The 56447-nt window shown below is 43.8% G+C and overlaps 1 protein-coding gene across 1 annotated transcript; it reads right to left on the bottom strand.

Annotated features, from left to right (window-relative positions):
- Nucleotides 1–953: 953 nt before the first annotated feature.
- Nucleotides 954–52401, bottom strand: TMEM178A (transmembrane protein 178A). The gene is made up of 4 exons (XM_042979792.1): nt 52002–52401; nt 15469–15582; nt 12235–12372; nt 954–1927 (listed from the first exon to the last, which is right to left on the bottom strand). The coding sequence occupies exons 1-4, from the start codon at nt 52399–52401 to the stop codon at nt 1686–1688; spliced, it is 894 nt and encodes a 297-aa protein (XP_042835726.1). The 3' UTR covers nt 954–1685.
- Nucleotides 52402–56447: the final 4046 nt, after the last annotated feature.

A 56447-nucleotide genomic window follows, 5' to 3' on the forward strand; every position in this document is an offset into this window, starting at 1 on the left:
CTGGGCCCTGTGCTGACAGCTCAGAGCCTGGAGCCTGCTTCAGATTCTGTGTGCGTGTGTCTCTCTCTCTGCCCCTCTCCCACTCGCTCTGTCTCTCTCTCAAAAATAAATAAAAACATTAAAAATTTTTTAAATGAAATCATACCTGGGGGAAAAAAGACATAGCCCACTTACTGGCACACCTTCAGTGTGAAATAAATGTTTACTAAGGAGGTTACCACAATGCTGGCCCAGAACAGGGACCTCAATCCAGCTGCACATCAGAATTTTCTGGGATATGGCTTCAAAAATACTCAAGCCTGGGCCCTGCTGCAGACATTCTGAGTCAATCGGTCTGAGGTGGGGCCTAGTTTAGATGTGGCTGAGAAATTCACCAAGTGACTTTCTTTTTTAATTTTTTTTAATGTTTATTTACTTTTGAGAAAGAGAGACACAGTGAGAATGGGAGAGGGGCAGAGAGAGAGGGAGACACAGAATCCGAAGCAGGTTCCAGGCTCTGAGCTGTCAGCACAGAGCCCGACGCGGGGCTCGAACCCACGAACCGTGAGATCATGACCTGAGCCAAACTCGGACGTTTATCCAGCTGAGCCACCCAGGCGCCCCTCACCAGGTGATTCTTCATGTGCAGCCAAGATTGAAACCCGCTGGCCTAGGAGGTCCAGGGACAAAGGAGACACCGTGGTTCCTTAGCATGGGCTGACTACCAGAGAGATGATAAAGGAAGAGAGAGGAAAAATTTTTAAATACCATGGAAAGAAGTTTGAAAATGACACACACAAATAGCAAGTGTGTGGCTGCCACAAAAGATAAATTATAACCCACCTAATGGAAGCAACTAGGAAGCCTTAGCAAGAGTCTTACTAAAACAACAGAATTCCTACTCTGTGCACATGGGTAAGGAGACCCGTTACCACTGCGGAAAGAAAGCACACCCAGACTAACAAGAGGGCAGTCATTTAATGCAGAAATCCAGTTAACAGAAAGAGACAGAGATTAACCAACAGGGAAGACATCGAACAATACTGCATAGTGTCACGGATTAGCTCTTACACGGTTGGTCTGTTTTTCTTAGGATTTGGATTCCGGTACAAAGACAGAGAAGAGACTTCCATTAAAAATAAATAAATAAATAAATAAATAAGGCAACAGAAGAGGAATCTTCCCGTGACAAGGAACACCCACCAATGATGCACAGATATTTGGTGCTGACACAAGACACCATTAGGACACGTGCCGAAGGGACCGCATTAAAACTTAACAAGCGTGGTACAATGACAAGAAAATTATACTTGCTTTGTTATGAACCCTTTTGCAAATAGAAAGGACTCTCGGGTAATTGTTATATACAAACTTTCTGAAATAAACGGCAATCATACAAATTTTCCCATTGCAATTTCCCCTTTTTTCTAAACCTAGAAATGTTCCATGGCACTGCTCCCAATTTCTCACAGTCAAAGCATAAATAGTCATTAAAGCACTTGAATCCACAGTAGTCTTGTCCGTAGAAAGGTATGGAGGTTTTGCGTGATTTTCTATCAGTCGTCCAGAAAGGGCTGGCAGGCAACGGTTCGGAACGTAAAAGACCACTTTGTGCTTGGGATCCCGACTTGAATTCCACCACGTTCCTCTCAGGAGTCGTCGGCACTGTGGACGGGCCACCGAGCAGTGAACTTGAGTGCGGACAGTCATACCGTGGAGTCCCTGCCAGACTTTAGATGTGCAATCTTGGTCCGGCTAATAAACGGATAAGCGATGCACAGACCTCCGGCTGCCACGATAAAGCCCAAACTGCACCAGGCACAAAAGATGGACCAGCTGTAGCCATGTTCCACGTCATCAGGCAGGCTATAAATGAGCTTCGGGAGCCGGTGCAAGTCGTAGGAGATGCTGGCAGCATACGTACAGAGGGAGATGGTGCAAAATATCCCTATAAATAATGCAAAAGAGAACACGGTTACGGTGTTGCCTGCTAGAAGGCAAGGGCCACACAGGCTTCTGTGAAAATCGGGCCAACTGATGAGGTGGTCACTCCAAATTTGTAAAGGAGCTGTAATTCCTGCGCTGGAAGTCGCCTGACTTCGTTCCACAAACACTGGAGAAACTTTCGTGTGCCAGGCTGTACACGAGGTGTTGGAGGTAGAAGAGGAAAGAATACAGGAGAAAATTCCGACATCTTGAATTATTCAGAATTAGCTTGCTTGGATTTTATGTATGTTTGAACTTATTTTTGGCTTTTGTTCTTTTTTTTTTTTAATTTTTTTAATGCTTATTTATTTTTGAGAGAAAGAGAGACAGAGAGAGAGAGCACGAGAAAAGGAGAGACACAGAATCCGAAGCAGGCTCCAGGCTCTGAGCCGTCAGCACAGAGCCCGACACGGGGCTCGAACTCACAGACCGTGAGATCATGACCTGAGCCGAAGTCGGAAGCTTAACCGACTGAGCCACCCAGGCGGCCCCTTGGCTTTTGTTCTTAAAACAATAAAATAAAAATTCTAACTATTTTTGAGGAAACAATCTTTTCTATAATCACTCACACCTAATACGAGAGTCTTCCTTTCCCCTTGTTCTGTACATGATGGGATACATTTTTATGCAGTTGCAAGCATCACACAAAGTCTGTTTTCTTTTTCAATTACTATTTTCATTAGTATTTACCATGTTCCCTGTAAATAATATCTTACATGAAATTTTCAAGTGCTAAATTATGTTTTAAGGTACAGGGCATGGTATATACTAAGGCCTCAACAAATCATTGTAGGTTTTTTTCAATGGATGAATAAAAGCTTTTAAGTGATATAAATTAAATCCAGGATGTTGGAATTGATGTAAAATATCTGAGTTAGGAGATAATATACTTCAACCATTCAGAATATAGGAGGCAATTTGAGTGACATAAAGAAAATGGACAGGGACCCCTGGGTGGCTCAGTCAGTTGAGCGTCTGACTTCAGCTCAGGTCATGATCTCAGGGTTCGTGAGATCGAGCCCCGTGTCCGGCTCTGTGCTGACAGCTGAGAGCCTGGAACCTGCTTCGGATTCTGTGTCTCCCTCTCCCTCTCTGCATCTCCCCTGCTTGCATTCTGTCTCTCTCAGAAATAAACATTTAAAAAAAAAAAAAGAAAAGGGGCGCCTGGGTGGCTCAGTCGGTTAAGCGTCCGACTTCAGCTCAGGTCATGATCTCATGGTGCGTGAGTTCGAGCCCTGCGTCCGGCTCTGTGCTGACAGCTCAGAGCCTGGAGCCCGTTTCAGATTCTGTGTCTCCCTCTCTCTCTGCCCCTCCCCTGTTCATGCTCTGTCTCTCTCTGTCTCAAAAATAAATAAACATTAAAAAAAAATTTTAAAAAAGAAAAGAAAATGGACAGACCCCAAATTTTACTTTTTTGTACCAACACACATATGTATAATTGTCTTTCCAGAACGCTAAAATCAAGACTTTGATAAAAATTCTCCAAACACAGTATTTTTAGTACTTAAGTGATGTTCCAAGGATATAGATGGTCTATTCCACCACAATGGACTGCCAGGGGTGCTCCTTTTGATGGGCAGGGGATCAGAATGTGGCAGTTGCTGACGATGGATAATGAAAACAGAAATGAACACCTAGTGCAGTAATGGGATGCCCAATTCTGTTCCAAGCCCGGTGCCTCTCTGCTTCATACTTTGGTTTATCCCAGCGTACAATGGAGGTTGTATCTATTTGCTTGAAAATTGCATTGAGGATATATTAAGCATCTCCATAGGTAATAACATAGATTTGAGGGCTAAAAAGAGAGGGCCTAAAGTAACAGATTTCCCTTCATCCTTTTTAATAGAGCTCTGGCGATCAGAAACACTAGCAGAAAACCAAATTCAGTGCAAGCAGCAATTGGGAGAAAATGAAGGTGACCTTAACGCCATTTTTAAGTGCCAGAATTCTGCCTGCACTTAAATCACATAAGGGCACATTGCCTGAATCCTTTTCCAATTGTGCATTTAGAAAAGAAATGTTTCAAATTAAGAGGATACTTGATCTGAGATAATCTGATATTTCCGACTCTTTGTCTAATTCTGTTTTTCCAAAAAGGATACAATCTTATCTTCTGACTTCCTGCTCCAGATTATTATGGCAAACATATCATTTTGAGTTCCCCAAAGATCAGATGGAAATAATTCTTCCATAAAGGAACAGGCCAGTCGAAAAATAATACTCCTCTGCTTTTTTCAAACCTCGTGAAGAGCAAACGTTCTTACGTTTACATGAATGTTTTCACTGGCACCAAAACAAAGCCAGTGTTTCTATATAACAAAGTCCTTCTAAGGAATGCTGGTCATAGAACAATAAGGCAGTTAGAAAAAATTGATCTCTGGAGTATCAACAGGTAAAATATCATAATAGAACAATGACCCATTCACAGGAAAAACAACTCTATTCTGCATTCAGCTGTCTGCACAGAGCTGAATGCCTAAAAGCAAGGCTTTTTACAAGTAATGTAGGTTTAATGACCTCTGAAAACTTGAGTTCAAACTAAGACTTTTAAGCATCCTTTGATGTCCAAATGCATCGGGCTGAGATGCGGGAAATGTGTATTCTGGTCCCCAGATCTACCGCTGATCACTGTGTGACCTTGACATTACCCGAGTCTTAGTTTCCTCAACCAGGAAAAAGAAATGGGGACTTAGTTACTGCAGACCCTTACAATATCAGATTTCTGTGATTCTGTTATTCCAAAATAAAGGCACGGAGCAAGAACATTCCCCACGCCCACCACCAAAAAAAGAATGCCATGTATATACTATATATGCTCCCGTTGATTTTATACTGAACATTGATTTTATTAGCACCTCTCCCCTGCCAACTCCATAAAATTGCTTTTGGTGAAATGAATTTTAGTATAACACCACTGGCACTGAATAGAAGCGGGATTATAAGAAATCATCTACCCTGAAGGCTTAACCAGAAGGATGATTTTCTCTGCCCCTGGTGTCATGAATGATTGTGCCTTATGTCTATCCATAGATATCCATAGCTCATGGAGACTGGGAAAGATGTCACTAACAGAAATTCCTTTCTCTGGGGCACCTGGGTGGCTCAGTCAGTTAAGTGTCTGACTTCATTCAGCTCAGGTCATGATCTCACGGCTTATGAGTTTGAGCCCCGCACTGGGCTCTGTGCTGACAGCTCAGAGCCTGGAGCCTGCTTTGCATTCTGTGTCTCCCTCTCTCTCTGCCCCATCCCCACTCATGCTCTCTGTCTGTCTTAAAAAAAAATAAATAAAACATTAAAAAAAAAAAAAGAAATTTCTTTCTCTGACCAAGTTCCTGAAACTCCCTAAAGCTAATCAGTGGCCCACCATGAGCAAAAGTTGGGTACTTCATGTCATGCTTTTTGCTACTGATCTCACCCTCGGACCCATCTTGCCTTGCAAACCCAATTGTCCCTGTGTCGTATTTGTATTACTTGTATTTATTTTATGGTGAAATATCTATGTCTCTCAAGTTCTTTTTGGAAGAGGGCACTTGTCAGATCTGGATGAAAACCTGCCTTATTTTCTGCTGCCTTTACTCACTTTGCTTAAAGTTGGCGGGAGGGTTACTGCGAACCCACAAAAATTCCCCCGTCTGCCCTTCTCCCTTCCCACCAGTGCTCTCACAAGCTGCCCTTCGGTGACATTTTTAATTCTTCCAAGATGCTTTTGAAATTGTTCTGAGAAAGAGGAAAGCAAAGATGAACAAAACAGCATATGCAAGAGTTCCCCTTTTTCAGACTCTCACATCGTTCAGAGAGCTTGAACATAGGTCGCTGCCACAGCTGCCTTTTGTGGGATGGGAAGGCCTGTTTGTGATTATTTCCAGGAAATGTACTGACAGGAGACAAAACATTGTTTCCACCTTGCCCAAAAAGACTTTATAAAAGAGGCCCAACCCACTGAAGATATTTTAAAAAGGAAAAAAAAAACTCCAACACTAAAGACACCAAGAAAGAGTGTTGATCATATTATAGGATTAAGGCCCACCTTCATGACCTTATTTTACCTTAATCACCTCTTTAAAGACCCCATCTCCAAATGCAGTCACACTGTGAAGTAAGGGGGGTTAGAACTTCAAACATCCGAATTTGGGGAGGGATACAACCCAGTCCATAACATCATCTGTGGGTGTAGTCAATGCGTGAAGTATATTTCTATTCCTTTCATAGGTCTTAGCAAGAGTTTACTATTTTAAATGTTACTTGATCAGTTATTCAGTGATCAGTTATCAAGCATCTACTATGTCCCAATCCAGTTCTGATTATATTAGAGGTGGTTTAACGAGTCCTTGTTGGTCACAGCCATGATGGGTTTGACGTCGCCATGATCAGGAACCTACTTTGCTCTCCAGCATGCATCTCAGGGCAAGGTAGTAGAGACCTCCTAGACTTTTGGTAAGTTCCCCATGGAGTCTAATAGAGCTGAGCACATGGAGTCAACAAAACCTGATGAATGAAACTGAGTTCTACAACACACTGAGTTCTACCAATCTAAGGACCAGTTCATCCCAAATTACCCCGTGTAGGACTTACCCCCTAGAGCCAGTTATTGCTGTTAATGCTGCATTTTTATCATTAGCAATCTAATTAATGCAAGGTATGGGGCAGGGGTATGAAAAGATAAATAAGGTACCACGCCTGTACTCAGAAAGTTCAAAATCTAATGGTCCTTCCTGATGATCCATGGAGAGAGACGTCGTCTCTCCTCCATTCTTCCCCGAGGCGTTCCTTCCCTTTCGCTCACTCCCTGACCAGCCAGAAGTCCCCCTCAGCTACCACTGACAGTCTTCAGCCCAGCTGGTGGTGCCTGGGGAGAGAGGTTCTTGAGTCCCAGCCTCAGTCATGGTTATTGCTGGTAGCATCTTCAAAACAGTGAGTAATTGGGGGTATAGCTCAGGGGTAGAGCATTTGACTGCAAAAACAGTGAATAATTACTGGTTCTGAAAAGCCCTGTATGCAACTCCTTTTCTTATAAAATATTAAAAAGTTTTCTACCAATATTCTTAATTAGAAGATACCAGGATATCACAGAATTATAGGGTTGGAAGGGATCTTTTGCGGATCAGGATGGAAGTAAATTTATGCAGCCGTCCCAGATCATCAACCTAATTTCCTTCCCTGAAATCTTCAAGGTGCCTGTGGCCAGCTGGCAAGCTGTAATTAGGGTAACTGGGCCCACTCTTCTGACCATCCTCCTTTGATGTGCTTAACAGTCCGAAAGGAGTGAGGCCGCCTCACCCTGGTTAGCCTGTTTGATAAATAACATAACCGCAACACCCCAAGGCATAAACATTGATTTTTTTTTTTTCACTCCTTCAAAAGACAGCCTGCCCATCATTCTGGTCTCTTTGCTCTTCCAGCAAAAATGCCTCCTGCGATTTTTCACGCAGATTGCCCAAAAAGCCATTCCTCAATTGTCTTTCCTAAATGAATAGGCAAGACTAACAGCAACAGACAAAACTTAAAAAAAAATAAAATAAAATAGAAGGTCCACAATCTGCAATTATTAAATCCAAAACATCCACTCTTTTCCTGAAAGGTTGCAGCAATCTTATTTAATGCAAACCCTGACCTGATGTGACATGAGTCTATAGTCCTTATTGATCCTGCTTCATGTGAATATTCATATGTTTTGCTGCAGAAATGTTAATGTGTTTGATTTCAGACCCTGCTGAGGGTGTTAATCACCATATTTACCTTTCTAAAATGAAACTTAAAAATCCTGAATTCCAAAACACATCTGGCCCCAAATGTTTCAACTGAGGTCCTAAGGACCTGTGGTTTTAGGTCATAATCAATGGATAACCTAGATAATTTCATTTATCTACTACAGCGAAGTCTTTTTTTCCTCCCCCTTTAATGCATCGAAGCAAAGGAAGGGATAACCCAACATGGGTGTTGACTGTCCCTGAGCTTTGCTGGGCAGCCTGGGCTCTGTCACTTTTTGTCGGCTGTCACAACACTCACTGGACAGCCCTGCCTGTGAAGGGGAATGATCCAGTGGGCAGTGAGGCCCCTATCAAGAAAGGCCCAAGCTTTACCCAATTTTTGAGATTCCCAAGATTTTAAAAGATAATAAAACAAAAGCAACAGCAACATAAACGTTACATTTTAAAATGTTTGCTTTGAATAAGTTAACCCTTTTAAAGATTTGTGTACATATAACTGAAATTATTAAGTATCATGATTATATCACCACAGCGATGCATCATTGAATGTTGATGGAAATAGGCTTTCACAGCACCCCGAGAGCAGAAGATAAACTGGAAGATGTCTTAATCCCTCAGTCCTCTGCGCGGGCCTCTTCAATCCTGTGTGTGTGTGTGTGTGTGTGTGTGTGTGTGTGTGTGTGAGAGAGAGAGGGAGGGAGGGAGAGCTCAGAAGCCATGAAGTCAAAAGGCTGTATCTGGGGGGCTCTGGGGGATGTGAGGCCTTCCCCGGGTCCTGCTAGAAGGCCCCTGGAGAGGCCCCAGGGGAGAGGAAGGGGCCCAGAACGCGGCTCCCATTGTGAACAGTCAGCAGCACTGCTGGTCCACATGTGGGTAATCAAGAGCTGTCTGTATGCAATAAGGCAGAAGGAGGAAGACTGTTTCAAAGTTTCCATTTTAACATCTCAAACTGTCACATCCCTGATGCTCTCCATTGAAGGTTTGGCTAATAAGTTCAGGCGGAGAACGAAGATGCCAGCGCATTAGAAGGGGCTAAGTTTAGCATCAGAAATCTGTGGGAGAGATGCTGACAAGCGCTGCCGAAGACACTTCTGCTTAATTAAAATCAATTCTTTTAACCCTTAGTTGCTCTCTTCCACTGCTACTACATATGAACATCCCCCAGCTAATTTATCTCGTGCAGTGGATTAATGTCGCTACCCCGGCATTTACAAAGGAAATATAAAGGCACGATTTGAAATAGCAAAAATCAAACAAACCTCTCTAAACCCTACAAGGAAGGGAACAGATGAACACAACACAGCATATCCACCCCTCGGAAGAGCATGTAACTATGGAATACCATTGAAAACAACAGAGCAAAAAAACAGCAGAACAATGTGGGGAAAGCTTATGGCAGGATGTTATTTTTTTTCCTAATTTTTTTTAATGTTTACTTATTTTGAGAGAGAGAGCCAGAGACAGAGAGCCAGAGCACAAGCAGGGAAGGGAAAGCAGGCTCCAGGCTCTGAGCTGTCAGTAGAGAGCCCGACGCGGGGCTCGAACTCATGAGACTTGAGATCATGTCCCAAGCCGAAGTCGGACTCTTAACCAACTGAGCCACCCAGGATCTCCCCTTTCTTTTTAAAATTTTTTTTAACGTTCATTTATTTTGAGAGAGACAGAGACAGAGTGCAAGTGGGGAAGGGGCAGAGAGAGACAGGGAGACAAAGAACCCAAATGGAGGATGTTAAATGGAAGCCCAGAAGACTAAATACTTTACTGTGATCATGGTTACAAACATCTTTTTTTTTTTTTAAATGAGGCAAACTCATGGGCAAGATTTGGTCCAGAATAAGAAAAATATTTCAACAACCTCCTTTTTCAGCTGGTGGGATCTACAAGAGGATTTTCTCCTTATTCCCAAATGTTGGGCCAACCAAACATTTGTTTGGCCAACCAAAAGCCAAGAAAACTGGACGATGTCATGTTGTGTCTGTTAGTCCTTCAGGACTGGTCATCAGACTTCAAGTTTCTAAGCCTGGGGTATGTTTTTTTTGGCTGTTGTGGGGTTTCTGTGATTGTGGCTATTGTTTTGCTTGTTTCGTTTTTGTTTAACAATTGCACATGGGCTTTTGATGATAAATCCTGAGGATGCCCGAGTCAATCTGGCTCGGAGTTCTAGTCCACATGAGGATCAGAAATAAGGGCTGAGCATGGAAATGTGGAGTGGGGGCAGGACGCTTGGCTGCTAGCCTTTCTCCCTGCCTACCCAGTGCTCAACAACCACCCCCCTTTATTTAAAACCAGTCCGGCCTGCGACCTTCCTAGGAACTCTCACTAGCCCTGGCTTTTATGGCCCAGTGGTTTATTTTACTGCTAACGATTGTTTTATATCTAAGAGCATCCTAAATTATTTATGCCTTACCCATATTAAAGTGTGCTTTAAAACCACCACTAAGGTTTTCTTGTCTATAGCTTCTCTCATTTTCCTGACAAGGGGATATAAGGTGAGTCTTTCCAGGGTTGGGAGGGGAGGCGAATCTGCAGTTCTTTGATGTATACACGGACAAGAGTCAGGAAAATGGGGGCTCAACCAGTAATGGGAGGGAAGAACATGGATGAGATTTTTAACGACCATTATGCCCCAGCAGAGGCTTAAAGGGATCCTCTGGGCAGACAGGCCTCTCTGCTTCTTTGCTACCCTGACTCATCCATTCTACAATTTGGATTTTAAATGAGGTACCCAATGGCTAGTCTGGAGGGTTCAAATCTTCCTCCAAAACCTCAGGACCTAGAATTTTAGCCTCCCTGTGCTACAATCTAAGAGCATTCACCAAAATATGGAAAGCTCAACTTGGTTTTCTGCTCAGACGACTCAGGGGCCGTGTGACCTCAGACTGTTCTGTCAGGGTGCTTACGACGACGATGACCCATCTTGCTCACAGAGAGAGAAAGGGGCTGAAGGAAGGGCCCCTGCCTGTGACTTGGGTTACTTAGGCTGCCGATTGTCCGACCACACCAGAAAGCAAAGCGCCACCTACCTGTCAACCCTGAAAGAAGGACAGACGGGAAACGGTGCCAGCCAATGGTGTCAGGCATCATTGCCCCCAGTTAACAGGTGGGGGAGCGGCTATTAAGGAAGAAGCGCTAGCAAACCCAGGTGTGGTCGTTTGAAAAACTGAACTCCAGAGAAATAGGCAATAGGCTTGTTCAAAATGGCGACATATGCAGAGTCATATTGGCTCCGATACTGAGTAGACTTGTGAAACTGTTAATTTGGCATTTACTAATCACTAATACATTAATTATCTTGTGAAAGAGGAGAAGGGAAAAAAAGGTTTCTTCCCTGTAGCCGCCTTCAGTGTTAGCTGTCACCTCAGCTCCTGACTCCTTTTTAGACAAAAGCACCCTTCACCTGCTAATCAAAGAGACCACAGGCCTGTCTCCACACTCTACCCCCTTTCCAATACGCTGCTTGAAGATCCCTCTTCTGCTTAAAACCTGGTGGCTTCCATTACCCTTGGATTGAAATCCAGCCACTGCCTACATCTCCCACCTCAAGAGACACTATCCTTTTTCTCCCTGCCCTCCAACCACACCGGTCTTCTTTCCATGGCTCGAGATACACCAAGCCACCCCTGCCTCAGGACGCGGCTCGCCCTGCAGCACATGCCCACCCTCTGCCGGCTGCTTTCCATGATTTAGCTGGGAAATCACCTCAGCCAGGTGTTCCCTGAGACCCCTATTCCACCTTCTTTGTTTTCCTCACAGTATTTATCATTATCACAAGTTATGGTCTCTGTCTCCCTGCGACAGAAATGGAGAAGGATTCTGTTTGCCTTATTCATGGTGTCTCTGGTACCTAGAGTAGTAAGTCCTCAAAAAACATCTGTGGAGTAATTTGTGTGTAAAAATGACACCACCACGGTGCCTGGGCGGCTCAGCCGGTTACGCATCTGACTCTCGGTTTTGGCTCAGGTCATGATCTCACGGTTCGTGGGTTCGAGCCCCGCGTCTGGCTCTGTGCTGACAATGTGGAGCCTGCTTGGGATTCTCATTCTCTCTCTCTCTCTCTCTCTCTCTCTCTCTCTTTCTCTGCCCCTCCCTCACTCATGCTGTCTTTGTTTTCTCGAAAGAAAGAAAGAAAAAGAAAGAATGAAAGAAAAATGACACCAAAGACACCATCACTAAGAGAAGTACTTTGAGTTGACTTTCAGCCTTGGGGGCGGGGCGGGTTGTGCTGATCACTCTTTCTCTCCTTTCGGGCTCCTGATAAATGATGACCAGGGCTTGCCAGGAGTCCAGGCCAGGGCTAGGGACATGGTATGAAGCAGAGACAGAAAATACAGGGCTGGCTCATACGGAGATCAAGCCCAAGACATTTCCGTCCAACCTTCTCAGGGCCCACAGTGGAGAAACCAGGCCTGTACTATTAACACTGCTGTTTTCTTTAAATTGTGTATTACCCACAAAAGCCAAACGACCTCTGGTTGCCCTTTTCACAAGTGAAAGCAAAATTAACAGAGCGAGGCGGGCCACAGGCAGGCAGCCTCCACTTTTGCTGAAGTGTTGGGCGTACCTGTCATGAGGAAAAGGAGTCCGGCCACGTGTTGGGTCAAGCTTTCCTCCCAGAAGAAACTGACCGTGGCCACGATGCAGCCACAGAGCAGGACGGCTACAGCCATGCCCAGGAAGCCGGCAGTGATTCTTCTCAAGTCTACTCTCGAAACACAAACATTCCGAATGAAAAGCAGAAGCAGCAAAGTCATTGAAAACCAGAGAACGAAGAGCTTTGTATACACATTGTCAAAACTACTAAGTGACACAGGCAGTCTTAGGGTCTGTGGGGCTGAGGTGGTTTAGGGAAGTCTCTCCCCAGGTATTCCAGAAGAGGACAGACGGGGTCCAGCACATCCGGGGGGCAGAGTCTACCTTCTCTGAGTCCACGGAGAAGTCTATACCCCACGGAGAGGAGGCCAGAGGACAACGCCAGGGTAAACCTGGGTAATAGATAGCAAGTTCCTTAATGTACTGAGAGTGAGGTAGGTAAGAGAAATATCTTTACTTCCCTTAACAGAGTGATGGAAATGTAGCTTACCACCACTGTACCGGCCCTACTTAATCCGGCTTTAGAGAAAGAGCCCACAAAGCGTGTTACAGTGAAATATGGTTTTACCTGAGCACCTCGATGGCCGATTGTTTTATTTCTCGCTTACATCTACTCCCGCCTATTTTCAAAAAGGATTTGAGAAAGTGGAGGCAATCGTGGTGACTGAAATGGGGCCCAAAGTGCACATATGGGATATCTGCTCATAAACTCCCTCTCCCCTTAAACACAGGCCCCACAACCCAAGTACCCATTTCCACAGGCTGAGGAGAGACCTTTCTCATGGCCAAGTGTCCGCCGTAGACACAACCGGCAGGTATGGTCTGTCACAAAGACGCAATCGGGATCCCGGAGCCAAAAACCCAGCCCCTCCACCACCTCCTAGGCAAAACCAAGAGATGGACCGACTGCAGGCACCTGACGTATTGTCACTCTGATTGCTACCCTCAAGCAGTGCTCTGATTGCCCACCCTCTGCTATTTCACTTCTTCTATCTCCTCACCTTTTGTTTGAACAAATGTACATTTTTAAAATTGTTAGCTGAATACCTGTGACCCTTCTTAAAACAATAGATCTCAAGCAGAGATCTGGTGCCCCTGAGGCCAGTCGATAGCTCTGGGCACCCTTGGACCATTCCTTTTTTTTTTTTTTTTAATTTATTTTAATTTAATTTAATTTTATATATGTATATATTTTTATTTTTTAATTTTATTTAAATACAAGTTAGTTAACATATAGCTTAATAATGATTTCAGGAGGAGAATTTAGTGATTCATCCCTTACATATAACACCCATTGCTCATCCCAACAAGTGCCCTCCTTAATGTCCATCCCCTGTTTATCCCATACCCCCCACACCTCCCCCCAGCACCCTCAGTTTGTTCTCTGTATTTAAGAGTCTCCTATGGTTTGTCTCCTCTCTTTTCATCTTATTTTTCCTTCCCTTCCCCTATGTTCATCTGTTCTGTTTCTTAAATTCCACATATGAGTGGTATCATATATTTACTTTCAAAGGGATTTCCCATTTTCAGCTCAGAGCATTAAATGAAAGCAGAGCATCTCTGCCTAGATGAGGAAGTGTAGACACCTCAGACCAAGGGCCAGGGACAGTGATAATTTAAAGGGGCTGAGTTTAATGTTAAGGGTATAAGTCATTTGGAGACATCCACATCTGAACAGGGGAAATGTCAGAAGAGTTCAGTCATTAGTATCTCAACTCCCTAAATTCCCTGTGGTTTCAGTAGTAATTCTGTTGTCTATGACCATTAAAAGGTACAAGGTTCAGATATAACCCACATAGGATTTGCATCAGTACCAGACATGTTAAGTTTATCTGATAAACAAGGTACAAATCACCAAATATAACTTTCTCAGAAAGGGCTATGCATGCAGATACCGAAAGTCTCTTTCTGAGAGAACCTCAAAGAGGATGAAGGGAACACTCAAATACCGTCTTGCTGGGCAACAGCAGGGCACAGACTCCTTGAGTACAGAGGTGACGCTCTTTCTCAGGTTCCTATGTCTATCTTTTCTCACCAGACAGAAAAAACAGTGACTGTGTGGCTTTCTAGACTTGTTGATTAAGGCAAAGAATTTCAAACACGCTCATAAAGAATTCAGATGTGAGAACACTTAGATAAATCTCTCAGATCTGCTGAGAAATGCTTGTTAAGATCAGCGAACAAGAGAGAGTTCTCAGGGAGTCATAGCACTAAGGAAAAAACCACATTTCAGCCAATGACTTTCCAAGTCCTAAATCTGCCAATCAGAGTATGTGTAACATTGAGACTGCTGCTGGAGCCGTGTCATAAGAGCTTTCATGGTCGGGTGTGGAGTTCAAAACAGAGCCTTTCATCTGCAGAGATTTCCTCACAAAATGAGGTTCTGCTTGGTTTTCTGCAGTGGCCTTGGCCACCCAACTGGATCACCAATGTCCTCGCTGCTTACTTCATTGGCAAATGACAGTGTCAGCCTCTGATTAGAGTCTAGTTTTTTTCTCTCTCTCTCTCTCTCTTTTTTTTTTTTTTTTTTTTTTTTTGCTTTCCTGAGTCATCTATCACCAGGCAGCATGAGTCAGCAATTTTCAGGTAGATATCTGCCCTCTTTGGTATCACATGGCATGGTCCTTTCAAGATTTTCACATTTTCCTGACAGTGAAAAAGAGTAGTTCCCATCATTGGGATGTCCTCTGATAACAGACATCCTCTGAGAAAATTACAACATGCACTCATGAAGATATTTTGGCAGAAATACCAAGGTCTGAGACAGACATGGTAGCTAAAATGAATATTCTACAAACGAAACAAAACCGAGAGTACCTAAGGTATAATCTCCTTGGTTTACTAACCTAAGTGGCAGAGCAGATCTTCATGCACGATGACTTGGTAAAAAAAAGATGCAGGAGGCCATTTGGGTACAGATCAGATGCCCCCAGGGCAGAAACACACACACACACACACACACACACACACACACACACACTGCCCTGTCTCGAAAAGCCTCAGGCCTGATTTTCACACGTTCCACCTGTAAACAAGTTGTGACCGCAGCCTAGCGAAATGACTCCCTGAGTCTCTGACCAAGTCGGATGGGGCCCACGTAGAATCAGCACAACGTCCTTCCGTCCAAACCTGAGAGGGCTGGTGGGAATACTTTTTGTGCGGCAAGACACCATGTCCTCTCTGACCCGTTCCCAGAAATACTCACGAAGCAGGTGCCATTCATCTTGCTGAATTGTCTTGGTTAAATTGAAAGGAATGTTTCGTAAGCGGATTGGCTGAGAAAAGTGGTACTTGATGGCTGTGCATCGCTGTGCAATACCTTGAAGGAAATAAGAAATGCGATTTACTAGTCCGTGTATTTGTAATAGAATTCTGGAGATCTACAGCCCAATAACGTGTCCTGAACTGGGTTGAACGGGGGGAGGGATAGGAATCACCTGATGACTCTCAGTGATACAGGCAAGTCAGAGCAGTAAAAATCTAAAATGTGAAATAATTTTTTAAATCATGTGTCACTTGTGAATGTCATAAATTTGATAAAGATCTAAACTCCCCAAATTGTTTTTCAACGCTGAGTTTGTGTTAACTAAACACAAAACTCCTCAAGGAAAAACGGCCTAAAAGTATACATGTGGTTGGGGGAAATCAGCTTAAAATTTTAAGTTAACCCAGATAAATTACATGTGTCTGAACTCGATCCAATCTCAAACTCTCAAACGGGTTGCATCAAAAAGTTCATTAGGAAGTGTGTTATTTGGAAACCAGAAGACATTATTCCATGAAGACAACCCTCTACGTGGTGGCTTAGGTGGTGATTCAGTCACCAGATAACCCTCAAGAGCCTATTTAACCCCAGGGCAGCTGATACATTTTCTTAATACAAATTTTACTGACCTAAATTCTGGGTCCCAAGAGAAAGAGTAATACTAACAGTAGAGAGGGAAACGAAAATTAGAGAGGAGAAAGAAAAAACTTTCCCTACCTTTTCTGGCTGCATGCCCAGCCCTAGGCACAATATTTTGAAATTAGCAAGTATACCCATCGATTTATCTAGTATCTTCTCCTACCCTCTCTCCCAACCCATGCTTTTATTGCATAAATAAATACGGGCTTATTTTTCCCCTAAAATCTTCTGAGCCCCATGATTCAGCCTGAATCCTATGATAACCCTGCAGCTACTAAAAAAAAAAATCTTCATAGATGCAAATAAATGTCTAATTTCTGGAATTTAATTACTTATAGAAATAAAACTTTGGGGGGCACACAGGTGTCTCAGTCAGTTAAGCGTCTGACTCTGTTTCGGATCAGGTCATGATCTCATGGTTTTGTGAGTTTGAGCCCCACATCCGGCTCTGTGCTGACAGCTCAGAGCCCGGAGCCTGCTTCGGACTCTGTGTCTCCCTCTCTGTCTGCCCCTCCCTTGCTCGTGCTCTGTCTCTCTCTGCCTCTCAAAAATAAATAAGCATTAAAAAAATTTTTTTCTTTCAAGTTATAAAAAAAAAAAAATGTACATTCCTGGATGGACCCCACCCAAGATATTCTAAATCAAAGGATTTGGGATGGAGCCAGGAACCTGAACTTTAACAAACATCCCAAGTAATTCTGAGGCAGGCAGTCCTTGAATCTCACTTTGAGAAACACTGCCCCAAGACTACCTCTGCTTTGGGGAAGATTTTTCTTTTCTTTTTTTTTCATCATGAAACCACCAATTCCCTCAAAGTTCGAAGCTCTATTTTTCTCCTTGTTTTTTCAACATGGGCCCGTGGCAGTGGTTCTGTGGTCTAAGGCACATAAGTTAGATGTTTACATAGAAGTCAGAAAACGCCTGTGCTTAAAAAGAACAAACAATCTAGGACGAGAATAGTAGCAGATAACATGCTGCAAAGGTATTAATAGCTTGCATTTGTATTTTTCAAAACTGTCATTCCAAGCGGTATTCATCCTCTGGCTGACCTTGAGGCTCTGTAAAGCAGGGAGTGAAGGCTAAGGCAGAGCTGAAGACATGAACGACATCCACACAGAGCCCATCAGCAAACACTGGGACTTATTAGTTCCAGGCAGCTAAGGACATTTCTGTCCATTAGCTTCACACACAGCTGGTCAAGCAGAGACTTCAGGGGCCACATATGACAAAGAATAGAGACTTTACAGAATCAGTTAAGGAAAGACACTAAAGAAACCAACAACAACACCACCAAATAATAACAAACCCTGAGGAGGAAGAAGAAGAATCTAATTTCTAGAGTTGCTACATAATGTGGTTTGATGAACCACAAATAGGATAAACTCAAAGGGAGCCACACCCAGACACATCATAATCAAACTCCCAAAAGCTAAAGAGAACATTTTGAAAGAAGCAAGAGAAAAGCAACTTATCACATACAAGCGTTCCTCAAAAGAGTAGAAGATGATTTCTCATCAGAAATTATGGAAGCCAGAAGGGAGTGAGATGACATATTCAAAGCAACAAAAGAAAGATAATTAATCAAGAATTCTATATGCAACAAAGTCATCTTTCAGAAATGAAGGAAAAATTAAGACATTTCCAGCAAAACAAAAACTGAGAGAGTATGTCACTAGCAGACCTGTCCAACAAGAAATACTAAAGGGGGTCCTTCTGGATGAAAGGAAAGTACAGTAACTGAATCTACATGAAGAAATAAAGAACATTTGTCAGGGTGCCTTGGTGGCTCAGCCAGTTAAGTGTCCGACTTCGGCTCAGGTCGTGATCTCACGGTCCGTGGGTTTGAGCCCTACATCAGGCTCTGTAGTGACAGCTCAGAGCCTGAAGCCTGCTTTGGATTCTGTGTCTCCCTCTCTCTGCACCTTCCCCACTCTCTCTCTCTCTCAAAAATAAATAAACATTAGAAAAAAATAAAGAACATTTGTCAAGGTCATGACATGGGTAAACATAAAAGACAATATAAATGTACTATCTGTGCTGTAACTTTTTTTCTATTATCTGATTTAAAAGACACAAAACATTAACCAATAATTGTAAATCTCTGTTGAGGATCATACAATGTAATTTGTATGATAATAACCATGCAAAGGAGAGGAGAGGGAATGGAGCTATAAAGCAGCAAAGCTTTTACATACGAGTGAAATTCAGTTGGTATTAACCCAAACTTGATTGCTATAAATTAAAATGTTAATTGTAATTCACAAGGCAACTTGTGTGTGTGTGTATGTGTGTGTGTGTGTGTGTGCGTGTATACATACATATATAATACATATTTAAAAGGTTACTAGAAAACATCCATTTAACACAGAAGAAGACAGTAATGGAAGAATAGAGGAACGCATAGAAAACAAATAGCAAAACGGCGGACATAATTCCTCCCTTATGAGGAATTACATTAAATCTAAACAGATCAAACACTCCAATCAAAAGACAGAGATTGGCATTATAAATAAAACAACGTGATCCACCTATATGATGGCCACAAGAGACACACTTTAGATCCAAAGATGCAAATAGGTTGAAAGTAAAAGTACAGAAAAAGATATACCACGCAATCACCAAAAGAGAGATGGGAATGGTATACTAACGTCAGATAAAATAAACTTAAAGACAAAAATTTTTACTATAGGCAAAGACATTTTAGAATGGTAAAAGGGTCAATCCCCTGGGAATTTATAAAATTATAAACACATATGCACCTACTTACCAACAGAGCCCCCAAAATACAGGAAGCAAAAACTGAAGGGAGAAATAGACAATTCAACAAGAATAGTTGAAGGCTTCAATATCCCACTTTCAAACATGGTACAACATTTAGAAGATCAGCACAGAAATAGAAGATTTGAACAACACTCTAAAACAACTAGACGAAACACATCTATAGAGCACTCTACCCAACCACAGCAGAATACACATTCTTTTTGAGTGCACATAGGATGTTCTCTATGATATATGTTAGACAATAAAACAAATCTCAATATATTTAAAATTATTAAAACCACATAGAGTATGTTCTCTGACCATACTACAATGAAGTTAGAATCAATAAGAGAACTTGAGACATTCACAAATTTGTGGAAATGTAGTAACACACTCCTAAACAGCCAAGTGTTCAAAAAATAAATCACAAGAGAAATTTAAAAGCACTCTGAGATGAATGAAAACTAAATCACAGCATACCAAAATTTATGGGATGCAGCTAAAGTGGTGCTTAGAGGAAAATTTATAGCTGCAAATGCCTACATTAAAAAACAAGATGTCAAATCAATAACCTGTCTACCTTAAAAAACCAAAAAAAGAAAAGCAAACTAAACCCTAAGCAGAAGAAAAGAGATTATATAATTACAGTAGAAACAAATGAAGTAGAGAATAGAAGAACACAGAAAATAAGCAAGACCAAAAATTGGCACTAAGATTAATAAAATTGAAAAAATTAAGATTAATAAAATTTAGTTAATCTAACCAAAATAAAAAAAAAAAAGAAGACTCAAGTTACGAAAATCAAGAATAAAACAGAGGGCATTACCAATATGGAAATAAAAAGGATTGTAAGAGAATATTGTGAAAAAATTATATGCCAACAAATTAGATTATACAGATGAAATTTGTAGAATGACATAAACTACCACAACTGACTCAAGTAGAAATAGAAAATCTGAAAAGATCTATAATAGGTAGAGATTAAGGTAGTAAATAACTTATTAAAAATCTTCCAATGATGGAGTGCCTGGCTGGCTCAGTTAGTAGAGCATGAGACTCTTGTTCTTGGGGTTGTGAGTTCATGCCCCGTGTCAGGTGTAGAAATTACTTAAAAATAAAATCTTTACAATTAAAATCTTCCAGTGAAGAAAAGCCCAGGACCATACATCCTTACTGGTAAATTTTACCACATATCTGAAAAAGAATAACGATCATTCATAAACTCTTCAAAAAAAAAAATAATAGAATTCCCAAATCATTCTAGGAGGTCAATATTACACCTGATACAAAAACCAAAAACATAACAAGTAAAGAATATTTCAAAATATTCTTGTGACTATTATATACAAAAATCCTCCACAAACACTAGCAAACTGAAATCAGCAACATATAACAAAGACTATGCATCATGACCAAGTGGGATTGATATCATGAATGCAAGACTGTTCCAACATGTGAAAATCAATTAATATAATAGGCCTTATGAAAAGAATAAAGCACAGAAACCACAAGATCATCTCATAAATGCAGAAAAAGCATTTGACAAAATCTATTTGATGCTCACCCACAACCCTATGAACCAGATTAAAAAATAATAAGTATGATTTGCTCCATTAAGTAGGTAGAAAAATGTGAAGTTCAGAGACATTAAGCAACTAGCCTAAGGCCACAATGCAAAGTAGTAGTAACCGAGCTTTTTTTTTTTCTCTCTTTTTTTTTTTAACGTTTATTTATTTTTGAGACAGAGACAGAGCATGAATGGGGGAGGGTCAGAGAGAGGGAGACACAGAATCCGAAACAGGCTCCAGGCTCTGAGCTGTCAGCACAGAGCCCGACGTGGGGCTCGAACTCATGGACCATGAGATCATGACCTGAGCCGAAGTCGGCCGCTTAACCGACTGAGCCACCCAGGCACCCTGTAACCGAGCTTTAACATGTATGCTGTCATCCAAATTTTGTATACTAGTCACTCAGGAAAGTTAGAAATCCTCAATCTTTTAGAAGTGCATCTTAATTCTGTGGGTGGCTACAACGAGTTATTAAGCAAATTGTCAATTTATAGGGAAAAGCACATTTTTTTCATTTTTTTTTAAGTTGGCTCCACGCCCAAAATGGAGCCCAATGCAGAGCTTCAACGTGCAACCGATCAAAAGTCAGTGGCTTAACTGACTGAGCCATCCAGGCGCCCCCATTTTTTTTGGTTTAGTAACAACATGTGCTCTTTTGGAAACAAAACTTAATTGAGGCTTCTGTCTGTATATTACCCATACCTTTTGATAATGTTATTTGGAGACTGGATTGACTCTATGGCTGACTCAGTGACTTCATTCTACCTGCATCTCACAGAAGCTGCTTCATGCTCAAATGGAGTGTGGACTGAGTAGAAACCGTTCTCCGAGAGCGCGAGGGGCTGGCCCTAGGACAGCTTCTATGCTAGGGAAATACATGGTTCCTTTTACATCACAGGGGACATTCTCAGGGCTCATCTCAGCCCCTTGCTAGGAACAGGCACGATCCCAGGAGGAAGAGCCACAGAAAGGAGGAAGGCAGCTGGCCAGTGCTCTCCTGCTTCCCCAGGGGCATCCAGCATGTGCCAGGAGTGAGGTAAGCAGTGCTCACGTAGCCAAATTACCTTTCCTTCCCCGCTAGGCTCCCAGGCTAAATTTAAACTGCCAAGCGCTCTGAAACGAGAAGAGAAAGGAGGTGTGGAGAGTGACAAGGTCTGGACCGGACGGTAACAAGCAGTACTCAACAATCCCACTGATTGGGAGCCTGCTGGCAAGCCCAGAGCCCCTCAGCTGAGCTTGCAAGAAAACAGTCTACGGCTCCTGTGCTCCACTCCCTTGGAAGATGATCAAGACTCCAGGCAGAATTAGGAGACAAAGTGGGAGTGAAGGACAGATCAGCAGCAGTGTCAGGGGCCCACATTAGCTGTTGTATTTCCTTGTTCTTAAACTCCGCTGCTGTCTCAGAAAGTCAAATAGATTCGAAGGGGGGAGTATATTATTAAGGTCTGGCTTCTTACAGCATACGCTTTAAACTGACAAAATGAAACTTGACAAAAATCACACAGGAAAAGACCTGTAGTTGCTTGACAGCTTGCCAAAGACAAATTAGGTCCTTTTGATGAAAAGACATGTGTGCGTGTATGTGTGGATGGTGGTAAAGACCGAAGTTCCGTGCGATGTTATGTTAAAAAGTGATACTGTGGAAATCCACAAGGAGGCATTAGCTTCCAATTTTTTCAAAGCCATGCATGCAAACTTTGAAATTAACTGGCTTTCTGGGTATAGACAGCAATGAATCTGGCTCTCTGAAAAGGAACACAAAAAGCATGAGCTCATAGCACCAGATGGCATCACACAATGGGGGGAAGAAACATGCAGAGGGTTGAAAAGAACAAGTTGTGATCTATATTTAGTGATTAATTAGCTTCTTAAAGGGCCAAGTAGAGCTGCTTTAATGATGATATAAACCACAGAAGAAGATACATAAATATACTGCACAGAGGTTAGGAATAGGGTTTATGGTCTGGTGAATATCTGTTGTTTCTGGTGCTTAGGGAGATGAATCAAATTCTAAGCTAAGTCACAGAAACTCATACTCAAGGTTAAATGAGAGACAAACAGCAGAAGATGCTGTAAAAAGTCACTAGGACCAGGCAATGATGTGGTGGCTAAAGGTCTTGCAGTCAGACACACTTGGATTTGAAACCCGGCTGTGCGACTTTTGGCAAGTGACTTAAACTCTCTGAGCCTCTGTGCCTTCATCTGTACAAGGCGGGGGGTGGGGGTGGGGGTGGGAAACGGCAGATGCCTTCTGTGGTTATTGTGAGGAATGAAAGAGGTCATTCAAGGACTTAGCATGGGACGCAGCCAGTCGAAGCACTCGATAAATGTCAGCATTTGGTTATGAAATATCTCCTGGCACTTGCTCACATTCACCATACAGAACTATTGCCACACACACAAGGAGTCTGCACCCCAAATGTGCATCGCAGATTAACCCAAGTGTACAGAGAGATAAACACATGCAATGGAACGCCTGAACGGCGGTCTACCCAATGGCTCTCATGTTTCCTCTCCACTCAACGCTCAGTGCAAGACTCCCATCACTGCACTCCTGAAGAGCTGGCCGACTGGCCTCCTTACCGCTCTTCTCTCCACCCTCCAACCCACCCTCTTGCCACTGCTGGATAAATCTGCTGTGGAAAGGTCTGGAGCCTCTGGAGCCTCAGCTGCCCATCTGTAATGCAGACTATGACAACCCTTAAGATTTTGCTATAAGGGGCACCTGGGTGGCTCTGTCAGTTAAGTGTCCGACTCTTGATTCTGGCTCAGGTCATGATCTCACGGGTTGGTGAGGTTGAGCCCCATGTCGGGTTCTGTGCTGATAGTGCAGAGCCTGCTTGGGATTCTCTCTCTCTCTCTCTCTCTCTCTCTCTCTCTCTCTCCCTCACCCTTCCCTGCTCACGCTCTCTCAAAATAAATAAATTAAAAAATAATTTTAAAAAAACAAGATTTTTGCTATAATCACCTGCCATTTACAGTACCATGCACTTAATATGTTTCTTTAAATTGATTACTACAAGTGGGACACAATTTTACCTCCCATAATGTAATTAGGTATTTATTGTAGAATTATGTACTTATTTTAAAATGAAGTACTCAGCACATAGTAAATGCCACCTGTTTATTAAATAGCTTTAATGCTGTGCCAGTGTACCAACTTCCACACTTGGGCAAACAGAAGATGAGAAAATTCGTGGTCCCTGAGAGCAATAAAGCCTGAGATTTTCATCATCTGGCTCTGTCTTGCCTCTACATAGTAACATACCATTGGCTTCCCCCTAATCAAAACCAGGCTCTAGGCCCTTGTCACTTATCCCCGCCCCCCACTTCACTTACTTTTACTGCAACTGGTCCCCAGGGCTATATCTCCACCACTCCCAGACATGTGCCTTGGCAGAGTCAGGCCCCTTTCTTCCTACAGCTATACAGCCATCACCTTGGAACCACCCCAAACCCCCTAAGCCCCCCAAGCCCAACACCTTCATTCAAAATGCCTTCCCGAAGGAACACAGCAGCCGTCGCAGCTCATTTCTCTTCTCTGGTGTTGCAATGTTAGGGGCTGAGCCTCACAATCTGGCTCTGGATCATTTCCTAATAGATCAGAGAGTCTGCCTCCGTCGGAGTGTCCCGAGTTCCTTAAGAGCCGAGGCCGTGACTTCTTTCTGGGTCCTTGACGTGTAAGAGCTATGGCTAGCAGATGAAAGGGTCAGTGAACAGCCTGCACTGTTTCCTAAAACATTTCAGAGGCAACGTGGAATTCCATAACTGGCCCGTGGACAGAAAAATAAAGAACTCTTTTCACACCAGCTCTGCCGGCACGCATCCCGGTCTGAAAGGAAAGATCCATCATGGGGTCACAGGGCAAGGGGGCTGCCATGTTCTCATCAGAGAGATTTCGTTTCAGAGGGAATCAGGTGCTAAGCAGACAAAAGAAAACGTCTTCCTTGTCGCCTCCTTTAAGGGGTACGAACAGCCCTCACTGAGATAAATAAACCAAATACAGTGAGTTTAGTGGGCTAATGCTGGCGATTTTAAGCCTCAAATGGCCAAAACCAGTCCTGAAGTCAAGCCCTGAGGGCAAACCCATCATCAGGTCTCCAGAGCTGAGAGGAGAGAGGCACAAAGTTAGTGACTGTGGAGTGGCACTGTCCAGTGGAAATACAAGCCATATTTAGAATTTCAAGTTTTCTGTGGCCATGCTACAAAAATAAATAGGCAAGAATAATTATCTTCTATTTTAATTTAACATAAAATCAATATTTTAAAAAGTATCAGTGGAATTTTTTTGAGTTTACTTATTTTTTTTAGTAATCTTGACACCCAGCATGGGGCTTGAACTCACAATCCTATGCTCTTCCAACTGAGCCAGCTGGGCACCCATTAGTGAGTTATTTTACATACTTTTTTCACACTAAATCTTCAAAATCTGCTGTTTTTCACTTAAAGCACAGCAAGTCTCATCCCCAGAGCTCAACAGTCTCACGTGGCTGCTGGACACTGTACCGGAGAGAGGAAAGTTCCAGATGAAGGTGAACAAGACTCCAAATGAAGTAAAAGCAACTGAGAGCAAGTGTTTGATCTAGGAAGTACCTGACAGGTGTCAAAGTCGTTCTTGTTTAGACTCTCCATAACACACTACTTTGTCCTGCTACTCTTGTGTCTTATTACTAATGGGGAATCACCTTACTTGCGTGGAATTATATCTGTGTTCACTCTATATTCTCTCTCTTTTTTATTTTTTTAAATGTTTTTATTTATTTTTGAAGGAGAAAGAGAGACAGAGCATGAGTGGGGGAGGAGCAGAGAGATGGAGACACAGACTCCGAAGCAGGCTCCAGGCTCTGAGCCATCAGCACAGAGCCTGATGCAGGGCACAAACTCACGAACTGTGAGATCACGACCTGAGCTGAAGTCGGACACTTAACTGACTGAGCCACCCAGGCGCCCAATTCCCTCTCTTTTTAAAAAAAAAAAATGTTTATTTATTTATTTTTGACAGACAGACAGAGAGACAGAGAGGCAGAGGGAGAAAGAGAGAAGCCCAAGCAGGCTTCAAGCTGTCAGTGCAGAGCCCGGCTCGGGCTCGATCCCATGAACCACAAGATTATGACCTGAGCCAAAATCAAGAGTTGGATGCTCAACCGACTGAGCCGCCCAGGTGCCCCTCTATGTCCTCTTTGAAGCAAGACACCTGGATTTGCATTCTGGCTTCACCACTCACTAGCTGTGTGTCCTCAGCAAACTTCCTAACAGCAGTTTCCTCAGCTGTAATATATGGACACCGGTAGTCCATCTATCCCAGAGGATTAAATGAGGCATTCATATAATACTGTTAGTGTTAGCTTCTATCATTATCGTTATTATATTTATCATTATTATTATTCATTATTATCATTATTCTGCTACTGCTACTTTTTTTTTTTTTTTTAACCTGAACAAACCCAGACAACTGGACTATTCCTTGAAGGCAAGACTCTAGTGAGTTCCTTGAACTGTAAACACATGATCTCTAGGGGCCAAAGAGGGAGGATTCAGTGACAAGTCTGACAGACTCAACCTACTGCAGAGAGAGTAAACATCACCACAGGAAGTTGAAAGGAGGAGGGGAGCAGGGGAGCAAACCAGAAATAACAGTGCTCAAACAAGCACGATCTTGCGCACAGGTAGCGGCTGTCACGGGGTTAAAGCAGCGAAAGACCGCTGGTTTGCTGAATCCATTTTTCAATTTCCTTTAGTGTAGTTAGTGTATCTACAATAAAAAAAAAATAGAATTAAAAAAATCAAAACCAGGGCTTCTCAGCTTCTCAAAACCGTGAGAGCACGCAGTTGGGGATTAGCCGGTAGGACACGGATTCACGATTGGAGATTAAAGACAGGATGTGATTTTATGTAGCCGATGGGGGATTTCAGCCCACCGGAGTGCTGTCGGCTTGTTTCTCTCTCCCTCCACTTTCTCCTCTCCTTCCTTTTACCTTCTCTCTCTAACGGGAGATGGTGAACCACAATGTGGAGCCAGGTTCCATTCTTTCTTCTCCATCTCAGAGCTGCCGATGTGGGCAAGGGAGATATGATTATGCCATTGGTGAGAAGGCGGACACAAGCAAGAACCGACACCTGTCCCATACCTTGCTCCCTGGGCCCCGACCCAGGTGAGACCAAATACAGCCACGGGCTCAATGGACGTTCCAGCTCAGTCCACAGTGGTATTTCCCTTCCCACGGGGGATGTCATGTTACAGGGACAGGCCAACAGTTGCTGCTCATTACTCTTGCTCTGATCATGACCTGCTGACCTCAGAGAGACCGATACAGTCTGAACAAAACCTGTCTTAATAGTACACGAGTCTAAAGCTGTTAATACACACCTGAAGTTCAAATCTCCTAGATTCTGGAAGGCATCCGGTCGGTGCGGGAAGCAAACCTAAGCTTTATTCATTCACTCTCCAGTGTGACTTTTTTCCAGTAGTACGAACATTGATGAATATGACTTTTTTACTTGGAAGTTTAAACCTGCGTACTCTCAAATATCGGGACTTTTCTACATTTAATATGTGCGTAGAAGCAGCGGCACGCAAGTGTGTAAAGGAGAATATTGTTTTTAGAACCAGCTATGTGACTTAGAGCAATAAACTCAACCACTCTGAGCCTCCCTTTCCTCATTTGTACCATAGAGGTAATACAACCCCACAGAATTGTCATAAGGACCGAATGAGATAATATATATAAAGTGTCCTAACAGTGCCTAGTGCACAGGGACAGTGGTCATCCATGCCCTCTTCCTGCTGTCTTTGTAAGTAGCACCAGTAAAGTGTGAGTCCTGACCTGAGGGACCACGATACTTGTAACCTCATCCTCACCTCCAGCATTTGGGGAAAAAATTAGGGGCCAAGGATCAGTCATTACCTTTTGCCATCAAAAGTCAATCATCTCCTCATTTAGTCTTTCTTTCACTCATTCATTTATTCATTTGTTCAACAAACATTTATTTAGCAAGTGCCTTCTAGACAGAAGACCTACTTTCTGAATCTAGACTATGGTTCCACAAAAATGCCATGACTCTGAAACAGGGAGGGCGGAAGGAGGGATGGAGAGATAGAGGGGGTGGGGGGGAGAGAAATCTCCCACATGCCACATGGGGACCCATAACTTCTGATGACGTTAGCAGTTTCCCAAATACTCAGAAAAGAGCAAGTTACTGGAGAAAGACTGCCCATTGTGGAGTGGGTTGGCAGTGTTCCAGGGCAAATTATCCTTAAAAACAATGCACTCTTGGCTGTTTCCAGGTGCCTTCATAGAGTCTTCCTAATTGAGCTACACTTTCAGAAGTTTGTTTCCTTTACGAAAGTGAACCCTGGATCAAGCTGAATTGACTAATTACTGGCGGATATGGAGATTAGGGAAGCAATGTTTGGTAGAGCTAATTTATGGCAGTATAGGCAAGGGTAATGGATCTGCTCAAACTGTGAAAAAATTTAAACATATTTGCTACCATGAACAGTGTTCTTATGTCCCCTTCACCAGATGGGCTGCTGGATTTATGATGAGACATGTCACAGATACATATCAAGATAAATGGAAACTGGGAGCCCTTTAGAGCCAGACTTCGGGATCTATAGAGCACCTGTTCTATTGCTGGCTCGATAATTGATAGAGTTGTACTCCTGGGCTTCGGTAGGCTATTGAAATCAATTTCAAAAAACAATATAAATTGATTGGAAACAATATTTTCAACTTTTTCGCAGTAATGATCAAGAATGAGCAACGACCGAGCAAACCTGACAAGTCCGATTTCATTTCCTTTCCCTTCTCCAGCCCCTTCATAGTCAGGTGGCCGGGAAGACACCAGAGACAAGAAGTGAAGGGGGACAAAATCTCCAAATTGAATGGATTATCCAGGATTCACTGCAACGTGAACGATGGAGGATGGCACTCACCACCTCCCAGTGGCAAGAACTTTATGGTAGGAAGAAACCAAATCCCAGAGCCTTTTGAGGCAGCGGCAAGGAAGATGAGAGTCCGGGCGGGACCCTCTTTCCCACTATTTCCCGTGTGTGCCGGTTCCTCCAGCAGCTCCAGAGACACCCCTAAGTCATGACATAAATCTGCAGCCAGGTAAGCACAGGTGTGGGACCACCAGAATTGCTCCGGTGTGGCCTACAGGAAAATGGCATAATCATGCTTTTATTTATCACGTAGCCTGTTATGCTGTGTTCAGAGTGTCTCGTCACACATCCTCACAAGTCATATACGGACGACATTCTGTTCCTTGTACAAATAGGAAGAACCAGGCACAGACCCCTTAGGCGGCCTGTCCCGATTCGTGAGTCCAAGCCCCACATCAGGCTCGCTGGCGTCAGCCTGTCGGCACAGACCCTGCTTCAGATCCTCTGTCCCCTCTCTCTGCCCCTCCCCCACTGCTCTCTCCAAAAATACAAAGATTTTAGATAAATAAATAAATAGTTGTGAGCATAGCTTTCTGAAGGATTGCTAGATGACGCCAGACTCTAGGCTCAGAGCTTTACTCACATGTCCCTCGTGAGATAGACTCTGAGGCTACCTCTGTTTTACAGAGGAGGAAACTGAGGCTCAGTGAGGCTAAACCATCTGTCCAAAGTCCCAGGGCTAACAGAGCTGGCATGGAATCTGCATCTCCTTCCAAAGCCAGTCTCAGATATCTTAACAGACCTTGTCAGATGTGAGTCACTAATGACTACACCTGAGCGTGCCCAATTGGTCCCCTTAAAGGGACGAGGACAAAGCAGGCAGGCACGGCTGGACTTGTGCGTTGCTTTTATCCGCAGTATTATTTGTATGCTTCCATTTCCTTTGTTCTCATGCTGCCCTCTACCCACAAGGAAACAGAAGGAAATACTCGAGGAAACCACTGTCCAAACCTCTGCATGCACGGATTTCTTTCCCTGCTGGCCGAGCAGGCCGTCAGGTGCCTAAAACCCCGGAGGAGGGCTGAGAACAAACAGAAGGGGCACAGGGATGCCTGAGGAGAGGGAAGCAGGTGGAGCACGGTGGCCAGGAATGAGGGCTCGACTGCATCTCTCTGTCACCCAGAGCCCCACACCTGAGCCCCAGATTGGTGGGGCAGCACTCCAAACCTAGAGTGAGGATGGGAAGGGAAAATCTTCCCCTGGGCCAAATTGGAACTGCCATCCATTTGGGAATCTCTATGTGGGGAAAGAGGCCCACCCCCACGGCTGCACACTCCAAAGTGAAGTCCCCATTCTTCCTCCTACCACAACTCCCCACCCACCCACACAGCTCAAAGGGTCAAAACAACCATCAAGTGCTTGGGCCCGAAATATAAAACGTACTTCTGGTCCAGTTCCAACGACAGCGTGCAGCGAAGCTGGGCTTCTCTCTCTGACCACCTGTGCTTATCACATGCAGCCCCCAGAAGCCTCGGCGGAGGACGTGGGGGGGACAAGATAACTCGCGAATGGTCCAGACCTGCGCCTCACCACTGTGGCCTCGCATCACACACAAGCCCTGCCACGCTCCAGCCCACATTGCATCAGAACATGCCCACACGATGTTTCCAGCCCTAATTTTACCTCAGGCAGCCTGAATGACATAGACAGCCAGACAGGGGGGAAAAAAAGTGCCAATAAGCAGTTTTGCTAAGCATCATTCCAATCCTCTGAGAATGCCGTGTTAAGAACCAGGGAGTGGGGGAGGGTCTATCAGAATCACAAAAATTAGAGATTAACGCTCAGCCCCCCAGTTGCCTGGTGGGGCCACCCTCCCTCCCCCTGGGGAGGGCAGTGCAGACCCTGAGCCTCTTATCTGCTCCCCGCCCTGCCCCTGGGCCAGTGCGCAGTGAGGCCTCTGCCTTCAGCCACCAGCTCAGCCCAGAGCACAGCGCATTAGCATTCCTGACACTCCCCACAACCCAAGGGGAAAACTTCCAGCTGCCTGGTACTTAAGCATCACCCTCGGCACCATAAGCCTGAGCCTGTGCATAATTGACAAGGAATATGTTGATAAGGAATGGGACTGTTCCAAGTTTCTGAAGGATAACTAGGTAATTAAAAGGAAAACCTAATTTAAGAAAATCCTGAAGAATTTTTTTTAAACTCTCTGGCAACATCCTTTCTGGATTATTCTCCTTTGCCAGAAGACTTATGTTTTGCCTCTGTTGGGTTTTCAAAGCCTGGGGCTAGAAGTCTGGCGTTCCAGGGAACCCCACGGTTCTCAGCCTCCCGTAGGGGTGGGGGTGGGGGTAACTTTCGAAAGCCTTGGACTAGAAGCGGAAGGGCCACCTCGTTTCCTTGCAGGGCTCAGAATACCTGTTTCCCTAGTCTCAGCACTGTGCCCAGGACTTAGCACAGTGCCCTCTGAGGATCCCGGGACCCTGGCCAGGAGCTGCCCCCACCTGTGTAGGGCAAGGCAAAAGGACTGGGAGAGCACCATTAATTGCCAGGGGCACAAATGTGCAGTGATGAAATCAGCCTCTGCCGATCGCCCTGCTTCTGGCTGCACGTCTTTGCTGCCTGGCCGGTTTCAAACCACGCAAACGAGTCAGCCAGCTGCCAAAAGACAACCTGGGACACATAAAGAACATGTGGGGCTCTACAACAATACCCCAAGAGGTCCATCACTTCCTCGTAGACAGCCTGGACTGGCCTGTCCTTCATTCCAGGCTGCCTCCCCATCCTGAAGGATGGCTCAGCATGAAATGATGGCCCTACCACCTGCCATCTTTATGAAATTCTCTGGGTCTTCGTTAACCTGTAAAATGGGGCTGGTAGTATTGATTTCATAGGGTATGCCCAGGACTATGAAAGAGCAGGTACTTTTATGCACGACCACCTTTAATCCACAGCTCCTGCGCTGCCCGACTTGGTCACATCTATCTCACATCTATCCAGCTCGATCTCTTTGAAGACTTTGTTCTAACCTCAGCTAGTGGATGTGGGGATTCTTCCCCCAATCCAATTCTATCTATAAAGTGGATGAAAACGAACAGAGGCCCTACCCTCAGAGAGCTTAGAGTCTAGTGAAAGACACTGACGTTATTGAAATAATAGCACAAATAGATGCAACATTACAACTCAGACATGAAGGAGAAGCACACAGTTCCCTGAGACCAGGGGACAGGATGCCTGAGCCATGAGGGCAGTCCAAGACGGCTGAGGTCTTGAGGATAGGCAGGAATATTCTCATGGGGCAGAAGGAAGGGCATGGACAGGACTTTGAAGAGTATGATAGGATAAGATAGGATAAAATAGGCAGAGATGGAAAGGATGGGACTTGAGGTCCCTGGGTGGGGAAAACACTTATTTTGCAACAATGCCGGGAACAGGTGACCACAGCAAACCCCCTGAAGGCATAAGGTTCCTCTTAAGAATGTAACAGACACCTCCCACTCCCCCCTGAGGTTTCCCTCAGGAATCTGACAGAAGATGGCCATAGACCACCCCTCCTACAATGGAAACGAGCCAATCAGGAATGGACAACACAGCACCTACAACTATCAAGCCAAGAAGGGTAGAACCTGAGAAGGAACAAGGGGGAAGGGAAGGAGGAGGGCATCAGACCCTTATAAAACAAGAACCCTCGCCTATAGTTCGCAGGCATTCACTTTCGAATGCCCCCTTTCTGTAAAGAGAGCTTGCCTACTATTCTCCCTTTCCAATCTTATACTCTGATAAACTTTTGCCTGCTGCTCATTTTGTGCCCACCTCTTCATTCTTCAAAGTTGCAAAATCCTGCGATAAGAGGAGGGTCTGCGGTACTGGGGTGCAGAGTGTGAGGGGGCCAGGGAAGGTGTTGCTAGAGAGCTGAGTGGGGACTAGAACACGGAGAGCCTGAAGGCGGATTAAGACAGAGCCTCAATGGGAGTCGCCACAGATTACAAGCGATCAGAATTGAGGGCAGGCTCAGAATTGATTTTTTGTTTGTTTTTGAAACAAGCATAAAGCACTTCATTCTTGCCTTCATGTGGAGAACGGATTGGAGGGGGCCAGGAGTCACTTAAGTGATGGGGGTACAAACAGGCTGTTACAGAACTGCCCGGAGAGACCCGTTCCCCGTGAAAGGGGGAAGTCAGAGATGCCATCCAGGAGTGAATTTTAAAACTGAGTCAGCATCAGCCAGGTCACGGATGGTGACGTCAGGGGAAGGAATGGGCATTCCGGACAGAGGAAGAGCTAAGGCAGAAGTGCAGAGGGAAGGAGCGTTTGCAGGGACTGACGGACAGGAGGGTCAGGAGCATGAAGTGTGAGACGGAGAGTGGTAAGAATAAGGATCTGAAAGGAGAGGTTGGCAGGCAGCTGGCAGCCTAGCTTTCTCCCCACTGCAAGGCCTCACCCAGTAAGTTATCAGGAGCCACAGAAGGGTTTCAGCAAGCCAGTGATAGGATCAAGTTTTATTTCAGATAGAAGATTCCGTCAGTTGGGGGGAAAAAAAAGGGATATGAGGACATAGGAGAGTCAGAAAGAATAGTTAACTAGAAGACTGGGCGTCCACACATTAAAATACTATGCAGATATTAAAAATGATAAAAACTGCAAAAATTCTTGTGGCTTAACGCTGGCTGCAAAGCAGTATATATTATATTATCCCAAATACGTCTTTGTGTATACATTTGTGTAAAGTCTGGATGAGAAGAAATCAAACTTTACCAGGCTTCTCTAACTAAGTCGCAGGGTTATAAATGATTTTTGTTTTCCTCTCTGCGGTTTTCAGCATTTTCTACAACGAGCATATGTTTTTGTAAGGTCATAATGAGAAAAATATCAAGATTTAAACGACATAAAGTCAGCATGAATGGTCCTGTCAAACTGGTGGCAACAATTTACATTTTGCTAGTGCCTGATATCCAGTGACCCTAAATCTTAAGCCACAAGATCATATCGTTCTGTGTTCACAGAGAGGAAAATGAAAAACAGGGAGGCGAAAATGATTCATTTAACGTGACACAGAGGGCTAGAGGCAGAGTAGATAGGAACGAGGTAGATGTATACACACTCTTCAGCTGGTTCAATTCTTTTTGCTGAGAAATTATTTGAACAGAACAGATCATGCACAATCCAATAATTAAGATAGCCAGAATAATTAGGAACAGCCCAACAGACTGCATGATTATCAGCCCCGATCAATAAAGAAGAAGTCAATCCGAAGCCTCGGATAAATAAGCCCACAGGCTATACTGTTATATATACCGTTATATATTCCAGAATCCTGAGCTCAAGTCTGACAGCATTTTTCTGGAAGTGAGGCGGGGTCAGCATTAGTAGGGAAGAAGGCAGAAGTTGTTTCCGCACCTGTGCCCATCGTCACCCACGCTGGTTGTGTTAAAAAGGAGGACAAAGCTAACACAGGTGGTACACAATCGTGGCACACGTAACTTCCACGACAAAAGAGTGGCGCAGGTAGCCCCATTTCTCTAATTACTGATCACCTCGTGGCTTTCCCCCCCATACCTCCCTATTCCCCTCAGGAGGTACATAAACACGATCCTGGATGAAACCACAGCTGCCGACTTTAGAGCCCCCGTGCTCCCCTCCTACCCAGGATGAGCTCCTGTCCCCCACCTGGGCAAGGGAGCTGTGGTCCCAGGAAGCACCAGGTCTCGCTGCTTCGTTGGGTGCACCCAGAAAGCACAGCAAAGAGAGCCCTAGGAGAGACCAACCTATGCGATGCTTATTAATTAATTAATTTACTTCAGAAAAGCTTAGAGAAACCCAGTGGTATTTTTTAATATGGCTCCTACAGCGTGAAGCAACATTCTTGGCTTTGCCGGATGGGTGAGGTGAGACTATGGGGAGGGAGGATGGTGGGGGGGGTGTAGGAGGCTTCCCAAAATTGCCAAGCTTGCAAGATTAAACAAGTGCAAATTAGTCAGTGTCCAAATTTATGCTGAAAGGGAAGATACTGTATTTTGCAAGCTAATAAAGTGGCATTTCCATGTAAATATGCAGAAAATGAATAACCAATTTACCTTTTCTTAATCTACTACAAGTGGCCTTGAGGATCAATACGATGAAAATTAACCAGAAGTTCAGCATCTATGGGTCCTAATTCAACTCGGCCACTGCCAATCCCCCGTATCTGCTTTATCTAAAGGAGGTAGTAATGGGCTGTCACGGTAGAGAATGGCTGGCAAGCCAAGGCTGGGAACAGGATGATGGTGGGGGATGCCCTACGAATGAGACCTGGCCTTGCCTGTTCATCATCTGACACTCTCACAGATCCGCCCATTTGCCCTCTCAGTGACCCCTTTCTATTTCTGAGCCCTCTTGGCATTCTTGCCCTGCCACCGTTCATGTCTTCTCCTGTAAGGAGAATGGTCACAAACTTGACATCGTTCCGTAAATACACCTTCATACTGTACTCATGCAAGGCTTACTTACTGCAACGGGGAAGAACGCCCCCAAAAGCCTCAAGCGCTGGCAATCAGGTCTTCACTGGCAGGAATACCTCCTGAAATCCCTCCTAGAGGCTGTTTGCTCTAACTTCAGACCTTATTCCTACTTGCTTCGTCTCCAGCCCCCTGTTCCTAGCCCATTCAAACCAGCAAAGTAGAATATAAAAAGGGAAGTTAGAGGCGGCGGGTCAGATAACAGAAGCAAAAGGAAGTGGTATTTAGAAAAGCAGCAAGCCAAACAAACAAAAACAAAACAAAAAAGAGAGCAAGCACAATTTTTTTAAGAATAGTAGACTGTGGTGTTACTTAGTTTTGAGGCCAATAGTTCTACATACTCACTACATTCCCTACGGGTACCTAAGTACTACATCATTGTTCATAACGATAACCTGAATCACTACGCAGAAGTTAAATTTAGTGCTGTTTCAGAAGGCAGGGATGTGCATAAGGCATTGAATAAATATATCCATCCATTTAGATAAACACCAGTATTGATGCACAGAAAGGCAGGTTTCAGCTATCTGGAAAACTCACCCCGATGTCCTGATGCTATAAATAAACCATAAAATGTAATAATTTGGAAAACTCTTAGAAGTCATGAAGTCCGACCCTTCACTTTAAAAATGACCAGCTGAGGGGCGCCTGGGTGGCCCAGTCAGTTAAGCGTCTGACTTCGGCTCAGGTCGTGATCTCACGGCTCCTGAGTTTGAGTTTGAGCCCCACGTGGGGCTCTGCACTGACACCACAAAGTCTGCTCTGGATTCTCTGTCTCCCTCTCTCTCTGCCCCTCCTCTTTAAATTTATTTATCTATTCTTTTTATTCTACTTATTTATTTATTTATGTATTCTTAAATAAATAAATGTATTTATATTCTTAAATAGATAAATTTATTTATATTCTTAAATAAATAAATTTATTTATATTCTTAAATAAATAAGTTTATATATTTAAATAAATAAATTTATTTTTAAATATAAATAAATTTATATTTTTAAATTAATATTTAAATGTTTAAATTTAAATATATTTAAAAATAAATTTCTTTATTTAAATATATAAATTTATTTATATTTAAATATAAATACATAAACTTATTTTTAAGTATAAATAAAATTTATTTTTAAATCTAAATCAATAAATTTATTTTCAAATAAAATTTATTTATTTTTAAATAAATAAATAAATAAAAATAAGGAAATGACGTTCACTTATTTTTAAATAAATAAATAAATATAATAAATAAATACATACATACACACATACATACATATACATACGTCCAGCTGAGGTCTAGAGAAGTTTACGTGACTCGGCAAGGTCTTACATGCATACAGGTAGGCCTGTAGCTCCTGGTGCCCAGGTTTCCTCATCTCCCCCCTGCCCCCATATCCCACCACCGCTGGAACACTTGAACCCCCTCTGTATACAAATGGTAACTACCAGCAGTTCTAATGTCCTTCTCCTCTACCACACGTGCTTACTCTGGAAACACGTCTCCTCTTTCTCCTCGTAAAAAGCCGCTTCGAGTGACGTGGAAGGAACATGCTGCGTACATTTAAGGTGCTTTTTTCTTACCCCATAAGCATCACACTCATCATATGGCTACGACAGAGTAATTTCACTTACCTAGTTCATAATCTCCCAGGGATTGTATAAAACTCTTCCCTAGCATTACTGTTTATAAAAGGAAAGACAGAAACAAAATCCCAAAAGAATGAAGAAACTTTCTAAGAAAAATATTCCCAAATCAAGGGACCAAAATTAAGACCATTCTGTGATGCCTCTCATTCTCCATGGACTTGCTTCTCTCCCATCTTTCCCATCACCATTCAGTGTGGTTTCCTTAACCTTTTTTCCCTCCTCTTAGACAATCTTCGAAGTAGGTCTCCCAAATAACCAAATGCTTATGACAGGGGCCAGGTTAGGGACTACACTCAGTACCTTAGACCACATACTGTCTTCTGGAAGTCACACTCTGGCTCTCTCGGTGAGAACCAGCCTGACCCCAATGGAGATGATGTAGATAATTGACCTGTCTACCTATTCTCTGCTTCATGTGGAAGGATTTCAGTGAAAACAACTGTTCCTATCAAGGATCAGAAGTTGAGCAGCAGATGTGCTATCACGGCCAGGGATGACTAAAGAGGTTACCTGGGTATATCCTTTCCTCGGCAAAGGAGGAAATTTGGGGTCAAGGAAAGTCATGGCATGTTCAAATTTTTTTAATAAGGCTTTCAGTAAAATTAACTATTTAAAAAAAATTTTTAAAGTTTATTTTATTTTTGAGAGAGAGAGAGAGACAGAGCACAAGCTGGGGAGGGCAGAGAGAGGGGCAGACACAGAATCCGAAGCAGGCTCCAGGCTCTGAGCGGTCAGCACAGAGGCCGACGCGGGGCTCGAACTCACAAACTGTGAAATCATGACCTGAGCCAAAGTCAGACGCTTAACCGACTAAGCCACCCAGGTGCCCCTAAAATTAACTATTATGCCAGTTACAATATGTGGCAAGCAACCTAAAATATCATTTGAGGGGGGGGAAAGAAACTGAAATGAATAATCAGGATTCATAACAAGAATTAAATTAAACTGATCAAATATAACTTTCAGGTATCACACACAGTGGAATATTAAATTTAGAAAGCATATCTTTAAAACTTTTGAACAAAATGAAGTGTAACACATAACTGTAGACTTCTCATTGACTTCACATGGATTATAAGTATTAAACACTCTTCGAAGCAAAGAAGGAATAAAGCTAGAATTTTTTCTGTGGTAACAAAAAAAATATGAGTTTTTTTCTTTCATCAAAATCTTTTCAAAACTTCCTCAAAGACATTTAAAAATGAGCCAGTAAGGCAATATTTAAATGATACTATGCAATTTTCTAAAGGGTAATCCTTTTTGTTCTCTATTATAAACTTTGACTCTAGTCCCTAAAACCAGATATAACTTATTATTACCAATTCCCTATAAAATCCTCTAAGAAGAAGAAAAAATTATACAGGTGAATTCTTCCAACCAAATGGCAAACATTGCTCCCACAGAAGAGAATTCCCGGAACAATACAGAAAAGTCCTGCTTTCTCCTTTGAAAGCCTCAGGAAACGAAAAAGAAAATTAAGCAATAAGAAAGCCTGTCACATTCAAAAAAGCAAAGAAAAGAAAGACATACGGGGGAACAATCTGAACACAGGAAAAGCCTCGCAAATTTGAATTGTCCTACAGCTCACCTGCTTCTAGAGAGAACTGACCTTTTCCTATCCTTACACTTTGCAAAGTCAATTAAGCTGCTGTTTTCTGGGCATCCTGTAATTACCACCAGGTAATGGTGAAAGAGACCCTACAGGTTACGCTGATCCAATCTCTGTATGTACGAATGAGAAAATGAGGCTGGAGAGGTGAGGCGACTTGCCCAAGGTCACAGAGTGAGTTAATAACAGAGCGGTGAGGATGCCCCAAGTCTCCTGACTCCTGTCTCCTCAGAAAACTGCAAAATAAACGTGTTGGAGAGAGATCACTTCAGAATGCCAGCAAAGCTCCTGGAGAGCCACCTCTGCTGGGAGAGCCCTAAAAGTGCTCTTGCACCCCGTTCGATTCTCTAGCTGACGAGAGCCTTCTAGTAATGAGCCCGACTCAGCGGACAGCTCGGTATTGAGCCTGATGAAGGGCACAGCCAAAGGTCTTTCTGCAGTTTATTCCAGCTATTCAGGTTGCTGGTCAAAGGAAGTATGTAATTGGGCTTGCAACAATGCTATTGAAAAAAAAAAAAGAGTATTTAACATACCAAAACTGTACAAAGGAACACTTAGAACGAGCTTTGCAAAAACACTACGTATGTACCGGGTTCCTAGTATTTATAAAGCGCCCTGCTAAGTCCTGTGAGTGAACAGGGACAACCTGGGCAGTTCCTTGAGGGGAGAGACTTCCTGTGGAGATAAGCAGAAAGACAAGAAAACCTCAATAATAATATAATCCTTTAGTGCAGGATTAAGAACATTTTAGAAGGAAAATCCCTCGTACAGAAGCACTTTGTTAATTTTACACTGATTGTTTTGAACACTTCAAAAATAAAAGCAGGTCATAAATGCTTTTTTACATCTAAACTATGACTACTTTTTAAAAATGCGAAGTACTTTGTCTTGAATTCATTATTAGAGTCCTAGGCTTTGAAAACTGGGAATAATTCTCCCTTCTCCTTGCCCATGAATTGCACAAAAAATGATGGAGGGGGTGACAAGAAAATGAACCAGATAGGACGACCATGATTTGAATCAATCCAATGCAATTCTCTCAACAGCCATTCTATGGAAAGATCACCATGTGCCAGATACTGGGCTGGGTGGCATCTGTCCCTGGCCGTAAGGTAGGGAGAAAAACGGACAAGGAAACAAACCACAATACAATGTAAGAAGTGCTTTCATAGAGGAATGTATAAAACACACTGGGGTCTCAGCTAATAAAGCAATTAATTTTGCCGAGCGAGGGGCTGAGGCTAGGGTCAAGGAAGTTTAGAGAGGAAATAACAAAGGCACTAAGCTTTCAAGGAAGAGTGCCCAGATGGACAAGAGGGCACGGTATTTCTCTGTGGATTGGCCTATTCTGGACATTTCTATAAATGGAATTATACAATACTTTGCCTTTTGTGTCTGGCTCCTTCCACTTAGCATAATGGTTTCATGATTCATCCGTATTGAAACACGCATCAGCAAATCATTCCTTTTTATGGCTGCATAATGTTCCATGGTATAATATACCGCATTTTGTTGATCTATTCATCAATGGATGGACATCTGGGTTGTATCCACTTTGGGCTAATATGAATGGTGCTATGCACATTCGTGTAGAAGATTTCATTTGAGTCCCCGCTTTCGATTCTTCCGAGTTTATTTCTAGGAGTGGAATGGCTGGATCATTTGGTAATTCTGTGCTTAATTTATTGAGGAACCCTGCAGACAGAGACTTTTAATAAAAGGAAAGGCATGATAAGATTGTATTTTAGAAAGATTAATGCACTAATAGATATTTAAAGAAATAAGATCCACATAGAGATGGTCCTCCAACGATTCACCAAATAGTTGCTCATTTGTTCTTTCCTTTCCTGCCTGCTCTCTTGCCTTTTTTTTTTTTTTTTTGAACCTACAAATTGGCATGCAATCTGGTGGTCCAAATATATGTCCACCCACATACCTTGTGGCTCTCCACCATCTTCTGAGGCTTCTGTGCTAAAATCCTGCTAGCTCAGCCCATCTGTAATGGTTCAGATTATTTTCCTGCCTTGAAATTCCTGCTCTAAAGAGGTATCAAGCTTTAATAAATAGTCCGCTCAGTTTCAAGTAAGATGTCCAAGAGGAGCGTAGCAATTCCATCAAGAAATGTGAGGTGCGCTGGAGTGGGCTGGCTTTGAACATTCCTGCTGAGATGACTGAGATTCATCCTGACACGGTCTCCCTCCACCCCCTCCTCCAAACCCAAGATCATACACGACCAAACAACTGCCTCCTCACGTGGCCTTCCGGATTTGCAATTCTGAAAGCAAACAGTTCTTCACAGAGATCTCAAGGATTATTCAAGCCCCGTAAAGACACTGGTAAAGCGGCTCTTCTTCAGATTAGAATTGGTTAGCTTCTCAGGTTTTGACTACGTGCCTGTACCAACACATCAGGACACAGACAACCGCGGAGTGAGTTGCTCATTTCCTTTCTCCAGTTGTTGTAGTGACAGACACATGCTGTCTCTAATAATGGCCACTCGGTCACCAGTCAAGGGATGAGAATGAAATATGTTATGGTCACCATGGTTTTCCTACAAGAAATTAAAACAAGTCATACTATGGGGTGAACAGATTTTTATAAACCAAGCTGGCTTGAGGTGGGGAGAAAGGTATATTCAGAATAATGGTCACCACAGAGCTCTTCTCTAATGTGCACTGAACTTCTACATGGGTTGAGTTGGGGGGCGGGGGAGGTTGGGGATGGGGGCAAATGTATATCCAGGAAGCACTAAAAACACTGAACTCACCAAAGTAGTGTGCATCAGATTTATAGCAACTGCACTATCAAATCTTAGAGTACATCCATATCCCCTAACACACACAATTTTGAACACTTTACCTTCCATGTCTAAAAGTGCAATTATAAATAAGCCTCCTTAGAAATAATCATGAAGTCTCTAGGTCATTAGAGAGTAAAGAATCACAACGGGCTCTTCACAAAGGCACCAGGATTTCACCTGGGTGGTGACTCAGTCGGTTTCTGACTCTTGGTTTTGGCTCAGGTCATGATCTCACAGTTCGTGAGTTCGAGCCCTGTGTCAGCCTCTGTGCTGAGCCTGTGCTGTCAGCACAGAGCCTGAAGCCTGCTTCAGATTGCGTCTCGCTCTCTCTCTCTCTGTCTCTGCCCCTCCCCTGCTCACGCTCTCTCTGTCTCTGTTTCAAAAATAAATAAACATTTTTTAAAAATTAAAGAAAAAAAAAACAACAACAAAGGCACTGGGATTTCAAGGCACTACTGTGTGCCCAAGAAAGTTAGCAGAATATGCTGCCCCAAAACATGCTACTTTTGCATAAGGACTATTGTGAGCTGAAGGCAATTGAGAAGAAGTAGATATAAGAATACTTCTCTGCCCTCCTCCTTCCCCTATCTACCAGGAAGGTTGGAAATTCATCTCTAAGTGCTCCCGTGTATATGCACCATGCATATGTTAAATTTCTGTTGTTTTCCTTTTGTTAATGTGAATTCCATAAATCTGATTTATAAGGTCCCAAGTGGAGAAGCTAGGCATGCAGAGGGAAAAAGGTATTTTTCTTCCCCTTTGCCCATGAGGGCAGGATACAGAGAGACAACATAGTAAATCTGGGAAAGCTGGTAGAAAACCTGGGTTCTCCTCTCAGTTCTGATCTACCTGCAGAATAACCACAGCTGGGACAGGACTGCCATTTGAAGTTCCCTACTGCGGCAGGCACTATGGTTGTAAACACAACAACCACATTTCCTTAGCTAACAGAAACCAAATCTTGTTCCCCTGTCAGGCAGCCAAATGCTTCCTGGGAAGACTGGGCCCTTCCTTCTCCAGGGCCAGAAGAAAACTTAATTGGTCTACGGGAATTCTGATCATTCCATTCCACTGCCAGGGATTGGTTTAGGGAATGGTCATGTGACAGAATTCTCACCAATGAGACCTCTGGGAAGTCTGCTGGGAGACTTATGGGAAATTACACTTTTTATCAAAGAGGTTCACCAAATGGGGTAGTCTCCCTTCCTTCCTAGTTTGAACTGTTGCTGTATGGGGAAGTGACTCATGGCACCGCTGTGACCAGGAAGAGACAAACCTGGAGGCAAAAACAGCCATGTTGGGACTACTAAAGCCCAATAGCACTGAATCTTTAATCAGCCCAGGTGCAGGCTTCCTCCAGGCTTCTTGTTATGGGAGATAATACATTTTCCTTGTAGGTAAAGCCGTTTTTATTTAGGTTTTCTGTCATTTGGCACTAAGAGATCCTCAACTGATAAACCCACCTAGGTAAGTGGGTGTTTATCAAGCACTTTATTAATTGCCTTTTATAAAAATTAGACCCACAGCTCAAATTATAATGTTTCCTACCTAATCAGAAATGCTGCTCTACCTGACCTTTGCAGAAATAAAAACAACTCCAGAAAACTCCATATATAGACTACTTGGCCAGGGGCAGGAAATAAGTCTGCCATTTTAACGGTAAATAGAACTGGAAGCATGCTAAAACAAAAACTCTGTGATAGTTTAGAAATAAAAAACCAACCAACCAAACAAACAAAAAAACATGCTCTAAAAAGTACCCATGCCACAAATTTCCAAAATGAAAATCTGGCCAATTAGGAAGAAGCGCTCAATTTCCCCCATGGCATAATCAAAATATTACTGCAGAATCATCTGTATGTGTGGATTAGAGAACAGGGAGTGACTCCGTTTAAGGTCTCTCAGAGGCTCTCAGACATATTTATTTCAATAACCGTGTCACATCTGGAGGGCATACAAAACTGTGCTCCTGTCACTTTTTAAAAATTGTCCCAAATCAGGTGTGTTGGGGCCAGTTCAGAAGACTAGCCGGTAATGAGTTATTTACACAGCTCCCAATTTTCCAAGTCAGTAGTGGTGTCCGGGATGACTCCGGGGGACCGAAGTGCCCATGCGCACAATATCCATCAGCCCCCTTCACCGCCCTCCACGAAGAATATGCAATGTGGATAAAGCCCCCCCCGCGCCCCCCACTGCCTGTCAGACGGCGATCTCTCAGCTTCTTCTATACAAGATTGAAGGGCCTCCTTTCTCCAAATGATAGACTGTTTTATAAATTAAAACAGATTCAAAATGCTGCTGATTACAACATCCCCTCCCTCACAGGCGTTCTGATAATGGGCTTTCAGGAAGAAAAGGAAAGGAAATTCGGGCCGGTGTGCTGGGAATTGCATGTAATTGATAGGCATTCGCAGCACACGTGGAAACCTTCTACCACAGGCATCATCGCAAAAAAATTGGGTGAGGATCGTTGCTCAAAGTCCCTTTCAACTCTGTGGATCTTTGATTCTACATGTGCTTACCTATTTTCCTCCTACCATGCTGAGTCTCCTTCAGAAAGAAAAGGTAACTCTTGAGACAAAAGGAGGAAAGAACTACAACTTGACTTTGATGCTTCTTGGGCGGACATCTTCTGGCTGGATGTTCTCTTCTACTGCTGAATAGTAAACGCTTTCCTTGCATCTTTTGTTTTGTTTGTTTCGACACCCGAACAAAAAGACGGCGTTTTTCAGAAACATTCGTGTTAGCAGTCACTGTCACTTTTCCCGCCACACTTTTCTTCAGCTCGTCTCATTATTTGTCTAGTACTTGTGAGTTTTAGCTTCCTTCAGTGAAAGCTTCCATTGTCTGAACACCAAAGTTTCCTCCAATGTGTTGGATGCGAAGAAGGAAATGATCCAGAAGTGATTCTGAAGCATCAGTGACATAAAACAAATACTGAGCTCCAGTTGGCCTGGGCTCAGTTACTCCCATTGTAACTCCCACTGTCACCGTGATGATCTGTTTCATGATTTCTCAATCCCATGACAAGTGACCAGTTCTGTTGTTTTTCGGAATAACTTCATTGAGGACCATTTTACGGGAGGCACACGCTTAAAATTCCATGACAGCTGTAACCGTTACTGTAAGCAGTTTTCAAAATCGTGAGAACTTACGAAATGGCATTTGAACCCAAATTAACGACCTACCCAAACCTCCTTCCTCACTGCTCTGGGTACGGTTAGGGAAAGTACAACCCCACAAGACAGGAGGACATAACACCCATATTTTTCACTAAGCAGCCTCTCATCTTCAAAGGCATTTCCTTTCCAACACTCAGTAACATTTGTTGACTGATCACTGAGTGAAGCAAATGCTCACATCCCCTACACCAAAGAAAAATTCCTTAAAATGTTAAACAAAAGAGATCCGAGCCAAATATAGGTTCCCCACCCTCCCCACTCCACCATTCTCCCAACCCTGCCTGTTCCCCTGTGACAGACCCGAAGTCTGCATGTCAATGCTTATTGGCAGATGAAAGGATCAGTGTTGATTTGCAGTTGAGTGACCTGTTGCAAAGGGACAGTCAAGCCCCCCTGGAATTATCGATACATTCAGAATTTCCAACTTCTGTTCCTGGAAACTTTTCCCTCCGTACCTATATGGTATCAAATTACCCGGAGAGACCAAAAGGGAACATAGTACATCCTCTAGGTCCTTAGAGGAGAAATGAGTCGATTGATTTTTACCTGTGAACAAAACATCGAAAAGTCTGAACACTTTTCTAGCAAGTTCTAGAAAATCATTCCATGTGTCCGCAGTAATTTAAGATCACAGAAACTAAAATACGGTTGGTATTGTTTCCCTTTTTTCCCTTGCTAATGCATCCTCTGATGGATGCCCCCATGACATTATTGTTAGGTCTGCAATCAGGTTATCTGGCTGAACTCCAAGAAAGATGGAGCGCAGCATATAGTTTCCAGTTAACTCCGCAGCAAACAAAGGCTGTCGGCCTCAGACGGCCAATGCCTACTCTCATGCTCCAAGTTCAGTCACATCCTTTTAGTTAAAACTTGCAATAAAATAGATTAATCACTGCAATCACTTTTAACCACAGAGAAACACTGTAAGAAAGTGGGGAAAAAAATAAACTGACATAAATTTTATCAGGTTTCGAAGACAACGTCCACTCTATTTACAGATGCCTTTATTTTGATAAAAATCTTTACAACCAGTTGTGCAAAGCTTTAGACAATATCAATATTGTGCTGGGTTTGTTTGGTTTTTTTTTATCGTAACTGTAGGAAAACAAATTTTTTAAACCTAAAGCAAGTCTACACGGTCTTAAAAATGATCTTAGCTGAATTGCCCCAAAATGTGGAGTTAGGTTTTACTCCAAAAGAGACATGTTGGCTCTGTGACGTATTTACCAATCTTCCAGTTTGATTGTTTTTAACTTGTCCTTTCTATTTCACCAGTTGCTTTTGCAAGGGGGGAGGAAGTGAAGAGGATGACCAAATCTGATTATTTTTATTCTTTTAGCCAGCAAGCAGTACCAGAAAATGGAACCCAGATGTTCACGCGATTGGGTAGCAAAGAACAGTGGAAGCTCCCCGAAAGGTAAGATGGGAACAAGCAAGGTGGGCTGAGGGAATGAAGAGACAGCCACGCCAAGGTCACAGCTTGCTTGGCAGAGGTCACAGACCAATAATCTGGGGTGCACTGCACTTCAGGTATAAGGGAGATCAAAGGAAAGGTCATGCTTGGTAAGTGTTGGGAACACCGGATGGCCCGCCTAAATTCCTTCAATGTTCCCACTCATTACGGTCTCCAGCTCAGCATCCACACTGGGAGTCTCCCTTGCTCCCTCAATGGCATGTAACGTCCAGATGCTCCCCTAACAAAAGCTTATCTTCTACAGCAATCAAGAACGCTTGCAATTACCAGTAGCCTGCCTGATGGGATTTGAGGGCTCTTGTTGAGCTGTGGAGAAGAAAAATCAGTAGCTAACACAAAAAAATCACAGCAACTTGGATATAATTGGATATGAACTTTCTATGACATAGCAAAAACTCTTCCTTTTTTCTCCCTCAAAGCTATTGCTAAATGTTATCCATGAGACATGGTGGATACAAATGTCATTGATTCTGGCAATTTTGATCACAAGCCACTTAACACACCATCCACTTTTGTGTTTAGAAGTCCGTTTTAAAAGACAATTCCTATGTGCAGACGGAAAGAATTTAAGCAAGTATTTTTTTTTTTTTTTTTTTTTTTTGCTAGCACAGTGGCAAGTCAGAATTTAATTTCTCTTCAAGATAACCTTCAGGAGCGTTAGCAATAGAACGTGTGGAAACACTCTGTTCAGCCTCAAAACGCTGTGCGGCAAAACTACAAATCTAGTCGTTAAGAGTTGTGTGGTATGAGCCGGCGGTTGTTTAATCAAAAAGAGCTCATTTAATACTGTGCCTAGTGTCAGAAATGATGCAGAAAGAAAATGTGTCTTCTTCCCCTCGTGCAAGATGAATGTGTGTGACATAACAGTGCACGGGGAGATCCCCCATGAAGTTCAGCCAGGATGGGAAAGATCACTCCTTTCTCTGCTCAGATGAGAGACTTGGCTCTGCTAACAAGCCGGGAGAGAAACGCTCTTCAAAGTGGGGTGTGTACGTGCCACCTTTTGGAATGCAGGGTGAAAAGAGGTGAACTTCTGTCGATATCTATTACCACATCCCTTCAAAATTTGCTTCTGTCTGTGCTTTATGATGCATGTGTTAGTATGGCCCATGCACATAATTTAAAAATGAATAAATACAAGCGATATGGAGTGCTGCTCAAAACGGTTTCAGAGACCACTTGCTTTGAGAAAAAAGGAAGAAAAAGGAAGTCTTATTGATATCCCCAGCACCCCCAAAACTAAGGAATCCCTTTGCCAGCGGCATCTTCTGGTCCAAGAGAAGATCTGGGGACAATATGTGACCTAATGGGTCAGAGGGGAGAAACAGTGCTAGTCTCTCAACTTTCCTAGATATAGCTACTCTTGGGAGATAATTATTCTAACACAAATGATACTTTGGTCTACAAATGAGCTGAAGAAAAGCATCAATCTAATTCTGTGTCAGGTAGAACTTTGTGGATCCTGTACAGACTATTAATTTCATGGAAAATAAGCAACAAGGGAAACAGATAAATCATTAGCAGAGTGATCCAGTGAATTTCCTATCAATTTTCCTACTTTCTTTCTCTTGCAGAGAACAAAATGACAAAGTATTTGTGTCCCACTGTCTTTGATATCTCTGTTTATCTCATTAGATGAAAAATGCTTCTGAAACCACAAGGACATGTTTTATTTCAAGTTTCAGGAATTCAATCCCAAATGATTTATACAAGTTAACATTATGCATACAGAATTATGATCTTCACATTTCTGAAATTCTATCCCTTTAAATTTCATAAAAACAAAACACTGCAACATTCATTTTCTTTTTGTTTATTGCAGGCAATATATGATTAGAATTTGATCTCCATCAACAAGGCACATATATTTGAAACGTAATGTTAATTGCTTTTAATGAAGATTTTTAATTAAAAAATTTTAGGAAACTAAAGTGAAGGCCAGTAAGAACAGTTGGGACTTCTGATATAATTTCAATGACTAATCCCCATTCAAAATTAATTTCTCCAAAGCTCACCACATAATGTATTCACAAGTCTCATCAATGTTTATTTATTAAAATCAGTGTTTTCAGTTACTGAAAGCAGCATTATATAATGTTTCCAACTGAGATTCCTTCCATCTGCCCTCCTATTTGAATGTTCATCGAGTGGTTTAAACAGAGGAGTTGTACTTGGAACAGAAGGGCCAGGGACCCCAAAGGGCAGAGCACTCCATCACTATGCACTGTACTCTCTATCATTTGCCAACCAGTGCTAGCTGCCCTCCCCAAGTGCTCTTCCCATAACCTACTAAGTGCAGTTACTACATAACCCACTAGAAACTAACTGCACCACTTGATATGAACTCTAACGAGGAGAGACGTTTGTATGCATTGATTCATTCCTGTATCCTCCACACTGACAGTAATACCGGGTACCTAATATATATCTGTTGAGTGAATAAATCCGATGGATGAATGAATGAGTCAATGAATGAATGAAGATCCTGTCTTTAGGTCACCTCTTCTCATTTCCTGGGCTTCTTATTTAATCCGTGCCACATCTACCCGCTTTACTGGCTTTCTGTGACTTTTGCATGGACAGGTCACATTCAAAATTCTAGCAGTCCCGGTGGCACTGAGGGGCCTGAGGCTCTATGCTTTAAGTCTATTCTCTCAAGTTCCTGCAACCGGGGTCTCTCAACTTTTATATCCTTCTTACTGCCAAGTGGAGGATGACTTCTTTGGATATAGTCCCTACTTTGACCAGTGAAGCTTCCTTAGCATCAAAAGTTAGCTGCAAGAAGGAACTACACGGAAGAATAATTTAGAATCAACGGACCAACTCAAACACAAAAGAGCCGCACATGGCAAATCTTCCTCATATTGCCTTGAACATAATAGGCTTTCAGTGGCCACTTGCCGCACTGGATAGTAAACTATGGAAAAATACAGTGTGAACCTAGTATCTCTAAAGCCTTTACAAGCTATCCCAGTGGGCAAGAGAGTGAAATGTGGACTGGTCAGCATAGGGCTGGTTAGAGGACTTTGCAGCTGGAAAAACAAATGTCTTCCAATTGTGCTGTCAAATGGCCCTCTGTCAGCCTGGTAGGCTCTATCTAGTCTTGGTTCTTAATGGATTTATCAATAATAACTTCACCACCATTCTCACTGAAGGTCCTGCTTGTAGGGCCAGTCTAGACCTCCTAGGGTCACGCTGGGCTAGCAGTGAACTAGAATCATAAATGAAGGGTGACGATCAGAATTTGGTGACTTTTCCCAAATATCTGTCCCATCGAGACCAATGCTTTTCTGGCTCGTGATTTCTCTTCAGTAGAGTAAGATGACATAGACTATCCGTCTATCCGTGTCATTTCTAAACTAATCTCTCATTCTCTACATTGAGACTGTTTCTGTCTCCTCTACATCTCTCAGAAATACTTGCCTGGCCTCCAGGAACACGAAATACAAATGATCCCAACTATGAGAATGTTTTCACATTATCAACCCACACTTTCTTCTCCGCAACTTTTACTCACCTCCAGGCTTGGCCTTCTAAGTCCGTATGTAGAACAGCTAATCTCTTTCTTTTTCTCTCAAAAGCTCACTAACTATCCCAGGCGGTTCTGTGGCCCTTGCCCACCCCACCCCACTCTCCCATTTGAATCTACTTTCCTTCATTTCTCATGGTTAAAATTTCTGAAGGTTAGAACTCATAAACAAGGCAATTCAGAGAAGGAAGTAAAAATAGAACATAAGACCCTAGTTATCTAAATTTTTAAGAGAGATGTGATTTCAACTGCTAGATGTATATGACTCATTTAAGAAATTCATCCCACAGCCACTAAGGTCTGATGCCAAGACAAAGGTAATAATGTTTCCCTAATACTGATGCCAAAATCAAATTGTTCATAGAATCACAGAATTTTAAAGCCGTTCATTTTGCCCATTCATTTCGCAGCTAATGAAACGGAGATCCATAAGAGTTATATAACCAGCCCAAGGTAGATTAGTAGGAATGTTGAAAGTACTTGACACATTTTTGGCCATCTCCCAAAAAACAAATTATGATCCTATAATGTACTGATATCTGTCATTTTCTCCAAACTCCTCATGTCTTAATAATGTCAGCTCATTAACTTCCCAGAAAGCTAAATTTACACTGTTATTATTACAACAATGTTAAATTTTAGAACTAGAAAATTCCCTAAAGAGTAGTCAGCTTTCCTGATACCACAGACAAGCGAACTGAAGGCCAATGAGACCCAGACACTTCTTGGAGGACACATTGCAACTGAGCAGCAGAGCCCGTGTCTTCTGGTTACAGCCTAGAACCCTCTAGTGTTCTGCACAAAGAATGAGCTAAACACCATCAATATTACAAAGCTGATATTGCTTTCATCTAAAACACCGCATTCATGATGAGAAAAATATAATTCTTTTAACTAGTATAGGAATCTTATGGAAGTGCTAGTCTGGACAAACATTTGCCAGAAAGACTGTAGAAGAAGGGAGTTTGAACAATAGGCAGGAGATTGGATTCAGTGACCTCTAAAGTCCCTTCCACCTTTAGGATCATTTGATTCTGGACTGCCCAAGACCTGGGCACCACAGCTAGCCAGGGCACTTCCAGAGGTGGGGAAGGTGCAGTATCCCAAGGTGGGGGTGGGGAGGTGGTCCTTCTCCTGTTGTCAGGTTAGATTCAGCCCTGCTGTCCCAGGCATTCCTCTCTAGCCAATTTACATGCAATCAACTACCGTAGGCATAGAAAGAGTGTAAGGCAATGCAGCTCTCTCGTTTCCAAAGACAGACTACACTGCTTAGCTTTCAAAATTGCCTTGCCTAAATGAGCATTCCATAACTGAGCCTCCAAATTCAGCTTTTGCAGTTTGTTCATGTACTATGCTACTATCAGAATTAATTATGCAGCATCTTCATGAGGTGAAATCAGATTTGGATGCGAGTTAGGAGAGGAAAGAAAAAGGTTTACTTCCTTAAGGAAGGCTTCTGTCCTTATCCTCCCCCCCCCCCCCAAAAAAAAAAGCTCTGGAGTCCTTCCATGCACAGACAGATTTCAGATGGCAGTCCCCAGCTGAGCTAGCCATGGGAAGGAGGAAGTTGACATGTATGAGAAATGAAGAATATGCCAACTAACAAGACTCTGAAGGCCAAACCGTTATTAACCCCCTCCTTTCTACGTGATTCCTTTCCACACTATAATTCAACACAAGTCCCTTCTCTGGCTTTCCTGAATGGCTCCTAGATACTAAAACGTACAGATTTTAGACTTTTTCCTTTTTGCAAGAATGAGTCCAAGGGAAAGAAGGTATGCTTTTTCATCTCAGAGAAAAAGAATGTACATTAAGAGTGGAACCCTGAAAGTTAGAAGGAAGCTTCACCCATAGGACGGAATCGTTGAATATTTTTACATGAATGAGATTACCAAAAAAAAAAAAAAAATCAAACTTTTGATTACATGCATGGGACCCAGGTGTTGCACAGACTTCAGAAGAGCAAACTGATGCTGTACAACTCAGTACCCAAAACCAAAACAACAAAAGCAGCCTTACACGGTATCCCAAACATGAGAGACTCCACTCCAAACCCAGAAAGCTGCACTTTAAAGGGCTTTGGAGGGTTCTCTCCTCTCACCCTGGCGTGCCTAGACACCGAGGATGGTGTGAGGAGTGATGGATCCGGAAGGCTGGAAAAAAAGTAGACGTCCTATCTGCGTGCAGCTGCCTCACCAATGAATTAATGCTATCTGAGGTCTAATCAATACGAACCCTGCACTTTGGGGTTGGGAAGAAAACCTCGGGCCTCCTTAGCTTCCCATTAGCCTGCCAGGCTGGGATGACCACACCAGTTCCGTCTAATGCCGACAGGAGGACAATACAAGAAAAAGCCCCTTTCTGCCTCTTCTGAGGCTTGCACCACTTTACTTCCAAAGGTATTTCTAAAAGGAAAGCACAACTTGAGAGGTGGCCGGCTCGGAAAGGTCGGGTCTTTCTTATTGTTACCCTCCGTAGGGGAGCAGCGGCGAGAAAAGCTGCACATGCATTCCAAGTCTGGCAGGTGTACAAAGACAGCGAAGGACGAGGGGAGAGGAAAGGAAGAGGGGCACAGGAGGCAAGGAAAAGAAAGAAGCAGCTAGAAGCCGGGGGTGGGGGCTACAGCACAGGCTTGAGGGAAGGAGGGGAGGGCAGGATGAGAAGGGAAGAGTCGTGGAAAGAAAGAGCGAGAGAAGAGAAGAGGGGAGGGACGGGGAAGCAAGAAAGGACGAGAAAGGAAGAACCGAGGCGGCCGGGAAGGATGAAAGAATGGGCCGGGGAGAGGGGCGCGGGGACGCGGCCGCGGGGACCGGCGCGCCCCGGGGGAGCCGCGGGCTGCGCTCCCCGCGCGGGCGCCCGGGGCGCAGGGCGCGCCCGCCGCTCACCTTTCAGGATGAGGGTGTCGATGTCCCGGTCGATGCCCAGGAAGTAGCACTTCCTCCAGAGGCCCGAGTAGGTGGCGAAGAGCGGCCGGCCGCACTCGGCGTCCAGCCCGCCGAGCCCCAGCAGCGAGCGCCAGGACTCGGGGTCGGCGCGCCCCGGGCCCCCCGGGAGCAGCCGGCGCCCCAGCGGGGGCGAGTCCCGCAGCGGCAGGTGCGACAGCGGCATGAGGCGGTTCTTCTGGTCCGGGGGGTCGGCGCCCGCGCGGCTGCGCTCGCAGCTCTCCTTGTGGCGCCGGGGGTCGGTCTCGTACCAGTGGTCGGTGAAGATGGCCGTGACCAGCAGCCCCAGGGAGCAGAGGCTGAGGCCGAGGCTGAGCGCCGTGACGAGCGCCCGCGGCTCCATGGCTTCCCGCCCCGCCGCAGCCGCCGGTGGGCTCGCGCGCCGCCGCCAGACACAATGCACTTGGCCTCGGCTCTCCGCCGCGCTCCCTCCCGCGCTCCCCCACCTGCCCCCCACCTCCCTCCCTCCCGCGGCCTCCCCGCCCCCCGGCTCCCCGCCCGGCTCCGCTCCTCCGACCGCCCCCCCCCCGCCCCCACCGGGCCCCCGGCTCCCCGCCGCCCCCCGCGCCGCTCGCACTTTCTGGCCCTCCCCCTCCCCCTCCTCCCCGGCCCCGCGGCGCCCCCCACCCGCTCACTCCCCTCGCCTCCTCTCCACCGCCCGAGCCTGCCGTCCGCCCTTCTCCCCGGCGATCCCCCTTCCCTTTTAATCCCTCCCCGCCGCCCTCACTTTTCTCTCCTGTCCTCCTCTCTCTCTCCCTAACCCTGGCCCCACTTCCCCCTACTTTTCTTCAACTCTTCCTCTCTCTTTTCCCCACTCGTTTGGTCTCGCCGTTCGCCGACTCCGTGTCCCTTTATACCCCTGCCCTGGACTGGAAGCTTCTCTCCACCTACCCCCGAGCACGCTGCCTCGCGTCCTCTCCCCTCCAACGACCTTAAAAGACATCCACCGAAATCAGACTCAGTCTTGTCACTTGTCCAAGTTGATTTTGATCAGTGTCCCGTTTTGCACCCAGAAGCAAATCCCATCCAGAGCTGGCTGCGTGGTGATATTTAACTCTTTGGAATCGTGATGTGGAGCTGGAGCCCCTGTCTCTCGACGCCTGAAGGATGCAGCCTCTTAGACCCCTTGGCCGCTCTCTGTCGGTGCTCTCTTTCCCTCTCACTTGTCCACTGCAACCTCCAAGCCTTCTCTCTGCTCCAGCCCCTCTTCTGGGGGCGGGGGCTGGGGGGGCGGGAGAGGCACCGAGTGTCACTGGAGCGATGGAACGTTGGCGGGGGATGTTCTTCCACTTCCCCTGAGCCTGTTGTGAGACGACTGCTTTTTTGTAGACCACCTCTATCTCCAGGCAGAGTGACGGCCTCCTGGAATTTCTAGAAGAGCACAGGATCCACGAACCCTTGCAAAGGCACGTGCTCTGTGAGGCGATTATTGCATTTGAATAAAGAAAGCCCCCAGGGATAGATCAGTGATTTAAACAGAAATGATTTTCTCCCGCGCAAGTTTCTTGCATGGGATGGGAGGGTCGACAAAAAAGCAAAGCTGCACGACAAAGTCCACAGCTCAGCCCTCTTCTGGTCTTCCAGGGCACTCGGCGGTCATAGATGTTAATTAGGAGAATGACAGCTTCACATTTCCTAAAATGAGGAAGTGTTAGAAGGCAGGGTGACTGAGGGATTCAACGGCTTATGTTGTGTCGTCTTACTACAGAGGTGCGATACCCTGGTGCCATTTAATGCCCTTGGGGGCATGTCACAGACAGAAAACCTTGCTGCATGAGCCCAGGGATGCCAATTCTTGTGTTCTTGTGCTATAAAATATTAATGATCAAGAGATTATGAGGCATTCATTAGACGCTAAATGTCATTACTGCATGATTTAATGGGACTTATTAATTAGTGCCCTACATCAATTGGTATTAATGGGATTTATATACTTCCTCTGGAATGATGTCTGTGAAGGTGGCATGAGAATCTTGCTGGGATTTATTTCCATAGCTGTTTGTGCTGGGCAGCTTCGGAGCATATGTTTCCGATGAAGACGGTGTACCTCTTCTGAGCTGTGTAGTTCACAGATAGGTCGCTTAAGCAAACCTTTCCGCACATCGGACCCCCGTGCCCATCTCTGCTGACCTGACAATGTGAATTATGGCCTGGGTTTTCTCACAGCTTCAGCACAATCTATGGGGAGCTCTGGTCTAATTAAGGAAGACAAAGAATTATAATTTTAGTGTTTCTCTCACCTATAAGCTTTTCCTTAACAGGAAACGCTAAGCTCATCAAAGGAGTCTTATCTGGATTTACACAAAAATGATGAGCCTTAGAAGCTTTCTTTTATTTATACTCTATAATGTGTGTAAAATCCTCGATCTTTATGGATACACAAGAGAGAAATACCTCTAACTGTGAGCCTACAGTTGACATCTGAAATTCACTCAAATTGTCACGTGTCCTTTTATTTTTAAAAAAAAAAAAAGCCTCTTGAGAGAAACCTTGCAAGCCCCAAGGGTGATCAGACCTTAGCAAGCCCTCACCCCTTTTTCAAGCACAGACATCCTGCAAGAAATAAACATTATGCCACGTTTCAGGGTCACCTGATTATCTTCACACAAGAACCCTGTCCCCAACTGAAGTGGACAGAAGGAAACCTCTTTTTCAGGCACTTTTGTTTAACTTAAAAGAATCTAATGTTCTGCTTTATTTTCCTAGCCGGAACTCTTTGATCATACCCTCCTTAGAAAATAGCATTATTTCTGAAGTTCATTTATGCCTATGGTCAAAACCAGTCTCAGCATATAATCCAAAGGTTACTCTATGATGGATTACCCTTGATAGTATTTCGTAAAAAATGTCACACATTACAAATATGGGCCAGCAGCATGTAATGAGAGCCCTGCCTCTGCCGATGCAGCATTAACAGCATCAGCAGGGATGTGACATATGATGTATACACAGTCTTTGCTACGGCAACTGCACATCGCACCGTCCATGTTCTTAAAAATTCTCCTTTGGATATTTCTGACAATGAAGTATCACCCACTAACCCCCACTCTGTTAGGGGCATGGAGGTACAAAGATGAGTGAACAGTTCCCCTCTTCAAGATGCTCCCAGGCCAGTGGTAAGAGAATCACATAATCAGTCCCATGTAAGAACAAAGTGTTGTGGGAACACGGACAATGAAAAAATGCCTGGGGAGTCAGGCAGGCTACTTAGAGAGAGAGTAACTTCTGAGTTAGTTCCAAAGGATGCGTTAAACTTTACCAAGAGGATTAGATCAGAGATATTGGCATTACAGTCAGAATATACCTCTGATTTACAGATCTACTTCACAAGCTTGGAGGCTTTAATATTTGGGGCCACCGTAAAATAAGAAGTGTTTTCCACATTTTTAAATCTTGAAGCCAGCATGTTCTAATGCCGGACGCCAAGCTAAATGCTTGCAGATGACTAGAAGCAGAAGTGTAAGCCAGAATACGGTCAGTGTGTGAGGGCATTTAGCCTGGCAGAGAGTCAAGGAGATAGGAGATCAGATATCCAACCAGAACATGGTGGCATGTCTCAGCTGTGGCCATGTTATGACCTCAACATTTTCAAACTTAACTGGTTTCTCATCTGCTTTAAATTTCGTCTTTGCCATCGCAAGGTCTGATATCCCCTCTGCATCCCTCAGGGAGCCACAACGTCCTAAAATGACGGGGGTAGAGCCAGGGAACTGCCATGTGGGTGTCTCACTGCATTATTGAATTCTACACGTGCAAAAGCAAATTCCTATTTTCCTGTGGTCTGGCTGCCCCTCCCCACTTCTCCTTCCTTGGCGTTGACAGGTCATTCAAGTCCTCAAACTCAGTATTGGAGAATTATCTATCACGTTCACAAAAATCACAGGGATTTTTCCTTTGAAACATCTTTTATAGCCAGTCCTTCCTCTACATTTCTGCCACTTGCCATCACTACGTCTCTATCCCCTCACATCTGGATTATTGTCACAGCCTCCCTTTGGGCCCCAATGGTTTCACGAGCAGCACTGCCTGAAGTTATCCTGGATACTGTTGCCAAATGCCTCTTTCTCAAATAAGACTTTGATTATGTCATCCTTCGGCTTCCAACTCTCCTTTCCAGGTTCGAGAGCATTATCCACTATATTAGGGTCCTTCTTTATTCCCATAACGTTTACACATCCCGACTGGTGTGTTGGCCATGTTTAAATATTTAGAAAACAAAATGCTTTTGTCTTCTGCAAACACACTTATCATAATATCTAGGTGCTTTGTGACATTCATCGTATTTCTCTTCACAACCAGGAAGTTCTTAAATAAATACTTCCCTACAAAATGTCCGTGTGTGTGTGCACAAACACAGATCTCCACTTATCACAGAGCCATGGCAATGAT

The sequence above is a fragment of the Panthera tigris genome, chromosome A3 (genome assembly GCF_018350195.1).
Source record: "Panthera tigris isolate Pti1 chromosome A3, P.tigris_Pti1_mat1.1, whole genome shotgun sequence".
NCBI classification, from domain to species: domain Eukaryota; kingdom Metazoa; phylum Chordata; class Mammalia; order Carnivora; family Felidae; genus Panthera; species Panthera tigris.

What these genes read in the sequence shown, in the direction of transcription:
- TMEM178A (XM_042979792.1), bottom strand. Translation starts at nt 52,401, where the DNA reads ATGGAGCCGCGGGCGCTCGTCACGGCGCTCAGCCTCGGCCTCAGCCTC. An exon ending in CGACACCCTCATCCTGAAAG is followed by an intron (nt 15,583 to 52,001) that starts GTGAGCGGCGGG and finishes ATTTCCTTCAAG; the next exon opens with GTATTGCACAGCGATGCACA. An exon ending in ACTCCTTTTCCTCATGACAG is followed by an intron (nt 1,928 to 12,234) that starts GTACGCCCAACA and finishes CATTATTTATAG; the next exon opens with GGATATTTTGCACCATCTCC.